The following is a 70166-nucleotide window of genomic DNA, read 5'->3' on the forward strand; positions in this document are numbered from 1 at the left end:
TGTCGCTCCCCTGTTTTAAATCTCTCTGACATCCGCTGGTAACATAATTATATCTGTGGTCCCTCTTGGTTTGAGGGTCATGAGAAACATCATTATGCTTTTCTGTCCGAAAGCAAGAAAATTGAAGGATTAAACATTAAAAGTCTGTAATCTGTCAGTGCAGTGAGGCTTCTTCTTCATGTGGTGCCTGTGAGAAAGTGTTTCTGAGGTGACAGGAATGAGAGGCCCTGCACGCTGAAGATAAGAGATTAAAGCAAACTTTCCCTTTAAGATTAAATATGTGTAATCTTCAAACCAAACAGGGCCGAGGGATCGGGAGGACGTCCTCTTCATGTGATACAATCCCTCCTCAAGATGACATGTGATGCTGAGATCATGCGCTGAAAGAATAGTTTAATCCTGTAGTGAGCTCAGGCTGACAGGTCTGTGCTTCAGGGAGCCGTCATCACAGTTTCAGGAGGCAACACATTAAAACTATGAAACAGCAGATTATTGATTACAACATAAACTGACACAGCCGACTGTGTCCTCTGGTTTCAGTAGCCAATAGGATTTCTCCGTTGTATTTTGGATGATCAGAGAAAATCAGCAGCAGTTTCTGACCCTGACAGGTTTGGTTCAGCAGGATCATCTTCACTAATGACTCCACTTTATGATGTCTGAAGCCTAAACACAACCAGCAGCAGTGAAAAGCTCATGTTAGGCTCTAAACCAACGACCCCACGGTCACATGACTTCACCGTCACCACCACTAACCTCCAGCCTGTAGTCTGATTCAGCTCTGAGCTCTTCTACAGAGGCCTTTCCTCTGACAGAGTTAGTGACAGTCTGTAGAAACACAGCGAGGCTGTAAAGGTGGACTGGTGAGGAGGTCGGTTTCATGTTGGACTGATGACGTTTAACGTCCCCGACAACCTCTGTCGTCTCATTTAGACTCTTGTCTCTGGCCTTTTTAACAGCTGGAGAAGCTTCAAGAATCAGGACTGAGGGATTTACTGACGGATCTGATGTCAGAGAATCAAACCTGAACATGTCTGAGCTGCTGTTAAACACAGACCTGACTTCAGTCATCAAGCAGAAACACATTCAAACACCAGAGACTCAGGACCAGGGACAGGAAGTGAGGACATGAAGACGGGAGACAGATGTTGGTGAGTAAAGGATGAAGTTTGATGCTGAACTCACAACGTTTCTTTAGATTGGTGACTAAACAGCTAATGCTAAGCTAATGCTTTGTAGCTATAGCAACAACTTATAAAACAAATGGCTTTTAAACAACACAATGCAGTGAATGTTGAAACCACAAGCTTCTTACAACAACCAGTGTCATGTATTAAATTAATAATAACTCACAGAATAGAAGTAAACCCCACATCATCAGTACAGTTTTTATTTATATAGAAAGAAAACATTTAAAAACTAAAACGTTATTCCAATAAATAATCAATAAAGCAAAAAGAAAATACTTTTACATTATACTTACATTACTTACGCTACCATTATTTTATTATTCTTCATTTTTAATACTACAATGGATGGAAGAAACAACTCAATAAAGATCTGTATTACACTGAAATGAAATATAATGAAATATACAGAGACACAACAGCTGTTCCCTCCATCAGGTGACCCCTGACACGGTGGAGCACATTCATTTTACCTGTGCCTCAGGCCAGACATGTTTACAAGACCAATTTATTTGCTAGACATCACTGAATAAATGGATTAAATATAAAATTCTGTGTTTTTCCAGATGTTTTCAATGTTGCTGATCAGGGAGAAAACAGTTTTAATAAAGGACCATGTGTGAACACTGAGCTCTGTCTTTACAGCCTCACCACAGGACAGAAGACAAACATGCAGAGAGACAACAGATGGACAAAGAGGAGCAGCACAGTGCAGACATTACTGTGATACTCATTGGAGCAATAACGTCCGGCCATCAACCCATATTTTAAAGTAAGAGCCGGCCCCTCTGGTGCTGTATAGTAAGAGCCGGCCCCTCTGGTGCTGTATGTGAAAGCTTAGGGAATCATTACTGTGGCCTCCGCATAACCTCCATAAGTCAGGTTTGTGTCAATAACCCGGCTTTAAAAATTGATAAGGGCGATCACCTCGCTCATGGAAAGACCATTTGTGAGCAGCAGACGTCCCAGTGAGGTGATTCTCATGTATAAGTCATTCAGGATGCATTACTCTGAATATCGCTTCAGGACAATCATCGTCCTCCTGTTTGGGCCTTCTCTAAATATTGCTCACCAGAGAGCCCAGGCAGATGATGGAGGGCTCAGATCTCTCAGATATCACCGCACACCTCCGTACACCTCTGGCTGACTCACCTCTAAGCAGAAATAAATCTGACAGAGTCACGGCTGATGTGATGTATAATACAACACACTGGTCGTGAAGTCTCGTTGAACAATTATTCATCCGCCGCCTCACCTCCATCTGAAACATACATGATGTGGCAGTTCTGTGTGACATATGTAAATGTGTCCGATCAAAACGCCAATTTGCAGGGTCCAGCTGAGTGCTCCGAGGAACCGCTTCCTGTCTGACATGTGGAAATGTCACAACGCTGAATTTATTCACGTGAACGTCAGAGGCACATTCCTGTCCGGAGGCCCTGCAGACAAAAGACGCTGAACTCCCCAGAGGAGCGTGACCTGGAGGACAGACCCACGCATACCAGCTGGACTTGACGCCAATACTCCCTCCCCACACACACACACACACACACACACACACACACACACACACACACACACACACACACACACACACACACACACACACTGCTCCGACCAGCCACTCTGAATTCATTTCTCATTTACATCACAATTGTCACACAAAGGGCTTTTGTCACAGAGCTGGACGTTGTTCAGGACGTTTTATCTTTTATATAATGCACCAAATGTGTTGTTTCATACACACAGTAATCACCAAATAGAATATACATCATGTTCAGAGCACTGATCCACCGCTGTAATCCTCAGAAGATAATACCAGGCTGAAGCTCCTGTCCTCCGCCCCCGAGGTGATGAGAGTAATAAATCTCTGAGTGACATGAAACTCGACGTTTTACATCTGTGTGAACGTCAGACTCCCTCAACAAGCTCTTTGTTCTGGTGGAATCATTTATTTTTAAATTACATCACATATATTTGTGTAATTGTTGCAACATTAGAGTAAAAGTGAAGACATGAAAAAGTTCATCATTTCACATTTATTCATCAGACTTTTCTTAACTGACTCATTAAATCATGTTTGAGCAAAACAAACACTGGGACCTCAGATAAACAGGAAGTCATCAAAGGTTAAACTCCTCAGTGTCACAGTCATTAATAACGACACGCTGCTGCCACCTGCTGGATCCACAGAGAAAGACATTCACAGTGTGTGTTCAAATGTACAAATGCATTCTGTTTGAACTTTTATTTCTTTATTTATTTATTCAATTTATACTTATATTTCTATAGCACCAATTTATTATAATTCCATCTCATATAACATATTTTAATGTTCATTTTATGTCTTTTTCATGTGAAGCACTTGGTTCATGTAATTCCTTTGTTGTAAACAAACAACTACAATAATAATAAATGATATTAAAATGTGAATATTAGGGATTCAGTCGTGATTAAACTTCAGCGTTTGAAGTTTCTTTGCTTCCATCAGGAAACATGAGAGTAAACGACATAAGAACTGAACCTAGATGTTCGTAGTCAGATTCTCTCTCCCTGGGTTTGAGCTGGTTCACGTCTCACGTCTCTGTTTATCTGCTTCTTCATCTGCAGATGCAACTGGGTTAGGGTTAGGGTCAGTCATTAAATTAAAAAACTAACTGCCTCATGTTGAACCTGGAGCCTTCAGGCCCCTGAGGGTCTGGGGGGGCAGTTACCTGCTTCGCTCAGCTCTGTCAAGCTCGTACTATCACAGATCTACCGTTTCCACACTGCTCATGCTTTATTTCACATCTGTCTGATCAGTTTGACCTTCAGCTTTCTCCTACATCTGCTCAGCCAGCACAGAGTCCTTCACCCCTGCAGCCAGCACAGCGAAGAGGAAGGGGGGGCAGAAGGAGCGGAGGCAGAGAGCCACCCTGGGGATGGGGTGGGCCAGCACAACCTCCTTCCTCTTTCTGTTCACTGTTTGCAGAATCTCATTGGCCAGGACCGACGGGCGCACGCCATGGGTCAGCTGGCTGGCGACATCTGTGGAGGGACAGACCTGGGTTAGACTCACCCCTCCAGCTGTGAGGAGTTTGATTACGGCCTCAGCTCGTTGTACTCACATGCAGCCAGGACGTTTGGTTTAGGGCCCGGCTCCTCCACGGCCGGTGGGTCGGAGGCGTTGATGAAAGTGTGACTTATGGTGCTGACGACGATCCCATACTCCTCCACCTCAGCCCGCAGGCAGTCGAAGAAGGCCTGCGCCGCATGCTTAGACGCCGCGTCTGACAAACACCGACACAAAGGGAGGTGTGACTCGCCCACACAGTCTCATTCCATACATTTCAGAGGACATACTTCGTCTAATTGTTTCTGTCATGTTGGTGGAGCACTTCCTGTCTGTCACTGCACACTGTGGGAACAGAGCGTCAGGAGTGGGCCCTCAGCCCTGCCTCATTTCTACCAGACAGAAGTGAGCATCATCACAGAGAGAAAATACAGCAGATATCTTCTGTGACCCTGCTGCCTCCAGACCCTCCAGACAACAGGTTCATCTATAAACTGACTGTTTAATGGGAGAAAGCAGTTCCAGTTTAACATGTGGTTTGTTTTCTCTATTATCATTCACTTCTTCACTTAATAGCTACATAGCTTATTATTATTTGATTTACTCAACAGTAAATGAGAAGCACAAACACTTCTGCTTTCTGAAGATGTGTTCATAGAATCAAATAAAACAGTGAAAGAGACAGATGTGTTAACAGCTGCTATAATCAGTCCATCTAATAGAGTTAACACTAAAAACAGACTCGACCAGATTTACCAGATTCTGGAAGAAGAATCCAGAAGCCAGGAAATCAAAGGTCAAGCTGGGAGAAGGAACCGCCTTTAATTATATCACCAGAAATATGGAAACACATCGGTAATAAAATAAAAAAAGACAAGTTCAGTAATTTGGAAAATTCAGTTCTGATTCACATAACATCTGTGACGAGACGACACCAGTTTGAAGAAGCCGAACACATTTTATCTACTTTTACTGAACTGAACACAGTAAAGTTTACGTTTTTCTTCAGAGCGACTCGCTCAACAAACTGATAATAACTTTGGAGAACATTAAGAGTCGTGGTGCTTGAACAGGTGAGAGGAACCTGTCTGAAAGCAGAAGAACCACATCCTCACTAATGGACGGACACCATCGACCAAATCTATAAAACAGGGATAATCAATCACTGGTTCAGGAACCTAAACTGGACAGAGGAGGATACAGAGAGTTAATATTATACAAAAATAATACGAGTAAAAGAAAAAGATGGAGGAGGAAGAAAAGGGAAGGAGGAAGGAGGAAGGAGGGAAGGAGAAGGGAGGGAGAGGTGGAGAGGTGGAGGGGGAGGAGAAAAGGAAAAAGAAAAACTAGTTTTGTCTTAAATTTACTAATTTTACAAATTCTCCAACACACTCAGACTGTGTCTCCTCCCCTGTTTGTGTGTGTGTGTGTGTGTGTGTGTGTGTGTGTGTGTGTGTGTGTGTATGTGTGTTGTTGGCGTGGTTACCTCTCCTGGCAGCCCCCCCCACCCCAAACAGCCAGCCAGCCTCCACCCTCACCCTTTAACCCCATTCCACTCTTCTTCCTAATAACTAGAGGCCAACACTTCAGCTGAGTCTGGATTCTGCATCTGGGTCCAAACGTAACCTGAACCTGTTACGTTACCGCCCCTGCACACAGACAGTCTGAGTCCAGACTGTTCTGGTTCTGGTTCCCTGATGGTGGAACCAGCTCCTGGGCTCTCTCAGATCAGGGGCGTCCCTCTCATCTTCAGAGAGCACCTCCTCTCCTCACTCCTCCAACACCCTGACAGGTCCAGCCAGCTCTGACTCTGACTCTCAGGTCACTTCTTTACACAGTAGCTTTTATAATGTTGTTTCTTTTTCCTCCTCTCTGAGAAATAACTATAGTGAGTGGTCTTGTGCAGTTTAACAAATAATAACAATAATTAAAATCATTTTTGCCTCACATCATTCACATGCATTGACGCACATTTGTGTTCATTTGTCCCAAACAGCTGTGCAGATGTTAGCTGTGAGCGAGCATCAGTCCTTGTGTTGAGTTCTGGACATTCAAACTAAATCTCATGAAGTTTCTCTGTTCTCAAGCACCAGTTTTAATTCTACTAGTACTACACAGATATAAATACCATGAAGTATCGGTACATGTACTGAAGTACAGTCTCTACCAGCTCTAATGTTTGATGCGATAAGAGAAGAGGTGATCTATGTGAATCAGTGTCAGCCTTCAGGTGAGGACTCACATGAGCTCCTGAAGGGGACGGCCAGTCGGCCCTGGATGCTGTTCACCAGCACAATGTGTCCCGACCGTCTGGAGATCATTGTTGGAAGAACACCTGCCACAGTATTCAGACATATTAGCATCCTGATCAGAGAGATCAATCATGACAGTACAACCAGTATTGATATTGATACTCTATTGATACTCTCTGATTATCTGTGGCCCACCTTTGGCCAGAGCGCTGGGGCCAAAGTAGTTGACGTCCATGATGTTTCTGTCCATCTCCAGGGAGACGCTCTGCACGGGGGCCTTCAGCTTCATGCTGCTGTTACAGACCAGTACGTCCACGCAGCCGTAACACTCCAGCACCTCAGCCACCACGTCCTCCATACTGTCCATGTCACTGAAGTCCAGGATCACCAGCTTCGGGGCAAATGTCTTCAGAGACACGAGACGTGTGACTTTAGTGTGTGTGGACAGTTCGTCTATTCATCCAGCATCAGTCTGACTGGTACAGCAGTGTGTTATTAAGATGAATTAAGTTACATGAAGACATTTCACTATTATAATGATGTATTTATTCCACTCTCATGTCTGTACACTAAATATTGATCTAGAGCCGGCAGCTGATTGGCTCTGGAAACACGTCTTGTTTAATCCACAGACAAACAGAGATGTGGCTTAATGTGACGTGAACTGACTTCATTTCTTGTTTCAGGAAGTCACTGGACCAGGGAACATTTACAGCACAGCAGCAACGTCCCATTCTTTAAGTCTTTATGCTAAGATAAGCTAACACCAGCTGCACTAGCTTCATATTTAGCATAAAGACGTGACAGTGGTATCAGTCTCCTTATGTACCTGCGTCTAATTAAATCAGTTCAGGTTCCCAGGTCACAGTTTCTCATTATAGCAGGTCGTGTACATCACCACATAGGAGGTTTGTCTGTACCCTTAGATAGGAGCGTACCCAGACACATGTTGGGCCAGAGGTTCAACCTCCTAATATGGCCTGTGTAAACTGCATCACCTGACTGCCTCCTTAGCTCCTGCCATAATTACTATGAGAGAGGCCACATAACAATAAAACATAACTATGGGTCGTAGTAAGCTGCTGCACACAGGTCAGCGTGGAACATTCACTTTCACTGTCTAACATACGTTAAAGCCGGAGCACGCAGAAATCTAGAAAAGATGTCAGAATTTGAAAATGCAGCCGCTCTCCTGCAGCTCTCTCCTCACAGCATGTGCACACAACACAAGCAACAAAGCAGTGAGCCCTTAGCTTCGTTAGCATCAGGCTAAACCATTAGCAACATTCAACACAGCTGCTCGTCGTCTGCTTTCATGGTACAACCAACCACTACAACTACAACACATTCAGATATTACTTCTCTCCATCACTGACACGTCCATCTGAAGGGACGTGCACGTCTGCATTTGTAGAGCAGCCAATAGGAACACTCTCTCTGGAAAACACCTGTGATTGGCCAAAGTCTCCAGTCACATGCTGGACCCTCTAAAGTCTGAAAACAGGACCATGAGGAGGACCAGACATCAAGTTTGATCTCAGCCCAGTTTGAGTCCACCCCACCTTTAATCTGTTTAATTTCCACACATAAAAAATTTCTTAAATGACAGAATAGTTTTTACTTGCCTAATTAATAATAAAGTGAAGTGATTGTTATCATAAATATGCTTTTTCCAAATCATAAAAAATATACGTAAAAGTAAATTAGTGGGAAATAATTTTGCTGAAGACTCAGCGCCCCATGTTATAATGAGGGAAATGTCTTGTTGGCCTCGAGGTTTAAGGCTCTGACCATGAACCACAACAACCTTTGTGTCATGTTGTTCCCCATACTTCAGGCCTCTCATTTCCTGTCCTCTCTAATAAAGGCTTTCTAAAAATACACAAAGGGAAGTTTCTTCTATTAACAACATATGTTGGTTTTGTGTTTCTTGATTAACAAGATAAAATGACATTTTATATTCATACTCATTTCTGTTTTTCAGAGTTTAAGGTTTTAATTCACCGCAGCTGTCTTCTTTTACTTCTGCAACCTGCACATCAGTGGTGACCTCTGCTCACACTACAGATAAAAATGAGCTTTTAGCTTCGTCTGGGACAGTAAACATATTGTACATCATCCTATTAAATAAACCATAAATAAATGAATGTGCTACAGATGCTGCCCTGAGAACAACAGAGGTAAGTGAGCTCCTCCAGTCAATAATGAGCCCAGGAAAAAACATTTTCCAGTTCCATAATCTGTGTCACTGACAACTAAACATGGATATGAGTGAGTCCATATCTTTGTAAACGGGGCGGTATTGTTTCTCTCATGTAGACACATCTGCTGTGGGCTATGTGCAGAGGATTCATGGAGGACAGCGTGTTGTCAGAGAGGAAATCCTGCTATTGTGTGGATCAGAGGACGACGTGCTGATGAGGGAGGAGGCGGCGGACCAGAGGACTGTGGTAAATACGAGGACCTGATACACTGCTGCCTAAACTTTAAACCCACGTCGTCATGTCTGTGTCATGTGTTCATTCCTAATGGTGTTTTAACGGCTCTATAATAAAAACTGTCCCTGTGCTGCTCAGTTCCCTCTGTATATTAATAGACATGATAACTGGAGCAACCTGTGAGAGAAGAGTCACCACCACAATAAAAGAGTGATGGTATTGGTTTGGAGGGTTTGTGAGGACACTGATGCTCCAGTTTGATTGAGTTGGTTTCCTCACCTCTCTGGGGTCAGCGTCACCAGTCAGAGAGTCAAACAGAGACTCCAGTTTATCCCAGTTAGTCCCACACAGGATCAGCCTGGCACCGCCCTTATGGAAGAGATGGGCACACTCTGGACAGACCAACACAGAGGAAGCCTGTGACTCCATCAGACAGAAATATTCTTCACTCTTTCACTGAGAGTTGAACATTAAACACAAAGCTACAGCTGTTAGCTGTTAAGTTTACCTTAACATAAACGTTTAACATGGTGCTGATCCTCTTATCTACGTTTCAATGAGACGTGAGATAGCACAATTTCCAAAATGTGAAGCTTTACATTACATGAAGCTAAGATTAGCATATATGCTAAAAGCCATGTGCCTGTCTTTGTCCAAAGTTTTAGAGGCTCCTTTATATCTAATTGATGTTATATCCATGTACTGTAGATAAAAAGGTCATATGTTGTTCTATGGGGTTCTGTGCCAGTTGTTGTTTTGTGTTTTCCTAGATAACAAAACTGCTCAATGCGCCTGGTTCTTCAGCCCAGGTCTGCCACATCTGGGCAGATTCCAGCTGTTATCCTCCAGTTGTGGCCAGATTTTCTGTATGTACACCAGTGTTGCTTCAGATGTGGAAGTAGCATCTGACAATCGTGCTGTATATGGGCCAGATTCTGGCCATGGAGCCGGGCCGATACTGGGCCAGAAGAGAACCAGCATGTGGCCTGAGTGTAGGCCGGATTTATTTTGTTATCTGGGGGTAGATAAGAAGACTGATGCCTCTTCACTGTCTGTACACTAAATATGAAGCTAGAGCAGAGACTGTGTATAAAAAGCTAGCATCAAGAAGCAAATGAATTAATTTCCTAAAATGTCAAACTATGGCCTTACAGTGTCCTTTGAAGCAGCATGACATCATGTCTGTTATATAATAATCATCACATGGCACAAATCTGAGATCTGAATCACATCATCGTCTAAATCAGTTGTTCCTCAGCCTCCAAGGTTTAAAAGTCTGGTGAAATTTCATGGAATCTGCTTTTTGACATTCTGCTGACAGACTCTGGGTCAAACTCCGTGGCAATGAAAGTAAGGTTAAATATTGAAAACACATGTAGGATTATTTACCAGTCCCCACCCCGGACACAGCATCCGTGATCACCACCACCTTGTTTCGTACCAAGGACTTGGACATGAACCGCATGAGCTCATTGTAGATGTAGTACACCCCCGCTGCCACGACGATCAGCAGGGGCAGCACCACCACAGAGGGCAGGGCCATGTTCTGCAGAGAGAGAGCAGAGTCAGGGAGCTGCAGACCCACTGTCCTGCTGAAGAGGAGCCAGGACAGCCTGGATCAGGTTTTAGGTCTCCAAGGTGTCGGCCACTAATACAAACAAAAAATATATGGACTTGACAGTAATTACAGAACTCATCTCAGTATCTGAATACTGTAGATCCACTCTCTGTATGTCTCTTTATCTATAAGTCCTCTTTGTGTTTGGAATTGATTCACTCATGGAAACCAATGAAGGGCGGTGGACCTTATCAGGACTCAGCTTATAAGTTAATTTCATGAGAACAGTCAGAGTCCCTAATGTTGTGGGAATTCAGTGGATGTCAGCGTTGTCTGTCAGAGGTCATCATGTGTAAGACATGAGTGAACCTCAGGCCGTGAAACAACACTTCTCTGTATCATGTGTCTCTTCCTGTTTACACTGGGAAGAGTGAAATCTGAGTAATATGTGGGTCAACCTTCAACCTCTGGGGCTACTGGTTCTGTATCATGAAGTGAGAGTTTGACACTTTGTAGAATACACACATTCTGTTTCTAAGATACCACAGCCAGCAGCCCGTTAGCTTAGCTTAGCATATAGACAGGAAAACAGTGAGGATGGCTCTGTCCAAGGGTATTATGTTGTTTCTTTTATTCATGGAAAAAAGAGTCACTTTTTTCTTTTCCTTTTATTATTATTATTATTTTTTTACTAATTAAACAAACAGGATGGACCAGTTTATTCATGAGCTTTAGAGGAGCTGGTTGCTCCTCAGACAGGAACTTATTTATAGTTCCCATGTCAAGATGTAAGATTAACTTTGGAACAACCCTTTATTTATACTGTATTTAATCAGGAAGTCACACTGAGATCAAGATCATTTACAAGTGAGACCTGAACATAAAATCAAATCAAATCAAATAAATAACAAAGAGAAACGTTGAGGGCAGAGATACAAAATTTCGGTGATTCAAATATACATTCAGACATATATTGATATAAACAAGCAGGTATGTGTTTGTATAAGCAGTGGTCAGAGTGTATATGTGAATATGTATTCAGATATTCTCATGTTGTTGTTTTCTGTTGTTCTAATCTCAACAATAAGTGAGTTTCCAAAACTGTCAAGTTCCTGTTTTCAGATTTTAAGGACAGGATGAGAAGGTTAAAGCCAGTCAGTGACCTGACTCCTGACTGATACCAGATCTGTACCTGTTTCTGCTTTGACTGTGACAAATCCAGTTTTCTGCCCCGAGGTCTGGATTCGTATTTGGTGGCCTTGCTAACACACTTACCATGTAAAGTGAGTTTGAGAAGAACAGCTAAATATATTCTGGCCATGCAGCCGCCACAGAATGCCTGCACTATGTCACCTCCAGGATATTGTCATAGGATACTCTGAGGGGGGCGAAAGGGGAGGCTCACACTTATAAACTACTTGTCCTGGTTTACTTGGGAAAACACATTGAGAGAATTGTTAATCCACATTAAAGCTGGTCTTCATGATGTCATATGAGACCAGGCTCCAGATCGGCCCCGTGTCTGAGCTGACACATGATTGAGTTAGTTGACTTGTGAGAGTACACACACAGTAGCCGCACAACAGACACACAAATACACTTGTAATCTGTGTTATTCTTGGTTCACTTACAGGATGGACGAGGAGCTAATCCTTCAGCGAGACCGACTGTTGTTCTCTCTGGGTTTAGTTAGGTAACAGGGGCTCTTCTCCTCCCTGGGTACCCGCCTGCTCTCCTCCTCTGTCTGCCTGTGTGTCTGACCCACTGCTGCCCACTGTAACCTGCTGCTTATAATAGCCTCTGCCTGAGTCAGCCATTAATACACACATATGTGGTGGATAGTATCTGAGGCATGTTGCCTTGTTGCCAGCATGAAGGGATGGACGTCATGTGAGGAAAGTGTCAGCAGCTTAAATACTTTTCAGTGGCTGATTTTTATTGATTAGGTCATTCAAAAAGTTTCGGTACATGAACTTCACTTGAATATTATTTTACTTTCTAATTATACTAAACATGTTTTTTACTCCTTTATTTGTCAGGTGAGTGTCACCTGTCTATATATTTTCATCTCTATATTATGATAGATGAAAAGATGATTGTTATAGAAATGTAATTAGCTCCACCTAAAACCACCTACAACCACAACAACCTGCTCACATATTAGTACATCAGTAATAGTAATCTGGTAATAAAATATAATAGCCTTTCATCTTGGATACTTTGCATGTAGTGTAAAGTGAATAATTAAATAGTTCCATGAATTCTGAGATACTTCTACTTTGTTTGAGTTCCTCCATTTTATGCTACTTTGCATATTGTTCTCCAGGAACATGTGATATATTTTACTCACCATATTTATCTGACAGGCTAAAGCTACGTTACTGATTTAGAATTAACATACACAACACAAAACATCTTATTGTCATAGATTAAAACAGCCAACTTCGGACTTTACTCCTGCTCGGACATCTACAATATTAAAATGACATCTGCAATAATAAACAATGACACAATCCAGATAATGATGTAACTATAAAATGCAGTTTTCATAATGCTACTGAAATTTTGAACACTTTTTTTGTAATGGAATATGTTCTACATAATGTTTTACTTTCACCTGTGTATGTAAATCTGAATTCAGAAATTTGATTTATAATTGAGTATTTTATATTTTTTATTGTTATTACTCATTTCACTTACTTAAGCTGCTTTAATATGTGATCAGAAAAATAAACAACATATCTTGATAGAATTTGTTAGTGTAGCACTGAATGAAAGGTTAACACTAATGTCTTTTTAAACAAAGGAAGATAATGTTAATATATATTTAGGCCTATGACTCTGAAAGAAACTTCCCTTAGTTCATTGGTAAGAAGATATTTCCAGATCTGATTTAAAAATCCATCAACAAATCTAGAGCAGTAGACAACAACACGGGTTCACCGGTCACATCTCTGAACAATGAGCGCATGCGTTGGAGCCACAGACGGGGAGAGCTCCTGCTTCCGCAGCAGAGGTGCTGGAGCTTTATATACGGTCCGGCTGCAGCGGCGCAGGGACCGAGCTCTCGCTGTGGGCGGCGACACTGAGCAGTTATCGCGAGAGTCCACAGAATTCCAGGAGCGTGTGTGTGTGTGTGTGTGTGTGTGTGTGTGTGTGTGTGTGTGTGTGTGTGTGTGTGTGTGTGTGTGTGTGTGTGTGTGTGTGTGTGTGTGTGTGTGTGTGTGTGCTCTGTCCGCCCCCCTCGCTCCGTCGGGAGAGAAGAAAATAAACCTAATGCTGCTAATGAGGCTAGTTATGGAACCAGAGCCCGAGGACTCCCTGTGCCAACTGTGACCGGCCGAGGGGGCTCTCTCTCCGCCTGCAGCGCCTCTGTCCGGGGGAACAGCTCGGGAACCCTTCGGCTTTTGGGCCGTGTCTTTTTTAAAGTGAAGTTGAAGACGCCAGCCAGGAGAAGCTGTCGTTCGCTAGCCTCTCCGGGAGCTAGCTAGCCGAGCTAACCGTAGCCTAGCAGGGAGCGCTGGATGAACTTCGCCTGGGCTGACGGCTGCGGTGGGAGAGCGGCTCCGCTGACCGACTGAGAGCTGTCTTCTGGGCTGGGCCCTCCACATGGGAGACTGTTAATGGACGCGATCGCCTCCGAGCTGAAAGGCGGCAACCGGGTCCAAATGTTGTGTTTGCGGCTCACGGCGTCACGTTATTGATCTGGGAATCCATTGGCAGAGCTAACAGGATATTAGCCGCCTCTCTCGCTTCGCGGTTGCAGGCCATGGGCTGGGGAGCAGTCATCACTGAGTGATGAGAAGGCTGGCTCGATGGCAGCTAATTATTTATTGGGAAGCAGCAATTGGAGAAGGGTTTGATTTGAACGTCCTCCCCGAAGAGTTCAGCTGCTGTTTGGTCTTTTTTTTTACTTGAAACATAAAATGCATCAGAGTTAGTAGAAGCTACGCACAAGAAAACAGTGGGGTTACACCATTAAAGTCCTCCGGAGAAGACACCAAACAGCTGAGTATAATGTCTGCCGCCAAGGAAAACCCCTGCAGGAAATTCCAGGCGAACTTCTTCAATAAAAGTAAATGTCAGAACTGCTTCAAACCGCGGGAGCTGCATCTGTTGACGGACCAGGATCTGACCCAGGTAGGCAAGATGTTAAATTTAAGATCCTCGGTATCTTACAGTCTTCCTTGAATGCCAGCTAAGTTAACCTTGTTCAGACGAGGACAGTGAGGTAACCAGCGGCTGGTGGCTGTGTAAGCCTGTAAGAATGTGGGCTGACAGTTATCAAGGAGACCAAGGAGGTGCAGGGACACATGTTAGTTACAGGCTCCACAAGGGGACAGATTCAGAGCTGAGGTGGGATGAGCAGCAGGATGTCCATTGCAGACAGACACGGCTGTATGAGGCAGGGGAAGCTGTGGTATTTATTTTGGCTTCTTCTCCTCTTTCAGCCCTTTTCTCAGTCTGACTGGAGAAAGTGAATTTCTTCTAATTGCAGTGCTTACATTTGCCCCCAGTTTGGTCCCGGTGCTTGTTTATTAACCCCCAGCTGTTGTTTATCTGCAGTTGTTTGTTGTCACTGTGTGCTCCAGGCAGCCTGGAGACCACTGTGAGGAGGTTGTTGGAACCTGATTGAAGAACAACAGAGATGAGTGGAGCAAAGATAAAGTGAAGCTCCACTCACAGTATAAGTCCCCTGAGTCACTCCTCCTCTCTCAGATCATTAGTTTGTCTTTGTTGTGTCCTGTAATTGATCCAAGACGATGAGACCCAGATGGGCCCTTGAACGTGGCTCAAGAGCCAAACAGCGATGTCAGCATCCACTCCTCCTCTCTGAGTGTGTGGGGCACATGCTTCATTTCTTTTTCAAAAGTGTGTACATCTTACTGCACTGAGTTTATTGCAGGTTAACCCTTAAAATACGAGCCTCCCGAGCCGGGACCGATGGCTTATGGTTGCATCACTTCCTCTAATCTCCCTGTGACCTGGCCAGAACTCTTTCCCACACCCTGTATGACGCCACCTGGAACCAGAGAGCCTCGCTGCCCCGCTCCTCCAGAGCGATACGCCATCAGTGCTTGCTCATCACTGTTGTTCCAGTTGCCCACAGGCTTTTGAAAATGTCTGCAGTCTGTCAGCTATCCAAACAGTTAGCAGGGAGCTCAGTTGCACAAGCAGGTTTTGTAATGATTCTGTCTGGACAGCCCTCAGACTAGTTAGTGCTACACACCAGTCCATTACTGGTCTAAAGCTGTATTATGTACCATCTAAACAGTGTTAACTCCTGAGCCCTGTTTTACAGGCCCAAGGTGAGAGCAAAGCTTTGTAAACTCTTCTCTGTTCAGAAACTGATGCAGACTGACTTAGAGGGGATGAACTCCACAACCCAGTAAGACAGAAAGCTCCAGTGAAGCTGTGTAATGCTGTTAAAATGTAATGAATAGGTGATTTACAGTGGGAATTTGAGCCCTAAATTAAATGAAAGTTATTCAGGACTTAAAAGGAGCTGGATCATGAGTATGCAGCTTTGAAACAGATAGCCCACATGGAAAAGTTATGCAAAGGGAACAGAGCTGAATGTCGGAAGGACAGTATCCAATATAAACAAACTCTTTGTTCAACGCTGCTAGTATAAAAGGTGGGCTGGGGGAGGGGCTGCTGCTGGAGCCCCAGTGAAATCTTTTATTTCAGTCTATGTGGTCCAAGAGGAGTTTTTAATTTCCCAGAGTTCCAGCTCTGGTGTCACGGTTTTCAAATGGTCACATTTGTTCCCAGAGGGTCGAGGTGTTCGTCAGGCTCTGCGGTCCCGTCCTACAGCGACCACACTGTCCGTGGTGGGTGGTGGGAGGCAGGACAGTGATGGAGGATGCAGGCAGGCTGAGGTTTACATGTACGTGGGAGGGACGGAGAAAGACAGGCAGGGATGTGATGGGACTTAAGGAGTGGGAGCAGCAGTCACAGGGAGAGAGAGGAAGTGTGGGGTTGGGAAATGAGAGCAGAGGTTCCCAGAGGCTGCTGCTCCACATCCCACTCTGTGAGGTTATGACTAACAGATACGGAGTGGAGTCAAACCTTACAGAGCTATAGCTTTAACACGGACCAAATGTTCCAACACAGCCACCGACGGCGGCCTGCTTCAGGCCAAACAGACTGTAGCTCCTATATGACGGCTCTGTGTCAGTCTGTGAGGGGCCTCTTGTATCCAGGATCACTGCTGTGATGTTGGGATGATTTTTACTCAGGTTTCATGGTGTCACACCCAGCTGCATTTGTTTTTGTCACCCACATGTCTGCGCTGATGCAGACAAACATGAAAAGACGACTTTGTCTTTCAGTTTTGGCCTCAGCTCCACGCTGAGCTGATGTTTTCTAGTCTGTAGAAGAGAGTTTTTCAAAATGCTGCACAACACACAGATCTAAAGTACTGGCCTGATGTTGTAGGTGGGTGCTTCCATGTAGCCACAAAGTAAAGAAGCTAGCTTTCTGTCAAAGTTAAAAAATCTGTTCCTCAAGAGGGTTACAGTTAATTTACTTAATTCTTATAACACTGAAGTTTGTTCAAATGTTAATTTTTCTGATAAGATTTGTTTTAACTAGTTATTAGATGTTATAAAAGGGGGTGTGACATCATTGACAGCTGTGATTGGCTCCACCCTCAATCACTACGGACTACCCACAGACTCTGGCTCCAAAGGACGTCACCACCATAAGAGCAGGGCTCGTATGTTCAGAATATTTTGGCTTCATTTTTGTTTAGTGGAGGAATCTGAGACGTGTCGTCCCCAGCATCAGAGTATATGTGAGGTGTATCCTCATCCCAACACAGAGGGCTCTGGCCCCGACTCAGCTGTTGTTGTTTTTGTGTAATGTGTAATATGTCTGCACAGGTCTGAACGATGTGACAATCTTACTTTGCTATATGATCTACTTTTCAGATGAATGATCCCCTCATTTAAAGTTTCTGCATTTAGGTATTTAATTTTGAAAGTTCAGTCTCTGCTAACCAGCCCATTGTTAACAGTTAAACAGCTAGCTGCTAACAGAACACATTAACATTTAAACAGCTAGCTGCTAACCAGCTGCTAACAGAACACATTAACTGTTAAACAGCTAGCTGCTAACCAGCTGCTAACAGAACATGCTAACAATTAAACAGCTAGCTGCTAACTAGCTGCTAACAGACCACATTAACTGTTAAACAGCTAGCTGCTAACGGACCACGTTAACAGTTAAACAGCTAGCTGCTAACTAGCTGCTAACAGACCACATTAACTGTTAAACAGCTAGCTGCTAACAGACCACATTAACAGTTAAACAGCTAGCTGCTAAGAGAACATGTTAACAGTTAAACAGCTAGCAGCTAACCAGCTGCTAACAGACCACGTTAACAGTTAAACAGCTAGCTGCTAAGAGAACATGTTAACAGTTAAACAGCTAGATGCTAACAGCTTATTGTTAACATTTAAACAACTAGCTGCTAACCAGATGCTAACAGCTCATGTTAACAGTTAAACAGCTAGCTGCTACCCAGATGCTAACAGCTCATTGTTAACAGTTAAACAGCTAGCTGCTAAGAGAACATGTTAACAGTTAAACAGCTAGATGCTAACAGCTTATTGTTAACATTTAAACAACTAGCTGCTAACCAGATGCTAACAGAACATGTTAACTGTTAAACAGCTAGCTGCTAACAGAACATGTTAACAGTTAAACAGCTAGCTGCTAACCAGATGCTAACAGCTCATTGTTAACAGTTAAACAGCTAGCTGCTAACAGAACATGTTAACAGTTAAACAGCTAGCTGCTAACCAGATGCTAACAGCTCATTGTTAACAATTAAACAGCTAGCTGCTAACCAGATGCTAACAGCTCATTGTTAACAGTTAAACAGCTAGCTGCTAACCAGATGCTAACAGCTCATTGTTAACAGTTAAACAGCTAGCTGCTAACCAGATGCTAACAGCTCATTGTTAACAGTTAAACAGCTAGCTGCTAACCAGATGCTAACAGCTCATTGTTAACAGTTAAACAGCTAGCTGCTAACCAGATGCTAACAGCTCATTGTTAACAGTTAAACAGCTAGCTGCTAACCAGATGCTAACAGCTCATTGTTAACAGTTAAACAGCTAGCTGCTAACTGCAGCTGCAGACATCATCCTTTTCTGCTCCTCAGTGAGTCTGTTGCAGCTCCACATGAACCAGTTCTCCACCTGAGCAGAACAAGCACCTCCGTCACCAGCTGCAGTCCAGGATGGTGGAGTTACTGTCTGTGGGACCAGAGATCTGTCTGCAGGCAGGGAGACAGGAAGCAGTGACTGAACTTTCAAATTAAAATGCTCACATGTAGCACCTCATAAATAAAACAACACTGTCCAAACAAATACTCCATATGTGATTGGTTGTGACAGAATTTGTAGAAGAAGAAGCATCAGAGCAGCAGGAAGACACAAATCACAACTTCCAGGCAGGACTTTCACAATAAAACCAGAGCAGAAACAGGATGCAGGTCGTGATTCAGATCGTGGACTGTGATTCTACTCAAAAAGATCATAGTCATATGATGTTTTGGCCAGATCGCTCACTGAAACTGAAGCAGCTAAATGGAATTCATCCATCATTACTGTTTTTATCAACACCACTGATTTTCCCGTAGTGAGGACGTGGTCTGAGAAGCAGTGCACCTCCAGGCTGGAAGGGCAGTGGTGTTGTCAAATTACCACACAGATTTGATTTATTTGGGTCACAACTTAACTCAAAATAACCTTTTTAATGGTTTCAGCTCATCGACGCTGCCTTCACAGGCACGTCCATACAAGTTGAAACAAGGCACGTATATATTTATGGCAGGCATGCAGTGACATGGAGCGGCAACAGGCCCAGTATTAGAATAATCAGATCCTGCTTCCAGAGACATTTTGTGGAGGAGGTGGGGGAGTGAGTGCTGGTATGAGAGCTGCTCGCTAATGGTTAACACTTAACGCAGAGAGTCTGTGTTAATGGAGAGAAGAGAGCAGCAGGTTTAAAGAGCCAGCCACTGCCCAGACTCTGTTTATATGTTTCCATGTCTTCTGACTGTTGGACTGAGGTAGTTTGTGGTCAAACAAGTCCAGGAGGTGAATCTGGAGCCTGTGTGTAGACATGTTTGTGTGTTTTGAGAATGACACCGGTCAGTCAGGGTTTGTCAAACTGGTCTCATCTGCTGTGGGGAAACAGGACAGAGAGGCTCAGACATGTCATCAAACCAAAAGGCTCAGTAACACACTGGTTGTGTGTGGCTGCAATGTGAGCTGTGAGAACAGAGGCAACATCTGGACCCCAAAAGGCTTCTCCCCCCATATTTACACCCTCCCCCCCTACCATCCCCCTCCGCTCACCCTGTCTCGTAGTTTTAATGATTACCTAAATTGCTCTTTTTTTCTCTCCCCACTCTCACAGGCTAAACCTATTTATGGTGGATGGCTGTGTTTGGCCCCTGAGGGAACTGACTTCGACAATCCTATGCAGAGATCTCGGGTAAGAGCGAGTGTATAGGCCTGCATCTCCGTGCTGTTAACACACATATACACATATTGTACTTAAAGTGCACGTTTATGCTTTTACTGCTCCTTCATCAAAGGAGCTATTTTGAAGTTTTGCTGTTGCAACATAGCTAACGTTAGCATTAGCAGCTGTTTACTCACCAGTCTAGAAACGTTGTGAGTTCAGCATCCAACTCCATTCTTCACTCACCAACATCTATCTCCAGAGGTGGAGACAAACCCTCGTTTTGTTTCTGTTTTGATCATGTATTTTCCTTAACTGAAGTTAGCATGCTAACCAGCTAGCCCTGTCCTGATTGGCCCATCTTGTCATGTTCCAATACAGAGTCACTGTAGTGTCCAAAAGTAGCTGCCCAGAGGACGTATCATAACCTCTTGTACTGTAAACATAACGCTGAAGCTTAAGCTCTCAGACTAGTAAGTAAACAGCTGTCAGTGCTAATGTTAGCTATGTAGCAATAGCAAAACTTACAAGTAGCTATGAAATGCTTGAATGAAAATATTAATGTGAATGTTCTGTAGTGGAAAAGTTTAAAAGTGACATACACCACTCCAAGAATGAAGAGTGACGCTAATTTATCAACATTCAGGAAAAAACAAGGTCAAGGGGTGGGGGGGTGGGGTGGTGGAGGGTGCACAGGTGTAGTGCTCACACCTGTGATGCACAGTTGGACTTAAGTCAATATCAGTAGGGAATAAAAATCTATCTAACTTAATGTTAGCTAGTGAAATCTGCCTTTCTCTCTCATCTGTTTTTCAAATTAAAAGCCCCCTGTAGAGTCATGTAATTATGGTGGTAAAATGAATAAAACGCTGATCTGCTGTGGTTCAACATCAGGCTTCTCAGACAGAAACATTTTGTTCTGACAGAAATGGCAGAGGAGATTCTTCGTGCTGTACGAACATGGCTGTCTGCGCTTTGCCCTGGACGAATCGGTAAGTCGTGCACTGTTCAAACACTTCCTCCACTTGTTCCGCTGAAGGCTGGAGACACGCTGCAGGATGGAAAGTCTTCAGAAACTGTCCAGTGTTGTATCTGTCTACGGTGTGACACATGTGGACGACACATTCATCTGGTCTTTATGTTTGTTTGTGGTGCTGGTCCTGAAACATGTAGTCAGTGCTTCACGGGACAGTCGTTATATCTCAACCGTCTCTCACTGTGTGTTTCCAGCTCTCACCTCTTTGTTCTGTCACGTCTTCACATTCATCAGGCTCATCTGTTGTCAGGGTGTATACAGGAGTCCCAGCTCTGCCTGTGAATGTTATGTGGATGCTGTTGTATTATCTGGTGGAGGATAGATGTGCTTCCTCACTGAAAACTCACTGCTTCATGAAGGGGTAAAAGGAGCAGTTAAAACAAGCACAGTTTTTTCTTGTCGCACCATCATCTCACACAAAATATGTTGGTGAAGCAGATTTTGAAACTGATTCCTCAACAAGAATGAGGAGGTGCGGTGAAGAGGATTAAAGAAACTCAGCGCAGGAGGCTGGGGAGATATAATCCTGTGTTTGTGGTGGTAGTGTGTCGCTGTGGGAACGTGACACAGGTGACCCACACCTGATCAGGCAGGAGACTCCACTGCTTGTGTGTAAACACCAGCAGCCACACACTAGCAGCATGTGGTGAGAGGATGAGACGCAGGCCGCAGGTGTGTCCCTGTCAGACAGCTGGACAGTGAGGGGACGGGGCCCGACTGTCCCTCTGTGTGTGAGCCAGGCGTTTGAAGTCACATGTGGTGAATCTCTTTGTGTTGCCTGTGATGACAATGGGAGGAAACTTGGTTGTGTTTGCTTGAGTGCTTGTGCATGTTTCCAGTGTGTAATGTGTTTCCAGTGACACCCAGGCTGGTGTGCAGTTGTGTTTTCCTCTCATTGTAACAGCGATTCCAAAACTGTCTGCCTCATTGTCCTCTGCTCTTTTCATCTGCTCCACAAGGCAACAGAAGTGGGTCAGGGAAATGGCTGCTTTGTGCTCTGGACCCTGAGGGTAGGACCTCTCCCAAACACTGGAGCTGATAACGACACGTTAATGGTCCTGATCTCATTAAACTCATCACTGTTTACACAGTGGCTCGAGCCACCAGCGGAGGACAGATGTGATTTGTCTGAGGTCAGGGTTGAGGCTGCCCACTCCTCATGTGGTTTTATATACAGGAGAGATTTACACAAGCCACGCCCACTCCCTCTTTGTCTTATTGCTCTTTTGATCACGTTATCTCCAGCTCTGACACACCCCTCATAACACGGAGGCACAGGCCTCACAGTACGTCCTGAATAAAGTATTTTCACACAGGAGCCTGAAGTCAAGTCTCCTTCATGTTTTGTGCTGAACAAGAGTGAAACAGTTCATTTGACTGTGATTGTGATTCACAGCCGTCTAACATTTATAAGATGCTACAAGAAAAACTCCAGAAGTCGAGTGAAATGGCTTTTTTTTTTTTTTTTTTACCTTAGGTGCTTTTAGTAATTGACTGAATTTCATCACTTTAGCTCAGTTTAATAACTGATGTTACGTTAGAAAGAGACAGAGAGCTGCTCCTCACAGGTGTCATGGCTTCAATTCTTAATTGTTTAATCGGCAAAAAAAACCTGAGTAAAAACAACAATTTCCAGTCTGCTGAGACATAAAATTGACAAGTTTCAAAGAAGACTCAGACGACCTGTTTCCCTCGGGCAGATGGATCCAGAGCCTCCCGGCTCTGTCCCCTTAAGTTTTCAGCTCAGTTCTGTGGAACAGACTAAACACCTTTACCTGAGGATGGTACCTGAGGACGTACTGGTGTGGACTGGACTGAGACTCCAGGGAGGTCGTTGGTGTGTGAAGGTTCAGGTGAAGGCTCTGACTGTCTGAGAGTCTGCAGAACCTTCAGGCACTTTACACGTCAAGCATGTGAGTGAATGAGGAACTGGGTGGGACACTTTTAATAATGGGTGTCATGGGTGACAGACCCTGAGAGACTCCGCCCCCAAATTTCAAGGTAACGTCACATGTGTTGTGTTGGTTGTGTTACTGTGAACAGTGTGACTTAAAGTATCACCTGCACAGAGAGAAGCTGTGAGCTGTCTTCTCCAAAATCAGAGGGTTTTTATCACGTGGGTAACACCTTTCTGTTCACACACACACACACACACACACACACACACACACACACACACACACAGGAGAAAGAGTGAGCTGTTGGCCGCTCTCACCCCGTGGTGCTGTCAGTGTCGGAGCCTCCCTCTGAGACGCTTCAGTCGGTGATTGTGTGTTTTTAAAACTTATCCCGGGGCTGCAGCTCGCTCTGAGATGAAGGTGTAGCTGTGGTGTTTCAGGTGTATCAGCACCGCGATGGACAGGTGACAGGTGTGTTTACAGTGTCTGTGCCCTGAAAGACAGAAAAGGGGAGAAAATTAGCATGTTCACCCTGGTGTTGTGTTTACATCACTGCCGACTGGAGCCGACAAATACCTGCGTCTACTGCAGAGTCATGTGACCCAGGAGTGAATGCTGACTGTTCCCTTTCACACTGTCGACAAAAGCCTGATGTTAGTGGGTCTTAGCAGGTTTTTTGACCAGTGGAAAAGAGGCTGAACGTTGATCCAGGATTGTTGGCATTGTAGTTTTAGAAAGATGATACCGATGATACTCGAGGGTTCATATGCTTTATACAAATATAACCATGATACCCAAAAACATCAGAGGAAAGATTGTCCTCACTACATCTCTGAATTATAAAGATAAAAGTGTTTGACTGGAACAGTTTTCCCACATCGATGCTCCTTGTATCTGATTCCTCCTGAAGATGGAGGTCCAGGCAGCGATGACATCGTCGTCTATTTTTTTCCCAGCAGACAGCAGGGTGCTATCTGAAGCAGTGGCCTCTTAAAGCTGAACTATTTCCACCACGAACAGAGGGAAAGATGCTCTCTGGTCTAAAGCTGCATTCCTCCTCCAATGCCCTTATTTGGTGAACAGTGAGTCTGCAGCCGCGGGACCACGGAGAGCAGGAGAAAGGAGCTCCAGCCCCGAAAAACCACAGAGGAAACGTCACATCTGCCCCAGACCCAAACATTCCACCCCCGGCCTGCCACAGAGAGAACCAGCCCCACAGCCGAACAGTTTATCAAGTACATCACTGTTACATACGCGATTAATCAGGCTTCAGGGTCAACAGGTCTGTGACCGCGAGAACATGCTGAGGGAGGCACGGGGGGGCCACTTCAGTCCAGATCTGCCTCTGCCCTGCATCACGTTTCAGAAAATTCAAACTGGTCTGTCAGAGTCAGAATAATCTCAGATCAATGTGGTCGACGTAGCACCGACGGCGTTCAGAGACCGGCAGCTCCGGTTTGCGGAGAGTCTCGATGGAGGCCACTGTGTCGGGGAACATGAACCATATAAAACAGCGGCCTCCTCTCCAGAGCCCGCTGTGGCCGCGCTGACTTTGGCTCAGCCTGTAAAAACCTCCTGGAGGATTTATCATTTATGGAGTGAGTGTACTCCATTTAATTCTCCAGCTGCCTCCGCTCTTCTCTTCACCCTGCTTTTACTGTTTTTTGGAAAGTTGAGCCTGAGCTGTAATAAAAAGTAAAGAGTTTAACGTGGGGGTAATTACCTCATAGTCACATCCCTTTTTTAGTATAAACTATTTTACCCATCATCCCCTGTGGGCTGTGTTGTCTCTGTGTTTTATAGCCCTTCGTGTCATGGCTGAAGTCTCAGGAGGTGTCTGTGAGAAAGTCGTTTCTTTTAATAAAACTCCACAGCTGAGCTAAAAATAGCCGGCCTGATGGAAGACAGACACAATTGGAGGATATGGAATTGGCCCAGTTGTGTAGAAATCAAACCCACGACCACTTGTTTGTGTTTGAATGGAGGCCTTGGCAGATTCGTCTCCTTTGTTTTGCTGCAGTAGCTGTTTTTAAGCTGCTGTTGTAGTTTGAGCAGCAGGACCAGCTGGACTTCAGAAATCCAGGCTCCACCTTAGACCAGCAGGTCCCACAGGTCACTGTGAGCTCCTCTGTCTCCTCTGCTCAGGGTCATGTACTCACTGTGTGGGACATTTACAGTGTGAAGTGATCTAGACATTAATCACAGCAAATATAGTTTCAACATGACGTCACGTCCTGAAGGTCCTGAGCTGAGATCCTGAACTGTCCCAGTCCACCTGCAGGGACCAGGAACCATCACAGGAGCCGTACCTGTGTCAGGACTGAGCTCTATAGACGAAATGCAGCACAGTGTTTGACAACAAAGATGTTACATGAACAACTGCTTCACATGAAAATGACATAAAATGAACATTAAAGATGGATAAAATGATAACAGAAAAATAAATGACGCTCATCTACTGGAGTTGTCAGACTTCTTTTCTACCTCTGCACGTTTATTCTTTTCATCACATCCAGTCAAATATCAGTTGTCCGATAAAAACACAGAGACTCTGAAAGAAATGACTATTTTCATCATCGATTCATCTGCAGAACATTTTCTGAATTCATTCATTAATCATGTACAACACTAGTCTGTGGTGAAAAACGTGTTTCCTAACAAAGAAAAGCAGGAGACTCTCATTTGAGAACCTGAAACTGTCACTAATCGATTATCAAACTAGTTACCTATTAGTTTTCTATCAGTCAACCACTCAGACTAATGGTTGCAGCTCTAATCCTTTCAGTTCTACTGATGTGGGGCAGGTGGGACTTGACCTCCTGACTCACTTCAGATCCTGTTGCTCCACAGTTCCTGGAACTGTTTGGAGAGAAAGGCTCATAGATCAGTGGTGATAGATAATCTGTTAGAGTCTCAGCTGTTTACACACTTGTTAAAGTAGTGAATCTGTGTTCTGTGTATATGTCCCACTTACGTCTTGGTGGTTCTCACACGGCAGGGCTCCTCGTCTGCTCTGCTACTTCTTCTCAAACTCGATCTTTTTTTCTTCCAGTGTCTAAAGTGCGACGCAGTGTAATTGCCATATTTGGCAGCCCCCGGGGGTTTACAGGCAGATCTTAATAAAAGTGGGTCTGTGCTCAGTGGCCTTAAAAGGAGCTGGAAAGAGACCCAGCACCTGTTTTACATCTGTAGCAGCAGAGCCCAGCAGAGGCTGATAACAGAGCAGATGGAGCAGGTCGGACAGGAAGTTTAGAGGATGTTTTCACTCCCATGTTAACAAGACAATAAGTTCACAACACAATCTGTTCCCACAGACCTACACCGGTGTGCTGGCTGTGGACTGTGGACGTGGTTCTGGGTTTACCACCAGAACGTAGAGTGTTCTCAGTGTTGTAAAAGTTTGTGTGTAGCTGGTTGACAAAGCAGACAAAGCTCCACGTTCTCCACTGATCACACACACAAAGCTGCTTCAGTCCAGCACCCCACTGCTGTCATCTCCCCTTTTCACTCACTGTGTGCCGCCACTGAAAGGATTTGTCTAGTTACCATGGTGAGCTGGTGATCACAGCCGAGTGTCCATACAGTGTGGCCCTGATGTGGCCTGAGATCGGCCTCAGAAAGAGAGGCAGAAGAGGAGAGAGGGCCTGGAGGAAACTCACTGGGATCTGAGACGCAGCTCCAGTGATATCACTCCCACCAGTATGTAGACAAACCAGCTGATGGACGTGGATGGAAACCAGTGACTCAAGCTTCCATTCACATTTTTTCCACATTTGTCCTTTTTGTGTCTGACTCGTCCAAATGCTCTTAGATATTATTCCATCTTCTTTATTCAGTGAAATAAAACAGGATGTAGAATAAGCTGCTGTTTGTTGTGTCTCCTCCAGCCGAGCACGCTGCCGCAGGGCACCGTCAACATGAACCTCTGCACGGACGTCATTGACGCCGAGCCGAAGACGGGCCAGAAGAACTCCCTGTGCATCATCACGCCGGAGCAGGAGTACTTCATCAGAGGGGAGAATAAAGAGATCATCAATGGGTGAGTGGTCTGTGTGTGCTGATGGTTTGGGTGGAGGAGCATGTTCATGCACATGTGTCAGAAACGCTCTGCGTGTCTGTTCAGGTGGAGCGAGCAGCTGGTGGTTTACCCCCGAACAAACAAACAGAACCAGAAGAAGAAACGCAAGGTGGAGCCCACGACCTCGCAGGTAACGCAGAGGGTTCAGGTCACAGCTTGTTAACACCTCCTGCTTCTCCTCCTCCATCGCCTCTGACGGTTTCATGTGCTCGTGTCCAGGAGCCAGGTCCAGCCAAGGTAGCAGTGACTGGCTCTGGTATCCCTGAGGCGGAGAAGGTTCCAGACTCCAGTTCCATAATCTGGCAGGAGGAGCTGAACCAGAGGGAGGCGGAGGGGGCTGCAGTGTGGGCCCCTGCTGACCTGCCCCCGGGGTCACCGCTGCCCTCCACAGGTAGGGAGGAGCAGCAGCTTCGTGCAGACGGACCCAGAGTAGTGTTAATGAATCAGTTACAGTGCAGGTAATAACAGGAAGTAAAGCTGATGGTCACCTCTGCTCCTGTCATCAAGGTGACTGTGCGTCCGTGAGCCACGGCTCGGATGCAGGCTCGGTGAACGGTGATGAGGTGGACCGGGGAAACGCGGCGCTGCACAGCTCTGCGCTGCAGCCGCCCAGCGACCTGCTCTCCCCGACAGGCTCCTGCTCCAGCCTGGGAGGAGTCCCCCGCTGCCTCTCCCCGGCCCCCAGCGACCCCTTTCCCTCCGGCAGCTCCCTGCTCTCCAACGGGTCCCACATCAGTGGCTCGGTCAGCTCTCTGGACTCGGACGCCAGCGGCAGCACGGTGACGAGCACTGACAGTCACCCGACCACCCAGAGGGGCAGCCACGCCTACAGCCACCACGACATGCCGCGGTCCAGGCGGCTGGAGGCTGAGGCCAGGAAGGCTGAGAAGAGGAGCCGGTTCAGGAGCCCCGACAGGCAGGAGAGGGAGGCCGTCCTCAGCCCCGAGAGGAGGTCAGCACCTGTTTCTTACTATAAATGTCTTAGATTAGATGTTTGGCTTAAAAGAAGCAAAGCTTGTAAGTTCAGAGAAGAAACATAATTTTCACTCTGAAGCTGTTTTCAGCTGTGTGAAGATCTTCTGTTTCAAATTTTACAGTTTCAACTCTGATCCTGTGCTGCATGGTCACATGGGGTCTGTGGCGCTGCAGAGACTAATGTAGTCGACTGTCATGTCCATAACCTGATGACCTGCCTCTGAACAGCAGCATTTTGATTCATGTGTCCATCAGTTCATGTGAATGAGCTCTTGTTTTTTGCCATAAAATTAGGGGATTCACAAAAGATACATTAAAAACAGAGAAAATCAAGAACATGACTTTCAGTCAGAGATATTTATCTGATATTTCTTGACTTAAACTCAATAAAAACTGAAACACAGCTTTTGCTGTAAATTTGTTGTCTCACAATTCTGAACAAACTGATCTTAAAGGAGTTTCATTTTAAAACCAGGTCATGAATGGTTCCTCTGCAGCTCTGCTGTGTGAAGGAAAATACAAAGAAATGCATAAGTAAATACAGTTAAAATTTATCTCGGTCAGGAAAAACGATATTTCTGTATTTTTACATTTATTTTATTTATGCATTTGCAGTTATTTGAGTCCATATGTTAATAAGGTAGGCGGTGCTACCAGAGCACCAGCTACCAATAGCAACAGTTCTTAAGCCCTTCAGTTACTCGTAGGTTCTCCGGCTCAGAAAAGTTAGACCACCAGCCGACCAGGACTTGAACCTGTAGTCCTCAGTCCAGTCCTGCTCTGCTCAGGCTCGTTAGAGGAAAACCTGGTTTCTTCTTCACTGGAGGAAATTCTGAAGGTCACATTCACCTGAACACTGCGTACTGCACTGTCATCTCACCTGTGGCCGGAGCCTTTGTGTTTATAAACATTTAACATAAGGGACTCACATACACTAACATGCACACGTACGTGCACTAACATGCACGCCCTACCAGGCCGGCTACCCGAACAAAGACTTGTCGGCCTCAGCGCAGCTCTCCGTCCTCACTAGTGACGCAGGCTGAGATTTAACCTGATGAACCAGCTCAGCAGTTTGCTCTCGAGGAATCTCAGCTCCGTGCTGCACACACTGGTCTGGATGTACTGCAGCCTCTGCCTTCTCCTTTTAAAGGCATGCAGACACACACACGCAGACACAAGGACACACACACCCACACACAGTCTAGTGATGCACAAAGCTTTTGATGTGCACACACACACACACACACACACACACACACAGACACAGCTGTGGTTTTAATGGACAGAGGGAAATAGGCTGTATTTGTGATGTGCTTTGTATTTCCCTCATATCTGTGTGAGTCCCAGAGAAAATCTGTGTCTCAGTGCTCACCCCTCCTTGTCAGGTTTCTTTTCTTATCACCAGTGTTACTAACTGTAAGCACAGACTGTATAAACAGCCTCTGTTCCTTCACTCTGCTCTCAGCCTCTGTGCTGTTTGTGTCACACACTCACACACCAAAGTTTCACACAGACCAAGTGGGTGAGGCGGGGGTCATCTTTTTCCTCCCAGAGCCAGCTTCCTGTGCTGCTCAGTCCCTCCATCCATACCAGGCATGAGGGGAAAAGGAGGAGTGGCCACGAGCTGCTTCATAAACACATGACGTCACTGGTCCATCTGAGCGAGGACCCTCTGATTTCAGACATGTGACATGTTTCATAGACACAGAGTCAGTTTAACCCCTCAGTGTCTGAGTCACTTATAAACAACGGCAAACAGTTTCACACTTTGAGGAGATTTCAGTTCAGTTCAGAAAAGTTATTTTCCTTTTCCATCATGGGGCAAAGAAGGTAAAAAGACAAAAAGTTCAGGGGCTCTGGTACCCGAGAGGTGGGGCCCCAACCATGAACTGCAGTGTTCCAGTTTACATCTGGTCAGGGGCCTTTGTTATGTCTCATTCCCCAGGGTCTCTGTCTCCTGATATCCTGTCACTTCTCGTCTGTCTAATAAAGACATAAAAACACCCAAATTATAATATTACTAATAAAAAAAGACGTGTGCGACCATGTCCTCCTCACTTTCTGTTTTATCTGTTTTATCAGTTAAATGGTTGTCAAACAGCAAATGAACTAATTGAAATGAAATAATAATCCTAACTTCATATTTTCTCAGTCTGTCATTGTTCAGTGTTAAATGTTATAAAACAGACACCAGTGAATGATTATTATGAATTTATCAGTGAATTCATTGTGAGAAGAACAGTGAGGGCTCCTCACACGTCACAAATTCAAAGAATGAATTTAAGTCTGTTTGGGGTGGAGCTGGAGGATGAGGGGGAGGTTTAGGTGGAGGTGGAGCTGGAGGATGAGGATGTGATATGACTGATGCAGCCAATGAGAGAACAGGAAACACTCCTCACTGGTCTCCTGTGGCGATGCCCGCTGCTTCTTACACACGGCGCCAACGTGGTAAAGACATGGAGGACCTCATCCAGCCATGAAGAAGATTTACATGACACAATGTCCCGTCTGTCACGTCTGAAAACGACCCAAAGTTTTTCATGTGAGGCCGTGGCCCTGAACCGTTCACACCCTGAGGACGGACTGACAGACGTCACATGATTCAGACCTGCTCTTTATATATTTGCTTTGTTTTGGAAACAGTGAGAGGAAAAGAGAAACTAACCCGGTGAAACTTTGTTTGATCCTTGATAAAGCAGCAAGTAAAGTCAGCAGGAACACAAGGTCGTTAGTTGTCAAGTGTATATTCTGACAGTTTCACAAACATCTGCCTCAAACACCGAAGATCACATGGTTCCCCCCCCCAAGAGTGAGGGCAGCATTATTTAGAAAAAGAGGAATCTAATGTTTCACGGCACCTCTCAGCCTCTTCCTCCTCTCACTCAGACTCCTGTGTCAGAAGAGAGAGCCCGGTGTGTCCGCTGGTGGTGTAGTGTGTCACAGTTTGAGGAAGCTTTCAGACAGAAACCGCTGAGCTCAGGTCTTCGTCCTCTTCAGTTTCCTGATCGATCTCCCAGAGGTCGTTTTTATTCCTCTGTCACCAGAGCGTCTTCGTCTGTCAGGAAATGTCTTCAGATTTGGTCCACGCCTTTATTTGGACTTGAGGCTGAACTAATTAGATTTTGGTGGTCAAGGGTCAAAGGTCAAGGTCACTGTGACCTCACAAAACAAGCTTTTGGCCATAACTCAAGAATTCATACACTAATTAGGACAGAATTCAACACAAATGTCTAAAAGGATAAACTGATGAAGTGATGACATTTTACATCCAAAAGGTCAAAGGTCAAGTTCACTGTGAGATCATCATGTTCTGTAAAAACACCTGTGGTCTTTATTGAACTCTGTAGGAGAGGCTGTGACACTTACTTGGAGCTCACCTGGTACCTGTGGTGATTGTGTCGATCGTTTGTGCGTCTGTATTGAAGATGTGTGTGAAGCTCATGAGTAAACTGCCACTGACTCTGATTGGTGGAGGCACACAGCTCCACCCCGTTCACATCTGGACACCAGAGCACACTGGTCCCTATAAAGAACACAAAGCTGGAGCCACCTTGTGACCAATCATGCAGCTCTGATCTCCACACCGAGTTTCTAGCCTATCAAACAGCAAAAGAAGAAAAAGATGAGTTTGAACAGTCACATTGCTGAATTTGTTTTCCTTGCTTGAACTCAAGGATGATTGACAAACGATCCACCAATCATCAGCAGATTGATTGGTTTTGTCTCTCGTTCCCCTCCTCACTGCGGCTGCTGGTTCCTCAGGTGAGGACCAGTCTTTGAGCCCGTGAACTGGGGAGGATTTGAGACGGTGAATAAAGTTAACGTTAGCTAAACGTTAGCTAAATGTTAGCCTGACGTTAGCCTGACGTTATACACAGAGTGAGTCCGGCAGCCTAAACTAACTGTGTAACTGTGTAACTGTGTGTGTGTGTGTGTGTGCAGTCGCTCCGGTGTTATAGAGAAGTTGGAGGCCTTGGAGCTGGAGAACCAGGAGAAAATGGAGGTGGAGGAGTCAGGGAGGGGCGGAGCCAGACAGGGCCGCAGTGAGCACAGACGCTTCCACAGAGAGGTAAGTGTGTGTGTGTGTGTGTGTGTACTTGTACTTCTATCTTTGTGAGGACCAGTTTGAGTTACAGACCTTACCTCAGAACGTCAGGGGCTGTCTGAGAGTTTAGACCTGGTTTTAGGGTTCAGGTCAGGATTAAGGTTTGGTCAGGGGTCAGGGGTCAGGGATTGTATTATGTCTGAGTGTCCTCACAGAGATAGAAGTATAAGTGTGGGGGTTTACAGCAGGTACACTGAGACTTGTAAACAGTTTTTAAATAACATCACATGATGGAGCAGATGTGAGCTCAGCGTCAGATCTCCGTCCCAGCACCTCCCCCACACCCCCTCTGTCTTTTCCCTTCACCCTCGCCCTCCTGCCTCCCTCTCTCGCTCCCTCTGTCCTGTCTTTGTTTTGGTTGTGGGTCAGAGGTCAGCAGCGTGTGCTGTATTCATTTCCAGTTTCCAATCTGTGGTGGGATTCCCCTGATGATTATGCTTCCCTTTCCCACCCCGGCCCTGTGAGCTCGGGGAGAACGGCCCAGAATCTGACACACACACACACTGAAACTTGTGTGTTTCTTTTGTCTTGACTCTAGATCATGTGCAGATGAAAATATCACAAACAGATAAAGATCCAGAGACGGGTTGTGTGCCCTGTGCCACACACACACACACACACACACACACACACACACACACACACACACACACACACACACAACCTATCTGTTATTTTCCTGTTGTTTTTAACGACACACAGATTCAGAGCAGGAAGGTTTAGCCTCACACTCTCTGTGTGTGTTTGTGTTCGTTCTCTGTGCTGATCCTCAGAAACAAAGTGTGTTTGACAAAGGAGTGGTTGTCATGACAATTCTCCACCAGCCCAAACACACCAGATTACATGATGTGATGCGTGTATTTTTGTCTCTTAGTTAAAGTTAAAAAGTGACTTTTTCTTTTTTATGTTTATTGTGTTTTTGACTGTGAGAGTCTGAGTTAATTCACCTGAAGCAGGTGTAGAAAGACTGAAGTGTATTTGTGTGTGTGTCCTGCAGGATCAGCGGCATGGTGTTGGTCAGGGTCTGGATTTCCCGTCCACCCTGCCCCCTCTGAGGAGAGCCAAGTCCCTGGATCGGAGGACCACTGAGTCAGTCATGACGGTGAGTCTCGGCTCTGATTCTGTAAACCAGCCTCATCAGGATCAGGTTCGTGTCTAAGGAGCCGAGTCCTGGACCTCGCTCTCATCTGCACCCTGAACAACAGGTACATAGAGACTGAGTCCGAGACTGACGCCACAGGACCAGTCAAAACTTTATGGGATTTAACCGGTCCACTGGTGCAGCCACCCACTGGACCGTGAAGGGTTCTGTTGTACCCGGGTGTTGTACCTGGATGGTGCACTTGTAGTGGGCTGGCAGGTCAACTGGTAATAAAAACTGTCTAACTTAATGTTCATTCACCTGGAGGCTGGAGTCAGTCCCAGGTGACACTGAGCGAGGGCAGGTACACCTGGACATACCTGTGTGGTACATGTTGTCCTGCTTCGTCCCACAGTCCAAAGACCAGCAGGTTAATTGGTGAATGTTAGCCAGTTAAATCCACCTTTATAATTATAAATCATTAGGTGGTTTACGGGTGGGGCGGCTGATTAATGCACCTTTTTGCGGGTTGTTTCTCTGACCCACATCTTTGGATCATGTGAACACACACTGACGATGAAAGTTCAGGCAGCTGGAGACAGAACCCGTGAAGTTCTGCTTTCAGCCACAGTACCTGTGCTGAACAGACGCCAAAACAGCCCGATCATGTGCTCGCACTAATGTAGCTATGTGACCAACAGACATGGTCACAGCCTGGAGCCTGTTGACGTCTGTCACTTATTATCTTTATAAATCATCACTTAGTCAATAAAATGTCAGAATGAATTTCTTGTTGCCACAGCAACAGTCCAAAATCCCAAAGTATTCAGTTTTAAAAAGACTGAGAATAATTATGAAGCTGTGGGAACCAGGTGACAGGTTTTACTTGAAAGATGAAAATCTGTCACTAAAACTGAAAATTAACTTTCAGTCTAACAGTTAATTAACCGATCGTTTGGTCTGAACCCAGGGAGTCAGTCTGCTCCTCAGACTGAAGGCTGCTGAAAAGCCTGCAGATGAGCCACAAGCAAACCTGTGCTCATGTAGAGGAGACTGAGTGACAGAAGGATCCTCACAGCTCACACTCAGGGAACTTGATCAGCTGATGGTTCAGATTCGTTCGGATTGTTTTTCACATTAACTAACACACAAATATCTAAATTCCCTCTGAGGCTCAGTGTCTCAGTGTCTGTGGCCTCCCAGACAAAGCGTCTCCTGTTCCTGCTAAGTTGTAGAATCCAGGGTCAGCAGCAGAGCCAGGTCTTCAGCTGGGGGGGGGGGGGGGTCTGGGTTGTTGTTGCTGGGACTGAGAGGCTGGAGCCAGTTAAATAACAGAGTTAGGAGAATTAAAGATTGAGAAAGTCTCTGTGGACGTCCCCCAGCAGCAGGACACCAGGTTTACATGGCAGCTTCTTACAACAGTTTGACACACATATTTCACACATAATACTGAAATATTTTGAGATAAATCACAAAAGTGAAATGTTGTTTTTAGTGATTGAACCTCCAGCTCTGACCTCTGACCTCTGGTGAGGAGTAAAGGAGCATGTCTGTGCCTTCTCCCTAATGTTTCTCTGGGCCTGTGTGGTGGTGCGAGGGTGTGGGTGTTGTAGGCCAAACCTCCGTGCTGCAGGGGGCGGTGCTGCCCCCTCCTCTCCCTCTCCTCTCCAGGTTATTCTCCTCCCTCTGCTCCCCCTGTGTGCAGATGTTGTCCACTGTGTGAATTTACTGCACCTGCTCTGTGCCGTGTGTGTGTGTGTGTGTGTGTGTGTGTTGTTTGTCACCACTAACCACTGCTTCCTGAGGTCACAGTTCACGTGTATGTGTGTTAGTGTTTCTCCCACTGTGGGGCCACAGCAGACCACAGCAACATCGATCACTGGGTCTGAGTATCACAGAACAAGCGGGTACAAGTCGCCCCTGGTCTGTGGACGTGTCTGATCCACTGACGGGGTCGACTTCTGCCCTCAGCTGACTGAGTGAGCATGATGTGGTTTTGCTTCTGAACAGTGAAAACATGATGTTACTTGATGTGGACACGTTGTCAGTGTCATTCAGAACAGTTTCTGGCTGCTGTCTTTGCTTTGTGTTGGTATGTTTTGAGGTAAGTGGTGGGAATCTACAGCAGTGACATGGTTTGTTCCTGTATTTGACTGCTGCTGTTTGCATGTTGAACGTTTTGACACTCAAAGATTTTCCAGATGTTTTCTTATCATCTTTTCTCTTTTTTTTCAGCCTGATTTACTGAACTTCAAGAAAGGTTGGATGGTGAAGCTGGATGAGCAGGGCCAGGTACTGTTAACTGATCAAAGACAGTTTGATTGATTTACACAAAGTAAAATAAATATTTCATTGGCTGATTAAGTGAAATATATATGAAGTTGTACTGACACAGAGCAGTAAAGAACCAAATGATGTTGGCATTTATATAAAACTAACTAGGGGAGTGTTGGAGTCATCAAACAGGAAGTTCAAACAGCTTCTGAACTGTCCACCTAAAGCTCACCTGAATGTCTGTACCTTCCTATGGCCTTTACAAAGGTGTAGTCACACTTTGATGTCGAATCTTCAATGGAGTTAAAAGATGAGGGCGGAGCCTGAAGGCTTCAAAATGCGTCTTTATGTGATATGATGGACATGCAGGTGTTTTATTGACTGACTGGATGTTCAGGACGTGACTACCTGCAGGAAGCTGCTGCTCTACAGAACCCGGTCTCTGAACTGTGTTTTTTACTCTCACGTTGTAGTGGAAGAAATACTGGTTTGTGTTGACGGATCACAGCCTGCGATATTATAAGGACTCAATTGCAGAGGAGGTGAGTTTATTGTTTCTCTTCAAAACTTATGATACAGCATGTTTGATAGACTTGGGCTGATACTGAATGTTTGATATTATCATATATTGCAGTGTTTGGTCTGAGCTGGATCGAAATATTAACTTGTGGGTAATGTTTGCTGTGTCTCATCTTTGTGTTACCTCAGGCCTCTGACCTGGACGGTGAGATTGACCTTTCTACCTGCTACAGTGTGACTGAGTACCAGGCTCAACGCAACTATGGTTTCCAAATCCACGTAAGAGGACTAATATTTTACTTTATTTATGTATGTAAAATATTAAAGCTCCATATTTTAACTTCTTCTGTGTTTTATCTGAAGTGTTGATCTCCATCAGGAGATATATTTGTGGTTTTAAGAACCAAAAACCATCTCAGTGTAGATTTACATCTCCTCTCTCAGGCTTCTCTCTGGAGCTCTAGTAACAACAGGTCAGTCAGCCAATCAGAGGAGAGGATCTGAGCCTCTCTTCTGATTGGCTGACTGTTTTAAGAGTGATCCTATAAAAATATAGCAGATTTTAGGTAAACACTCAGAGAAACCAAATCCTGCAAGGTTGGATGGTGGGTCCAGGTGGGCGGGGCTTGGGCTGTGGCTGAGGGCGGTGACTGCTTTGTTGTGACATCACAAAGTTCCAGAAGTCCTGACGGCTGGTTTTAAGGCTCAGTTTCTGAACACAGGCTGTGTGCATTTCTCTGTGGACTGAGGCTTTGATACTTTCACAGTATTAATATAGAACCTAGACCTGCTTTATAATCACAAACACATGGACATCCACCCTTAGGCTGGATGGAGCTTTAATATTTTTAATTGTTTTTGTTAATGTGTCTCCAGTGTTGTATTTTATGAGTAGTTTAGTTCTTCTATTAAAACACATTTTATTTTAAAAAATCCGCTTGTTCGTTGAGGTGTTTCTGTCATTTTTCATGATGCTTTAAAATGTTCAGACCCAGGAGGGAGTGCACACTCTGTCCGCCATGACGGCAGGTATACGCAGGAACTGGATCCAGGCCGTCATGAAGAACGTCAGACCCTCCACCGCCCCTGATGTGGCGAGGTCAGTACAATTATGTCAACAGTATTACACACATTTATTAACCATAATGATATAAATATCAAGTGTTTGGGGGGGGGGGGGTCCTCTTGTTTGCCGTAACAGCAGAAAAGCAGGACTAGCTTCCCCTGCTAGCTTCCTCTTCATTGTCACCAGATTATGTGACTTTCAGATGTTTGGGGTCGATGTCGACCTATACACATATGGTGAAACAGGAAGCAGAGGAGAGGACAGAAATGCCAAAATAAATGACAGTAAAACGCAGTAGAGACTCTAACACTGGGCTAAACTGTTTGCTCTGTATGTTAACGACGTGTGAGACACCAGTGGACCGAAATTCATTTTATTTGCAAGTGACACAAATATTTTCTGTTCTTGGAAAAATTCACAGCCCACAGGTTCATCATCCATTGTTATTAAATATAGGTGTTAATATACATTGAAAAGTGAATTTCACGCCGCACAGTCACAAGTCGCCCAAGATCAAAATATACTCGTCTCTCCCAGTTCTGACACAGATGCATCCAGTGGATTAGGACTCTGTGATCTGGGTCCAATCAGCACTGTGAAGGTAAAACTCACGCTCCTTTTCTTTTGCTTCTAGCTCAACTGAGGATCATGGCTCCTTCTCTCCTTTGGAGGTTCTGGGCAGGCCAGATGTCACCCAGGACTCGCCCTCCTCTGAGGCCTCCTCTGTAGAGAGAGAATCCGCTCCGGGCATCGTCAAGAGCCGGGCACGTGAGCGTAGACGAGAAGGCCGCTCCAAGACCTTCGACTGGGCGGAGTTCAGACCCATCGCTCAGGCCCTGGCTCAGCAGAGGGCGCAGGAGGCTGAGAGCCTCCAGGCAGACTTGGGAGAGCTGGAGCGGAGCCGGAGGAGGGAGGAGAGGAGGAAGAGGTATGAGTCTGTGACCAGCTCATCGGCAGAGCAGGCATCCGTTCAAGAAGGAGGGAGGACAGACTATGATGGTGGAGAGGGGGTCGGACATGTAGATTCCTTAGGTCCCAAGTCTGTGGAGAGGCAGCAGAGGGTGGAGGAGGTGATTGAACAACACTGGCGACAGGTGGAGAAGACGCCCATACGGGAGGAGAGGAGGGTGCCTCTGCCCTCCACGGTGCAGTCCAGAGAGACGGTAGAGCTGGAGCAGCTGCTGGAGAACTACAAGCAAGGGGTGCGTTTACCTTCATACGTAGAGGAAAGTGTTTCCTGTTCTGTTCCTTCAGTTTCAGATGTAGTGAGAGTCCAGGGCCCACATTTAAACTTCAGAATAAAAGCTTTCTTTCAGTGATTGACTTGTGGATTATTCAGCTAATTGTTTCAGCTCCACTCAGATATGATTTTTATTTTTTGCTACATTTTCTTTGTTATGTGGTTCACACAGTTGGCCTCTTTAAACTCATTTCAGTAATTGGTAATGTGATTTCCCACTAAAAATGAAATTAACAGGATTAATTACACTCAGTGCAGCCTTTTAATGATGAACTGCTCATTGACTCTGCTGCTCCTGCAGATCGAGGACCTGAAGGCTCAGTTGGAGAGCTGTCACCAGCAGCTCCTCGACTCCAACAAGCACAAGCAGGATCTGGAGCTCCAGCTCAGAACAGCTGTGGAGAGAGAGCAGGACATCCGGACAGGCTACATCTCTCCGGTGAGTTATCAGTCCCTGTGTATTCAGTGTGCAGCCGCACTGCACTTTATGATGTAGATTTTATACATATATTTTCAATTAAGCCGTATTTACCCCATAATTTTGTAACATTCTTTGCATGTTGTATTTTATTGTAAGAAAACATAAAACTGACATTGAAGCATCAAAGTGACTACAGACATGTGCCTTTGCATGAGTTCATTGCATGTGAAAAAACATTGAGATCTTATTACTAAATTGGCTTCTACTAGTTAATCTCATCTGTCTGTGTCATAGGTCTGTACGATACCTGAACTCATGCCAGCAGTTACTTTAGTATTGTATTGGTTGTGGACCAAAGACCACATGTTTATTGGTTGCTGATGTGACTATCAGAGGATTGTTTCACTCTAAATGAAAAAGAGAAAAATTTGTAAATGAATTTTTTTTTAAATTCAGGTTCTAGAAATAATGACGCTGAAACTGAATGTTAAAGGGAAAAAGAAAAGTTTGAAATTAAAATGACAAACTAATATATGAAAAGGACATTTGAAATTTGAAAATGAAACTGAAAAAGAGTGAATCAATTTTGAATTTCTCTTTCCATTTATTACCTTTTCATGAGATCTGTACAAAAAAAGGGAAAACAGAAACAAAAAAAAGTAAAGGAAAGTATTAAGTGCATGTTTCTCTTAGTTAATTTTCTTCCCGTCTTTTTTTTCAGTTTTTCAGGTCCATTGTCATCTCCTTATTATGTGATGACCACTTCTCCTCTTTTACCGTTTTACAGTTCAAAATTTGAAAATGGCAAATGGAAAAACAAAAACGGATTTGGGAATTGGGAAATAGAAATATTTTTTGAAAGAGAGACAAACACTATCTGTAATTTGTATTAAAGTCTTTTTGCCATTGAAGTATTTTTTTTCTTTGTCCATTGAATTTTTCAGTTTCAGTTTACATTCACATTTCATTTTCAAATTATTCATGTTGTCCTTTTAAATATCAAATATTCAGTCTTTTGCTTCTGAGCCTGATTCATTCCAGCAGATCTACTCTCTCCTTAAATTTTCATTTAGAGTGACATTATCCTTAATAGTTATTGGATAATAGCTGTACCTGTAGAAATGTTTGGCTCAACATGTATGAATAATAACCTCTTGGCTTGTTTTCTAATTATTTGCATGGTCATCAGATTCTCATCTATTAACTGCCATGAAGACCATCCATTTGTTACTCTGTTAACAGATACTGTATATCGCTGTGTAATGGCATTAATGTGTGATGTTGAATGAATGTCTGTGCTTGTGAGTCGATGTATGGATGGTTTTGCCAGAGTGAGGCTGAATGATAGACGATCTCACTTGTTTATGGCTGCGTTCAAATTAGCATTGATGTGATTATTAGGATGCAGTGTTGACATTTTTGCGTTGTTTTTTGTTTTAGAATAAAACATGTCAGTGACTTGCAGTAAATGATAGAGAAAAGAACTGTACTTTAAGATTAGACTTAAGATGAATAACATGATTCGCTGTCTCCACTCAGAAAAGAATGACTTTAGTGTAAGACATGAGCTTGGACCAGAGAGCTTCAGTGTCGTGTGTGTAGGACCTGGTATGCCTTCTGCCCTTGAGTAAACCATCCAGCTGAAACTAATACTGCATTACTTACCACTTGAAGTAACTTTTAACCATTTAATGTGCATGTGTTGTGATTAACTAACAATGGCCATTAAATCTCTTTCCTTTGCTTTTAATTCATAACATTGAACTTAAGGAATTTTGGAATTTGTTTTGATTCACTGTTCATTTGCATAGTAATTGATAATAATGTGTGAATGCTAATTGTCATGTCACTGTTTGATAGAAATTAGAGGGAAATGATTGGTAGATAACGCTGAGAATTATTAGCAAGCTTTGTGTCTCCCCTGCTGTGTGTTAACCAACTGTCTGGTCCCCTTTTCCAAGCTGGAGCACCCTTTGGGTCTGGAGGCTGATGTGACGCCCCAGATGAAGAAGCCTGAACTGGTTAGTTCTCAAGCACAGAGTTTAACAAAGAAGTACCAGGAGACCAAAGAGCTCCTGAAAGTGCAAGAGCTGAAAAAGCGTAATATGCAGGCACAGCTTGGTCTCTCGCTTTCTCACCTCCCCATCAAGGAACCTTACTTATCTGAACCCCAAAAACCATCTGTTCTGGAAGATCCTCCCCCTGAACCTGTCCAAAAAATAGTTAGTGTCTTGCTCCAGGATAGCTCAGAGGCCATTCAAGAACTCGAAGACTTGTTAAGTGGTAAACCTGTTACTCTAACTGAGCTTGGGAAAGTGTTGAAATCCCATAGTTGTAATCAAGAGACAACAGAGAAGCACCAACTTCAGAAGCTCTTGGAGACCTGGAAGTACCAGCAGGAGATCGAAAACGAAATGATAAAAAAGAGTTTAGCCAGGGCAGGAGAAAGCATCCGCGAATACGAAGCCCGTCTTCTAACCATGGAAGATTTGGTGGGAAGGGTTCAGAAGCAAAGTTTTGAAAGTCTAAAAAGCCCCTATGGCCCCGTTTCAAAAGTTGAAAACCACCCAGAGAAAAATGAGATGACAATTGGAATGCTCTCTCAGAGGGTCGAACTTTTAACGAATGAAAATGGGGCATTGAAACAACGATGTCAGGAGATAGTGAACCAGCTGACTGAGGCCGACAGGGAAATAGACAGACTGAAAGCTGAGCTGATTGGCCAGCAGGGCGGCAAACAGCATCACTTGGTCATGGAGGAGCTGAAAAGACTGAAGGCTGAACTGGCTGAAAACCAAGCTAACGCCATAGACCGGGAGTATTATGAGAGGGAGCTGAATGAGAAATCCTTGAGGCTCCATGAAGCTCTGGTTACGTTGGAGGAACTTGGCAACACCCTTAAAGACACTGAGAAAAAGCTGCAGTTAAAAGAGGCCACACTGAAAGGTCTTGGCTTCCAGACAGATTATGAGGATGAGGAGATGCACCCAGAGAAAGAGCTACTGGAAGCCTTGCAAGCAAAGTTGTATGAGGTGGAGGCAAACCTGCAGTCTACAGAGCAGCGCTGTACGGATCAGGAAGCAAGGACTGGTGAACTAATCGCACTAAACCAGGAAATTGAGAAAGTCAGTAGAGAGAAGCTAGCAGAGGCAGAAGATGAAATAAGAATGCTACGAGAGAAGTTAGGTAGAGCTGAAATGACATATAGTGAGTGTGTTGAAGCAGGAAAAAAGCAGGTTGATGATAAAGGACTTATAGAGCAAGTAGTAGAAGAGATTGAGATGAAGACTGAGGCAATAAATGGGGTTGTAGAGATGTTAGCAAAGGTAGATGTTAATGTAGAGAGAATGCTCACTGATTTGAGAAGCACTTTATTTGGTTCTTTGAAAGAAGAGCCACTCTGTGTGAGACGAAAAGACATGAGGTTGGTAGTTGAGGGAGAGTTTTGGAGCCAGCTGTTGGGAACCCCCAGAGTAAAGCCAGAAGAAACCAGACACAGCAGTGGGAGGGATGTGGCAGAAAAGATGATGGCACAGACGCGCTTGATGATTATGAGTAGTGGGATTTGTCCACAAGCAAAAGTTGAGAGTGAGGTAGTGACAGATTTTGTATCTATGTACAAATGGTTTAACAATGAAACAAATGCTCTGATTCTTAAAGAGTTATCGGAGACCTTGCAGGCAAAGTCACTTGATTTGAAGCAAACTGCATCCAGGCTGATGCTGGATGAAGATGATGAGCTTCTGTCTTTGGCTTTAGCAAGCTTTGAGTTTGGTAGTGAGCAGAAACAGGCCTCAGACTATCTTCTTGAAGCTCTGAAAGAAGCATACATGTCTTACATGATCATTAGGCTGAAGGCCCAGCATGAGGAGGAACTAAAGCAAAAGCAGATGGAAGTTCAAATTGGTAACATGGACTGTCCAAATTGTCCTAAATTGAGAGAAGTCGCCAGAGATCTCCAGTCTAAACTAGCAGATCTTCAGAGTCAACTATCTGAGGCTCCTATAAAAACAACTGTAGGGCCACAAACTTTGATCCAAATCGAAGGAGAGCCCATTGACTCACTGGATAAAACCATTGAGCTTCATGACATGACAGCAAGGCATAGGAAGGAGCTTCGAGAGGTCAAAGACCGCTACGAGCAGGAAGCTGAAAAGATGAGGCACGAAATGACTAAGATCAGTGAAACACTGCGTCTCCGTTCAGAAGAAAACGTCAAAGAGATCGACTCATTGACGAACTGCATGGAGAATCTCAAGAAGAAGCACGAGATGGAAAGGGCAAACCTCATGGAGAGGTTTGACCGGGAAATGGAAGAGCTGAGAAGCATGATGAGTCCGGTCAAACCAGACATGACCTTGACAGATGAGCAACAACCAGCGCATCACCCTTCAGCCCAGACGTCGACCCTGAAGGAACGTATTCAAGAGCTGGTGACCCAAGTCTCAGTCATGACCGAAGAGATGAGACGACGCGAAGAGCAGGGCGACATTACGACTCATCGGCTGAAATACGAGAAAGACCTGGAAAACCTGAAGGTGGAAGCGCTCCTTGTCCTTGCCGTTCTCCATCTGTGATGCCTTGTGTTCCTTTGTGGCATTCCCAGATCCCTCTTCCTCCCCCAACCCTACTCCCCCTCCTAACCCTAACCTCTCCCGACTCTTGCTCTTTGTTCCGTAAAACCACTTTTCTTCTGTGTTGCATGAAAATTAACCTCCTTTAGGTTTATGTGATCATTGGCGCTGCAGTAGTTGTGTACTGAGGAACCCATTTTGTTGAAGCTACACCACCATCACTTGACAAACTTTGAGTAACTGATACGTTATTTTACGTATAAAATCAATTGAACAGAAGCTAATTCCTCCAGGCTATCACATCATATCGGCCTCCTCTGCTGTGAAATGAGTTCCTCTGTTGGTAGTTTATTGTGCTTATTATTCTAACCCTTTGACTCAGCTACGCCTCATTTTAGTGTTAAGGGCAAAGAGTTGACCCTTGGTAGCATTTTAGCATTTTTTTAAGAATCAAAATCACCACTTAGCATTTCAGAGAAATCTTGGCAGTGAGATCATTTCAATGGGTCTTAGCTCTTTTCCTTTGGCTGTTTCTACTAACAATTTAAACTTAATTCCTACTTTCACTGAATAACAGTTGATGACATTACAACTCTTTGACAAAATTATCTTAATTCAAGGTCCACTTACTGGCTTTTTGTAGAGCTCTCAATGGCATCTCACGGTCATCAACAGCCAATGAAGACGTTGGGTCAGCTGTGATGATGTGACCCGAGTATGGACCTTTGTTCACATGATAAGAAGTGGTCATACATTATGTAGGAAATGATCTGAGCCTCCTCACCCAACTACTGAAAATACACATTTCCTCACTCACCCTTGATGGTCTTTGGCCACACAGACAGTTTTGGTTTTATTTGCATAGGTTTCCCCAATACAGTGGAGATTAAAGGAATTCTGTTTGTGTTGTCAGAGCAGAGAATAAAGACTTTAATAAAAGCCCATTTAACAAAACCAAAATCCCATTCATTTATGATAATCCAAGAAGTAATCCCATAAACTGTGGTCAGTTTAAAGCATTTTCTACCCCAGTTCCCAATAAAAACTTACCACAGTGATGTTTTCTGTAGATCAACATGTTGTTATTCAAAGTTTCATATGAACATTTTCAACACTTGGTGCACCACAAATGTAATTCTGTTCACTTCCATTTTATGTAGATGGATAGATAAAATACTTTATTAATCCCTTGGGGAAATACAGATTGTCCAGTGGCTCTGTAAAAGTTTCAGCAGCAGGTGTCTAAAAACTTCTGCAAATCAAACTTCAGCTATCTGAATGACTCAACAAAAAACAAAGGGTAGGTGGGGAAATGTCTTCTTGTGATTTGAGAGAATTGATCCTTTAAGACATGGTCAGATTGAACCTTCAATGTAATCTTAATTATTTATTTTATTACCGACCTTTGTACATTTAAAAATTAAGGCTAGTGGTTTTTTTTTAATTTTCCTTTTCAACTAATCCCATGAAAAGACCAAAACTGTCTTTCAACACTTCCCTAATCTGCCTGTGGCACTTTAACCTGAGCTCATTGGTTCTTACTGAAGACGGAAATCTTTAAATATGACTTTACAGGTACAGAGTTTTCATTTTTAAAAAAGACTTCATTTTCTCCTAAAACAGCTGGATACTGTGGTTTTAGGCAAACACAACTCAAACAGTAGTAAGTCTTGTATTTGTAGGGGACTATTTTCAACAGCAGATTAATACACATTAGGTGATGTGGGGAGTATTTTCAGCAGCGGGACAGTGAATGTGGGACTGAGTCAGAATAAACTACAGTGTGTTCATGGTGATGAAGGAACGTGACCTAGGACAACAGTGAGGCTCATTGATGTGTTGTGGAGCTGAATCAGTTTGTTAGTTGGACACATTTATCTTTGGCTTTGGTCTTTTCATGGGATTTCTAATTTACACAGTTTCAACTTGTTATAATTTAAATCTGGCAGTTTGATGGGTTGTTAGATTGAGTCCAGGTTGGAAGGTTTCCAAGAATTAGTGAAGATTTGATCACCCAAACTTTTATAGGCCCTGCACTGGAATAATGAGACACAGTGCTTGACTTAATGATAACAACTTGACTTAATAGTAACAATCACAACAAATTAAAATGCAGAATACACAGAATATAGAAATACAGAATAATTGTTGGTTCAAAGTAGTCGAGGAAAACTGTCAGTTTTCAGCTTGGACTGATGAACCACATGGTTTGTTCAGTGACTTGTGAAAAGTGAGATTTTCTCATGGTGCAGTGTTGAACAGTGTGTTGATGTTTGTCTGAGTAGTGCGTCCATGACCCAGGATCTACACTTCATTCAGAGAGTCTTCAGACCCCGTCAGTGTTATGTTGCAGTTTTAAGCTAAAATTATTTTAATTAATATTTTCCTCATCAGTCTGTGCTCAGTGACCCATAATGGCAACGACAAAACTGAATTATTAGAAATGTAAATTTAATTAAAAGGAGGAACTGAAATATCACATTGACAGAAATATTCAGACACTGAAGCACCTTTGCAGTGATTACAGCCTCCAGTCTTTCTCAGACTCTCTCAGACTGACGGGGACGTCGGGTGACAGACACGTTCAGGTCTGTCCAGATGTTTGGTTGGGTTCAGGTCAGGGCTCATTGACAGAGTTGTCCCTAAACCAACCTTCAGCCCAGTCTGAGGTCCTGAGCTCTGGACCAGGTCTTTATTAAGGATCTCTCTGTACTCTGGTCTGTTCAGTTGTCCCTCAGTCCTGACCAGTCTTCCTGCCCCCGCCCCCACAGCCCGATGGTGCCTCCACCATGCTCCACCTTTGGGATGGTGTTGTTCAGGTGATGAGCTGTTTCCCCCAGACCCGACTCTTTGACCTGAGACCAAACAGTTCAGTCCTGGTCTCATCAGACCAGAGAATCTGGTTTCTCTCAGTCTCAGAGACCTTTAGCTTCGTCTCGACTCTCTGCCATAAAGTCCAGATCAGTGGAGCTTGTTCCTCTGGAGGTTTCTCCATCTCCACACAGGATCTCTGGAGCTCACAGAGATGAGCAGGGTCTTGGTCTCTTCTACCTGATGTCTCAGTTAGTCCAGGTCCAGGTCCAGGTCTAGAAGAGTCCTGGTTGTTCCAGACTTCTTCATGTCAGAGTGCTGGAGAACACTGAGCTCTTGAACCTTCACTGAGCCTCGACACAGACCTGTCTCTGAGCTCTGCAGCAGCTCCTTCCCTCCTAATACAGACAGGTGTGTGTCCAATCAGCTGATTGACCACAGGTGGACTCCAGTCCAGGTGTAGAAACATCTCAGAGATGATCAAGGAGATAGAGGAAGCTGAGCCACAGTGCAGACTGATGAGGGAAAACATGATTTAAGTTGAAATAAATCAGCAACAGAGCAACATGAAAACAGTGACGGGGTCTGAAGACTTCCTGAACTCAGCAGCCTGACACGGTTCAGAATAAATCTGCTGCCTGGTCTGATGTCAGAGCGGGAAGTTTACATTTGCTCGGAGGGTGGGTGGGGGTGTTCACCCTCTCATAGTGGTCCTGGGTCTGAGCTCTCGGGGGGGTTTTATCCCTGTGAAAACACACTGGACCTTCATTTCCCCTGTTTGCCTGAGGCAGAGACAGCGGCGGTGGGGGGAGGGGGGCAGCCGTCGAATGAGTCCTCAGATTAGTGGCAGTGAATAGAGGACGGAAGCAGGGCTGGGCTCTGGGTCGGGTGAGTGGAAAGGCCATTGAAATCCCTTCTTGTGGAAAGTGTAGTTGTAACAGCAGTGCAGTGTGTGTTCGAGGATTATTCTGCTCTCTCCTCCTCTTCCTCGTCCTGAGGAGACATGTCAGTCCAGTGTCTGAGGCGTCCAGCTGTTCAGGGCTGTGAGTCTCTCTGAGCCAGATCAGGATTTACACATACCATCAACAGCACGAGCTCAGCTGGTGAATTCGTGACGTGACAGGAAATGGCAGCATATACCCCCCCCGTGATACTGTGTATCCTGTCGCTCCTCTTAACCCTTTGTACTCACACAGGCTCAACTTGCTCATGGCTAACAGGCTGTAGCTTGCTAGTTACCTGCTGGAAATAAATGGATGGCCTGCACCGGCTTGTACGCTGGGCCCGGGGGTTTTACCTGCTCAGATCATGCGGTCAGGAGAACCTTTTGGTCTGAGTGCAGGTGACCTGTAAACTCACAGTGGTGCCGTGTTCTCCTGTGTCTCAGGCCACCTGTGAGCGGGGCTTTGCCGCCATGGAGGAGTCCCATCAGAAGGTGATAGATGAGCTGCAGAGGAAACACCAGAGAGAGCTGGAGAACCTGCAGGAGGAGAAGGAGAGGCTGCTGGCCGAGGAGACGGCGGCCACCATCGCTGGTAAATACCAACGTCCACGAAGAATCAGGCTGAAAGAAGAAAGTCTTTGTTGTCGTTATTTGTCTGAAAGAACCAGATGCATATTGTGTTGTAGTTATTAAAGCTTCTTGTGTTACCACAGCGATCGAAGCGATGAAAAACGCCCACAGGACGGAGCTGGAGAAGGAGCTGGACAAGGCTCGCAAGGCCAACAGCAACGCAGAGAACGCAGACCTGGAGGAGATCCACAGACAGCATGAGTACGTGTTCTCCACAGGTTCCTGTGGCCTTAGGTCCAGCTGCTGTAAGAAACCAGGAGGATCAAACCAGGCTAATGCTAGGGGCCCCAAGGGGAAAAGAGGCCCCTGATGTCCCCTCATACTGAACCATAAAGGCACATGTGGGGCGTTGAGGGCATAAAACCTTTAGCGTGTGCATGCTGGGGAGAGTCTGGGGTCACCACTGTGGTGCCTCTACCCCCCTCTGATCACATTTCTCAAAATGAAATAAGTCATAGGATCCTTATTAAAATGTTGATGTGTTTAATAAAAAAGATCATGAGCTGATAAATCCAGCATCAGTCAGATTCCTCTCTTTATACGACTCCTCTTTCTGCTGACTGAAGCTTTGATTTGATCGGATAAAGAGCTGAAGCATCAGGTTGTGTCAGTGTCAATCACGACCTGCTGGGACATGTGTGAAGGTCTGTTTGGGCCTCACCTGTCAGTGTGATGCAACAGTTCATGTTGGGACACCTGTGGACGTGCAGGTGTTGACAGTAAATCAAAGACAGTCGCTCCCCGATCCCTCAGCTGTGTCTCTGAATGACTGAGTGCTGTGTGCTGTGTGCAGGGAGGAGCTGTGTTCCTTCCAGCGGGAAATCGAGGTGTTGTCGGAGCAGTACTCCCAGAAGTGCCTGGAAAACGCCCACCTGGCCCAGGCGCTGGAGGCCGAGAGGCAGGCCCTCAGGCAGTGTCAGAGAGAGAACCAGGAGCTCAACGCACACAACCAGGTGCAGACACACACTGAGGAACACAATACACCTGAGTGCAAATATTTACTCAGGATCACTGTTTTAACTGACCTGCCCTGATCTAAGCCTCTGCTCTCTGTGGCCTGTGTAGGAGCTGAACAACCGTCTGGCAGCAGAGATCACAAAGATGCGTTCAATGACGTCAGAGGACGGAGTGGGAGAGACCAACACCACGATACAGGGGAAAGAGCTCTACGAGTTAGAGGTGAAGTTCAAGCCAAGAATGACTGCAGGCAACAGAACAGAAACACGAGCATCAAAACTCTTCACATCAAACTCTTCATATCAAACTTCATATTAAACACTTCATATTAAACTCTTCACATCAAACTCTTCATAACAAACTTCATATTAAACTCTTCATATTAAACTTTTCACATCAAACTCTTCACATCAAACTCTTCATAACAAACTTCATAAAATGTCCTGACAGTTTTTAAAGAGCAGAAAAAGTTAAAGGTTTCTTCTGTTCCTCCTGATTTGTAGGTGATGCTGAGGGTGAAGGAGTCTGAGGTCCAGTACCTGAAGCAGGAAATCAACTCCCTGAAGGACGAGCTCCAAGCTGCCCAAAGAGTACGTGTTTTATACTCTGACCCCCCCCTCCCCTCCCCTGCCCTGTCATTTTACTCCCAGCCCCTCATCTGCCAAACTGTTTGTTTTCAGGACAAGAAATATGCAACAGATAAGTACAAGGACATCTACACAGAGCTGAGCATTGTCAAGGCCAAAGCGGAGCGGGACCTGGGTCGACTCAGAGACCAGCTGCAGCTGGCGCACGAGGCGCTGGGGGAGCCGTCGCTCGAGGAGGTGGAGCGAGGGGGCTACGGTACGGACACATGCGCAGAAACACGTCGGGCTTCATCCTACTCTAAACGTGGTCTGGCCTGTTGAAGCCTGTTCGTACGAGAGCTCCCATCAGATTCAGCCAACACTGTAAAATCTGCAGGTTTCAGCTCATGTTTCTGAGGAGGTGCTGCTTCTTCAGGGTTCATCAACGCTGTGACAGGAAGCCTCCACATTACTGTAAACCTGTTCTCTGTTGATGAGCAAGTGTCACTCACAAACATGTCAAAGTGGAAAGACTCAAGTCAGGCTGCGTGAAACCAGCTGATGGAAAGAAAACTAGAAATTAACTGTGACAGAAATAATGAAGAAAAGGTTAAACATGAGGATGGAGGCAACAAACTGTCATCAAGGTTATTTCAGTTGTTTACTTCAGTTGAACTGCAACAGAAAAACCTGACATTGCTTCAGACGAAAGGATTATTCTGTTTGTATTGATCACGAACATCATCAGTCACAACTGAATCTGTCCAGACTGTTGGCTGTTGTTGTTGTGTTTGTGTCATTGTTTGTGTTGTTGTCTGTGTTGTTGTGTGTCAGCTTCTCAGTTTTCTCTCGACATCTGACCTCTGACACGTTTCCCTTGCAGATATCATGAAGTCCAAAAGTAACCCCGACATCCTCAAGATGGCGGCTGCTGCAGCCAAACGCTCAGAGCGCACCATGAGGTCAAAGGTCAGTCCCCTGCTCAGTGTCAAGCCCGTCCTTCATCCCACTGTGGTCTTCATTCAGGATTTCCCATGGAGATGAGTCACCCATTGTGTCATTCCGGTTTCCCTCCACACGCAGGCTGAGGCAGTTTACAGTGAGCTGCTGCCACCTGCTGGTCACGTGCAGTGTTGCATGCAGTGTTGCATGCTCACTGTTGCATCATCACTGGCCGTGTTCCTGCTGGGCTGCGTGTTATTTGTCCATCCTGTGACCCCATCAGATCTGTTGTGATGCAAAGTGAAACCACAGTGGACTAACACACACTGCTGGTGTGTTTCCCTTCTGTCCTCAGTCTGTGAGTCGAGTCCTTCCCTGGGACAGTTAGGGCTGCTGAGGACCTGTAGGCCTCCCCCTCCTCCTTAGGTAAACCAGACGCACCCACAGAGGGTTTCAGCACATCCTCCTGTCTTCTGCCTCTGAAGCTCTCACCTGATCTGAGTCACTGCTGCACACCGTCACTGAGACTTCACCTCTGTCACATGCTGATCAAATAAAAAAACCTTCATCACTTCCTCATACTGACAAGGACAAAACACAACTATTGCAAATGTCTTAAAAGGTAAAAACTGAACTATCACATTGACAAAAGTATTCAGACGCCTTAGCTCAGGTTCTCTGGATCATCTCTGACATGTGTCTACATCTGGGTGGAGTCCACCTGAGGTAAACTCAGCTGATTGGATATGACTGGAAGAACAGTAGCTAACACTCAGAGCTAACGCTCCATAGACACATGTACATAGATGCTGCATTAGCTCCTTCAGCCCACTGCTGTAATTTGCCAGCGTCGCCGCCATATTGGACTGTCCTGTAAACAAAGAGGAATGAACAGAGGATAAAAAGCTCTGTGACGTTTAATGAGTCATTTTTATATCTGAGGGTTTATGATCTGAGTGAAACTACACGTCTGGTCTCCAGTCGGTGATGATGGTGATAGCTCAGCCTGTAATCACTGTTTTCTCTAAGGAAGAGTGTGGGTCAACATCAGGTTTACATCAACTGTCTTATTAATGATTATTTATTAATTATACTGACCTGGTGGAAAATAATTCATCGTTATCCAGCTCCTCCATTTACCTGCGTTTGTTTACAGGCCACTCTTGCCTGGTCCAATATGGCGGCGATGCTGACGTACGATCCCTGGTCGATGCAGCGTCTATGGCACCACCCTTATTAGCGAGCTACTTAGCTAAGCTAACATAAAACTACACCAGTGCAGGTGACAGAGATCAGCTGTTTCCTGCTGTAGCATCACAGTAGAAACTCCAGAGCATTTTAGCCTGTAAGCTAGCACTGACAAAGCTAGCTGGCTAATGCTAAAGCACACACACATACACTGAATAAAACATGACACAAGGGAACCAGAGGCTGTTTCCTCAAACGGTTTCCTGCCTGTTGGCTAAAAGAAACCGACTCAGAGTCAGTTCTCTGACATGAGCTCACTGCAGTGAAGATGATGATGATGATGATGATGATGAAGAGTTCAGTGTCTGAAGCTACAGACGGTGACAGAAACATGAGGAGACACAGGACGACAGAGTCTCATCCCCAGGACACAGGGTCACTGATGGTCTGATGAGGATGATGACCTTCACAGTCACCTGGTCTGAGCCCAGGTGCATTATGGGAGATGTAGAGTTGAGAGACCTGGAGCAGTGAAGCTGCTGGAGGAACCTCACCTGACTGTGATGGTCTGTCGCCGTCTGCAGCTCTGTTAGCGTTAGCTTTAGCACTGATGCTACAGCAGTGATGAACATTAGCTTAGCTGTAGCCAGGCAGGAAGCTGAGGGGCTGGTGCTCAGTGTGTTAGAAGTTCATCAGCTAAACCCAGTCCTCTCATGTAGAACGAGAACCCTGTTCACACCTGTTCACACCTGGTATTAACCCGCTCACACTTTATATGCAAATAAAGACAACACCATAAATGTGTTTAACAACGAGAGAGAGAGAGAGAGAGAGAGAGAGAGAGACAAACAGAGGAGAGAGAGAGAGTCAGTAGAGGAGGCGGTCCGTCAGACGCAGTCAGTAGAGGAGGCAGTCCTTCAGAGGACGTCATTAGAGGAGGCGGTCCTTCAGAGTGGTCAGGACCCGTTCACGTTCACACTGCTAAAAGAATGTGTCCACATGTGGTCCAGAGCTCAGACCTGGTGATCAGATCACCTGAGACAGATGTGGTACCAGGTGTGAACAGGTGAGAACAGACACTGAATCAGCAGCTTCCATCAGTGCAGCTCTGAGGACTGAGGGTCATCTGAACGATGATGCCTTCACTGACCACACTGATGCAGCTGCTCATCATCTGAACAAACTAAAATCTTTGAACTGAACAAAGCAAAATGATCCTGATTCACACACCTGCTCTTTACTGGACCAATCACTGTCCTGGACATACATGGACACGCCCACATCATTACCATATCAGGAAAACAGGAAATGAGGAGAAGAAAATCACACTTACCTTAAGTTGAATTTTTGTATGAACTGATTGGAGGGAAAAAAGCAAAGTAAAAGCATGAATCATTGATCACATGACCGTCTCTCTGTGGGTGTGTTTATTGACTTCACTGCCTCCTCCGACACTGGGTGCTGTCAGGTGTCATGTGGTGCGTGAGTTTCCATCACTGGGTGACACCAGATTCACTCTGAGGAGGGAAACATCATCTGTCCTGAAGATGTTGGTACTAACATCTGCTCTCTCTCCTCCTTCCCCAGAGTCTGAAGGAGGGGCTGACACCTGAGCAGAGACTCCACCTGTTTGAGAACAAAGACACGAAGGAGTTCTGACGCGATGCCGTGCCCACCGCCTCGCTGCATGTGTAGAAGCCCACTATATTTTAGCTCTGTAGCGACTTATTTAGTAACAGTAGACACTGGTCACACACACAGATCATATATTATTAAACCATGGTATGAAGTTTGAATCTCATGTCTAGACTTTGCATTCCATGCACTTCAGTTAACTGTGACGTTTTTGTATTGTTCTTTTTGCTGCCATGTCTCACTGTAAATACTTTAGGTTTTTAACTGAGCATCTGCCATGAACACTAAACTCTGACTGTGTAAGCTACTGTGTCGCTCCGCAGGCTGTCGCTAGCCAAAGGCATGAATGTGATGTTTAACAGCTGAACTACAACCACACCCCGAGCAGAAGCACGGAAACGAACCGTCGCTTCGTTCCACCGCAGACGGAACAAGCAGCTCGTCTGCAGCAGAAACCAGAACCCAGCATGACGCTTCATGTTCTCCGTTCTCCTCCGTCACTTTCACACTTAAAGAGATTTAAAGGAGCCTGAAGGAACGTGGATGATTCACTGATCTGTCGTTCTCTCCTCACTGAGTGGTGGAGTGGGTTGATGTCTGTAGTCTTGTTCAGTGGCAGTTCTCCCTTTGTATTTATTTAAATGGTTGGGATTTTTCTTTCACATTCCCATTACTCTGTACTCTTATTGTAAATATTAAGCAAATATACACCAACTGACTACAGGTTTATTAGCAATAAATATTTTTGCACCCTTCACAGTGTGTGACTTTTTCTGGAGCTTTCAGCTGCGTGGCACGGTCTTCCTCAGCAGATGGAGTTGGGAGGGGTCGTGTGTTAACACTATCAGTGACGAACAGGTTGGTCCAGTCTGATCCTGTTATCTGAGGAGAAAACACTCGCAGCAGCTGGGAGGAGTTCTGCAGCAGCTTCAGACTTCTTCATCCACACGCCACGGGGGCCTCTGTTTGTTTGTTTGTTTGTTTGTCACAGGATGATGTAATAAGTTCTGGTGGTGGTGGGGGGAGATCACGGACTTTTTGAGGCAGATCTGGATCATTTACTATGAATTAGAATTTTCTGGTGCGTCAGACTCGGGAGGATCAGCCCAGAGGAGCAGGCAGCACAGAGCAGCCTGGTTCTCCTCCCTCACATCTGTCTGCCTCTCCAGCTCTTCGGCTGTGCAGCTCAGTCCACCTGCTTCAGGTGTGTTTGTGTCTTTACTGTTTAAACTCTGAGGCAGCAGTGACTCGCTTTACATGAACAACAAAGTTAATAAAACTTTGTGAAAAGATGTTTCATAAAGTTGTGCATCTAGCAGCAGTAACAGGCAGGAGGAGCAGAGTGGGTTCAGGAGCGCAGCTCCCAGCATGTACTGTCCAGTCTGGACTCTGACCTTAAACACAGGAGAGAGAAAAGAAAACGTGATTACGTGACGTTAATGTGATGGATTTTCTACAGATCATCATAATGAATGGATCTGTTACCACATGGCTGTCGTACAGTGTGACAGACTGTATGTGACGGTCTCCAGGTGGCTCCTGCTCCTGCTCCTGTTATTATTCCCTCTCTGTTGCTGGTGGGGCTCTGTTTTCTATTGAGGAGACTGTCTAGTGTAGATTTAACTGTAAATGGACCAAATTGTCAGTTTTGCTGATCAGTCATCAGTTTAATCCATAATGACAAAGTGGAAACATGTTTTTAGACATTTTAGCAAATTCATTAAGAATCTGATCCAGGTGTCGACACCAGTCCAGCTCATTGGACCTGTGGATCCTCTGGGGCTCTGTCAGACTGGACATGAAGCGTCTGTGAACTCACCCTCAGGTCTCTCCAGGTCTGTGGGGTTGAAGTCTGGGTGTAGATTTGAGTGTGGACAGTAGGGACATGTCTCCACCAATCAGCAGGTCCGCTCTGTGTTACCTGTGCCGCAGCTGTGAGCTGCCAGGTTTGTGTTTTCTGCAACATGTTTAAATGAAGATGTGGAGGATGTGGGAACACTCACTGTTGAGCAGCGGAGCTGGAGCTGCTGAAGAGATTAAAGGTTTCAACTGTCACAGAATTAAAATCGTCTTCACTGAACTGAATGAACATCAGCTGTTGTTATATTCAAATTTCAGTGATGAACTGTTTGTTCATTTGTGAAACAAAAATGTCTCCAGCAAATTAAAGAAGTGTCCGTGTCAGCTGAGCTCAGATAATGTGTTCAGTGATCAATCCAAACATTGATCTTTGGAATTAGTTGGATAAATAAAATCTATCTATCCTTCTTTCCACAAGTGGATCATGAGCAGGTTTCTTACTGCAGGAGGATCATTAACACATCACCAGTAATTATAAAGTCAGTCAGCCACAGTTTGTCCAACTGATCTGTTGGTTAATGTCAGGCATCATTTTATTCTGAAAATCCTGTCAGCAGTTTCCTGAGCAACACAGACAGGTGAGCTCTGATGTCACAGAGACACAGACAGGTGAGCTCTGATGTCACAGAGACACAGACAGGTGAGCTCTGATGTCACAGAGACACAGACAGGTGAGCTCTGATGTCACAGAGACACAGACAGGTGAGTGCTGATGTCATAGTGAAAGATCTTTCTTTGACTCCAAATCAACAAAATAAAAGTTCCGAGCTCCAGAATCTCAGGTGAGCTGTGAACATGAGCAGCAGGTACCTGGCTCACACAGAGCAGCTCAGCTCCTGCAGGTTTATACTTTTGAAGAACGGTCACATTAAAATTTCTGTTGATTAAAAGAAGTCAGATTTCTGTTTAAAATCAGAGGAACACTCAGCTCAGTCAGACTCTCCGTGTGTATGAATGAGAATCGAGGCAGCTCCATATTGTTTCGGTCATGTGATGAAAATGTCGTCGCCAAAGATAAATCTAAACCACACCTCTGGTTCAAGGGCGGGCAGCAGAGGTCAGCAGAGGTCAACAGAGGTCAGCAGAGGTCAGCAGAGGTCAACAGAGGTCAGCAGAGGTCAGCAGAGGTCAGCAGAGGTCCAGGTGTGATGAAGAACTGCTGATGGCTGCCCTGTGCTCAGGTGATCCCTGATCAGGACACTGTTCTCTGTTCAATGCCTCTGCCTGCACAGGTGAGTTCTAACACCAACCAGGTAGACAGCGAGTCACCATCTGGGCCACAGCTGCTGATGATCAGAGTAGATCTGACTTCTCTGTGACAGACCGAGTTAAAACTGAGAAAACTACCCCAACTCAAGGCCCACTTACTAGCTTTTATCCATAGATTTCATACAGCCATATCACGTGGTCTTCGTCGCCAGACTGAGTTTGCTCAGTTGTCATGGAGACCACTCTGTTGACTGTCATGTTTCATCCACACCACCATCAGGTTTTAGCATTAGGTCCCTTTACCTGCTTCTCCCTGAGGTTTCAGCAGTATGCTGGGGTATTCAGTCAGCAGGTCTGTTTACAAGGACAAATCTAGACCAAACTAACAAGTGAGTCAAGGTTGTTTTTGTCAAACCACTATTTCTAAGGAGTGTCCAACTAAAGATGTTATCGAGTTGCATTGTGGGAAATGTCAAAGCCACCATTTTTGTAGTTCAACCCTTTAAGCCTGGACGTCTCGGCTCTCCTGCTGTGATTTAGAGGTTGAACTCTAAATTGCTGAAGCATGCCTTTACTCTGGCTCGGTGTCCCTGTCCTCTGCACCTGTGTCCAGTCTCTGTCTCATCCGTGAGCCCGCACTGGGACAGGTCCTCTGAGGTCAGTCTCTCGGGTGGGACAGGTCCGGCCACTCTGCTCCCACAATGCCTCTCTTCTCTCCAGCTGAGAGGCAGCTGCTCCACAGTGAGTGGCGTCCCTGCGGGGGGGCAGGCGGCCCACCAGCCGGGCTGGCTGCCTGAAGCCTGACGCAACAGCTGGTCCCGCCCAGAGGTTCACGAATGGACCGAGGAGTAAAAACATTAAGTACGTGACATCTTCTTAATTTTTTAACTTGTAATTCTACCTTGTATTGGTATATTTCAAAACAAGAGTAACCACTGTAGTACTCACTGACTGCTTTATTGTGAAGGGGCTACCCGGAAGTGTGGGACTGCACTCTGAGCAACTTGACGGTCGTGTGAGTCGTGTGTTCCTGGAAAGTGTGTGGATCTTTAATTTGAGGTTCCTCTCCGCGCTGTGAGCGGGGGCTGTCAGAGTAGACGGGCTGAGGAAAGAGATGCAGGGGGGGGCGAATCCTTGACGGGACCTTTAGCACCGCGTCGATCTCTCCCGCCCCGGTAAGTCCCGAGCAGCAGCAGCGTCGCCTCCGCCGTCTTTGTTCCGCGCAGCCGGGCCTTGCCCCGACGCGCACCGCTCTCGGATGTGCAGAGAACGTGTAACCAAACTCGATGAAAAGTCCTCCGCACTTTAGTAGTACTCTGCTTATCGGCGATTTTCTGCATCTAGTAAATAACAGTGTGTACTTCCTTGGTCTGTAAAGATCCAATTTGCAATTCGGAATGGATATAATACAGTAAATGAAAAAAAACTGAATTTAAAACAGTATTTGAAACGCTGAAACTGGTCCGGCAGTCAAAAACAAAGTTACTGAGAGCCGTGCTGGACAGACGTGAACAGTGCGGACCACCGAGCTATAAAAGTTGTGATTTTATTGAAATAAGGGGCTTAATAGGACCGTAGACGTGGCCGAATTCAAGCCTGGTTGCTACTGACCGGCGGAAGCTGGAAAGTCGTGGTCGGCGGTGAATTATTTTCCACCAATTATGAGAAAAACTTAAGTTGGTTGATATTTACTGTAGTTCGTCATGAGGGAACGTTGTCGGGGCTAACCGGGCCTAGCTAGCTAACGTTAGCTGTGCTAAGCTAAGCTGCTATCATTAGCCCACCCCGACCTGTCGGTGTTGGCCGGCGGTCCCGGACAGACACCACCCGCTGAGCCGCTGAACATCGTTCACACCCAGCGATGTGAGGATAATCCGGGAATAACACACGTAACTGTCCGTTAACAACCGTTTCGGTTTCCGAGCTGTCCGGGCTTCAACTTTCTGCTTCTCCTGCTAAAACAGGCTGGAGGACCGGGCCTGTGTGTGCTGTGGCTTACCGGCGGAAAGTGGTGACCCGTGACCTCGGCTGAGTGAGAGAGTGTGTGTGGTCTTCGCAGACAGACTGTCCTCATGTCTCTGTCCCTCTCTCTGTCCCGCAGTTGTTATGGAGCAGGCAGCTGGGAGCTTAGATGATCTACAGCCTCAAGACCTGTCCACCTCCAGCCTCCCCTCCGTCATCGATCTGACCAGGAAAGGCGAGGAATGCGTCCTCAACGCCGCGTCCCTGCAGATGGTCAAGAGCCCGGGCTGGTACCCGAACTCCGGGACCAGCAACCCAGGCCGAGCCTGCTCGGACAGCGGCTCCCCGGACATCACGCTCCGGTCAGGGGATCATATTCAACCAGACAATGCCTTCTCCCACACTACGGTCACCCTGTCCTACGTGAGCAGGTCTCACGTCTTCTCCCCCCAAGACTCCCTGTCCCGACACTCGCCTCTGTGCGGCATCCCGCCCGTGAGCAAGTTCTCCCTGCCCCCTCCATGTGACTCGGACAAAGGGCTGGGGGGGGCCGGCTACTCACTGAACCAGCATTACTTGGAGCAGGTTGAGGGGCCGGTGGACCTCTTGGCTCAGGTGGGACCAGAGAACGACGGGGGCGTGTGTCCAGCGCAGGAGCCTCGTGAGGTTAATGGGGGAGTGGTCTCCAGTGATGAGGACACGGACAAACAGGGTGGAAACAAACTGGAATGCAGTGTCTCTTGGGAAAGCAGCAGCAGGGGCTTGGAGAACGGTCGAGGTCACGGCCGGACGAGTTCAGGAGAATGTGTTGAATCCTCCCCAGAGATTCTCACCCCCACCACAGTGGAGGAGGAGGAGGGGGGCGGCTCTGAGGTGCTCTTTCTCGTGTCAAAAAAACAGGACCCAGTGGACAGTGTGGGTGCTAGAGACCTGTGTTCACTGAGCAGGGAGTACATCAGTCCCCTGGAGGACCCGGTCTCCCCCTCTGCTACCTCACTGGACGACGTGGAGGATGTGTTCATCCTGCCTCAGGCCTCCAGCTCACCCAGCGGCGACAACTCGTACCTAGAGACTGAGGAGGCTGCGTGGGACGGCTCGAGCACAGAGGGGGCCATTCAGCCAGGCTCCGGCAGCAGCCGCAGTACGGCAGGGTTGGATTCAAGAGACGAAAACAAACAGCCGGTCCATAGACGGAAGGCGCCGATAGAGCCTTTGATTGACTTAACAGATGACGTTTGTGTGTCTGATGTGTCAGAGGACAAACCCAAGACTGTCACCCCCCACATGAACGGCAACGCAAAGGCACCGCAGACCAGTTTAACAGAGAAAAGGCTGCCGCTGCGTTCCAGCAGAGGGACGCGGTTAGAGGCCATCGTCATGAACATTAATTCAAACAAGTACAAGGTGTCAGGATGCATACGCAGCAGTAAGAAAGCCAGAGCTTCCCAATCAGCAGCCAGCGACTCCAACGCAGCCAGTCCCAAGAGGAGCGAGGCGCTGACAGGGGGGAGGAGGCGGAGCAGAGCGGGAACATCGTTCTCTGTGAAACCAGTAAAACAAAAAGCAGGAACTCCAGTGAAAAGGGACAAAAGTAACAACATGAACACTGACAGCAGCAAAGGCTCTACCTCTGACCCCGAACCCCTCGCTCCCTCTGAGAAGTCCCACGGCAGCACACATCCAAACAGCCCTCAGTTTACTGTGCACTCGCCACAGACTCACCCCCCAAAGTCAAAGAGGAAACCCCCGTCACAGGCGAGTCCTCAGGCTGCTCTGCACAAGAACTCAAAGAAGGAGCCGGAGCTCCTCGCTCCCCCTGAACCCTCAGAGGAAATTCACGTAGCAAGAGTTTCCCCACCACCACCGCCATCCAAGTCTCCAAAGAAAAGTCGAGGGAAAGCCAAAGGCAAGACGACGGGTAGCAAAACGTCCCCCACTGCCAAGACGAAGGCAGCTCACACTCCCAAGAGGAGGAGGAAGAAACACAAAGGTGGACAGTCCTCCTCCATGTTCTCCCCCAAGGAGCCGGAGATCAAGCTGAAGTACGTCAACTACAAGGAGGAGAAAAGGGAGCTGAGGTCGGACAGTTTCTCTCCCTTCGTGCGTGTGGAGCGGCAGCAGTCCTCGCCGTCACTGTGTACTGTGATCAACTACCCCGAGGAGGTAAGGGCCCAACACAAGAAGGGCCAGCAGCAGCAGCAGGCTCACCCCGGGGGCTTCCTCTCCGCGGTCGTGCCCAGCACCTCCTGTCTCCAGCTGGGCCGGGTGTCCACGCAGAGCCAGCACCAGCGCTCCCTCGTCTGCTGCCTGTGCGGACAGTCCGCCAACGCCATGGACCTGGGGGACCTCCACGGCCCGTACTACCCTGAGGGCTACCAGCCAAGCACCAAAACACCAGCCAGCATATCAGGCCTCAAAGTGGACGAGGATGACTACAGCGACTCCGACTCCTCGTCCTGCAGCAGTAGAGGCAGGAGGAGGAAGTGCACCAGTCCTCCCTCACTGTGGGCCCCCAGGCCGGGAGCCCAGCTCAAGAAGAAGGGCCTCCTGGAGAGCCACCGGTGGACCGGGGACAGCTCTGGCAGCCCTGCCGCTAAGCGGGCTCGCTCAGACGCCAGCTGTGCAGATGTGGAGGACTGGTACAGCCCCCCAGTGCTGCCCCTGGAGCCCTGCGAGTACTGGCTCCATGAAGACTGTGGCATCTGGTCCGCGGGCGTCTTCCTGGTGAAAGGCAGAGTGTACGGGCTGGAGGAGGCGGTCAAGGTGGCGCAGGAGACGGTAAAACTGCACTTTCATATGTGAATCTGCTGTTACACAGTCCCACGGTGGCCGGTTGTGATGGAAGCTTTGTAGTTCCTCTCCTCTCTGCTCCATCACTCTGACACAGTGTGTTATCATATCACAGCATCAGGAAGAAACAACCTCCACCACAGAGGCTGTTTTCACACCTGCCTCTTTATCTTTAGCAGGATCAGACAAAAGGTCCTGAACCCATCTGCACCAAACTGGGTGGAGGGGGGGTCATGGACCAGGGTAGAACCCAGTAGATTTGGGACAGGTACAGATCATCATGTGAGTTTTTCCTCTGGTGTCTGGCGGATGTGGCCTGGCGCTGCCTGGGTGGAGGTCTGCATCCGACAGTTATGTCAGTTAGAAAACAGATGAGCAGTGCTGAGATGTTGTAATCTGCTCGTGTTGAGCTGGTTGTGTTTCAAACTGAGCTGAGGTAATAACACAATGATGACACAACCTCACTGCTCAGTCTTCAGCGTGTTTACACAGACGGAGAAACCTGAATCACTGAGAAACACAGGAACTGCAGATCCCTCCACACAGGTCACAGGGTCACTGATGGTCTGAGGAGGAAGTGAATCATACATGATTAACATCTGTATGAACATCTGTCCCAGGTGATCAGCTCTGCTTTGAAATGTGTCAGAACTGCTGAGGCAGGTTTTCCAGTCTCATTCAAAGCCACTCACACGGGAGCATCTTACATCTACACACACTTTTATGGGTCAGTGTCACTTTGGCACAGAGCCGGGGATCGAACCATCAACCAGTGGACGACCCGCTCCACCTCCTGAACCACAGCTCTCACTCACCTTATTTCACTTCCCACTTCATATGCAAATCACCAGGTATGTGGTGTTATTATCCCATCACACAGACAGGTGTGTGTGTGTGTGTGAGTGATTGTGTGAGTGTGAGAGAGAGAGAGAGACAGAGAGAGAGACAGAGTACAGAGGGGTTGAGTGAATCACTGCTCTCAGCTCGACAGTAAAATAAAGTTTTCTCTGTTAGAGACAGTCAGATATTTTGGGTTCATTATAAACTGTGTTGGGATGAATCAGCCTGTCAGAGGACGTCAGTGGAGGAGGCGGACCTTCAGACCTGTTCAGACTTGTATTAACATCCATCCTCGACAGACCTAAGTCCAGGTGTGAACGCACCCAGGACGCATCTGAGACCACATTCTGAGGTGGTCTGGACCACACGTGACATGTGACCACATTGTTTTAGCAGCGTGAACGTGTCCTGGGCCACACTGAAGGACCGCCTCCTCCACTGACATCCTCTGACTCGTCCCATCACTTTCATAATGAACCTAAAATATTTGACTAATTCTAACAGATAAAACCTGATTTTACTGTAGAGCAGAGCAGTGATTCACTCAACACTTTCACACACACACACACACACACACACACACACGTCCGTCTGCCACCTCACACCTGTTTTTTTGCATATGAAGCAGGAAGTGATCTGATCACAGGTGTCTGACTCATTTTAAATCAGGTGTGAGCAGACGAACTTACAGCTGATCACTGATCAGATCACTGAAGACACAGGTCAGGTTAAGGTGTGTCTCAGTGCAGATCTGTCTGCAGTGCTGATGAATGTTGAGCTGAACAGGTTCTTAGAGCAGCGTGACTCTGATGAAGCCACAGCCGTGTTCACCACAGCCTGATGTGCTGCTTCATGAGTCCCAGGTTGTGTGTCGGGCATCAGAGCCAGCAGAGTCAGGCTGTCACCTGTCATCAGTCATCCAGGTGAGTTGCTGCTCCTCATCTGACGGGGTGTCTGCTGTGTTTTCAGGTGTGCTCGGCGTGCTGTGATGCAGGTGCTACACTGGGCTGCTTCTTCAAAGGTTGTCCCAACAAGTACCACTACAGGTGTGCTCTGGAGTCAGGTAAGTCCACGCCCCTTCACCTCCACCCAGGAACAAAGTACAGTTACAGCACACGTGGTCTTTCACAGGTTTTCTGCTCATGTCTGTCTCAGAGATTTCTGCTTCCACCCCAGAGACAGTACCTGGGTAAAAAACCAAACTGAGTTCTAGTAGAGTTACAGAAGAAAATATGAACCACAGGTGAACTGACCCTTTAAACCTGATACATTTACCTTGATATGAATAAGAGCTACAGGGACCTGATGTCTTTAATTACCATTGTACCTATTCAAATATTAAAGGTCCATCCAGTCTAAAGGTAGATGTCCATGTGTTTGTGATTATAAAGCAGGTCTAGGTTCTATATTAATACTGTTGAAGGATCAAAGCCTCAGTCCACAGAGAAATGCACACAGGCTGTATTCAGACACTGAGCCTTAAAACCAGCCGTCAGGGGGGTCCCTCTTCAGCTGATCATCTCTCAGCCTGAGCTTGTTGAACCTTTGGTAGAGTCTGTCTTCACCTCCTGTCCTCTGCTCTCTCCAGCAGACTGTGTCCTCATTGAAGAAAATTTCTCCATGAAGTGTAAAAAGCACAAGGTGAGCAGTAAACACTGAGTCTGTCTGAGGATGTTGTTCAGGAGGTGTCTGCTGTTGACAGACTGAGCTGCAACTGTTTGAAGGATGTCAGGGAAACTGTTATTAACCACAGATGAACCCTCTGATTCCTCAGAACAAGACTTTCAAAACCCCTCCAGGGAACAGATGGGACGACAGGTGACACAGTCAGAGAGACCTCGTGAGGTGAGTGAATACCTGCTCTGCCTTCATGTCTGTGGCTCAGGAGGACGTTTTACTCACTGTGTATCAGTCCAGTGAGTGAACTGTGGGAGCAGTGGGTTTACAGGGGTTTATCTCCCACACTGTTTCTGTCTGTGATGTGAACACATACACATTAAAGACGACACTTTACTCTATCAATCAATACAAAATAGGTAACTGTCTAACACCTCCAGTCTGGACTGTATACAGTTCTGCAGGAATGAGCCTAAGACCTGGACATTAGTCACATGTCCTCACTTCCTGTCCCTGGTCCTGAGTCTCTGGTGTTTGAATGTGTTTCTGCTTGATGACTGAAGTCAGGTCTGTGTTTAACAGCAGCTCAGACATGTTCAGGTTTGATTCTCTGACATCAGATCTGTCAGTAAATCCCTCAGTCCTGATTCTTGAAGCTTCTCCAGCTGTTAAAAAGGCCGATTGCTAACAAGAGTCTAAATGAGACGACAGAGGTTGTCGGGGACGTTAAACGTCATCAGTCCAACATGAAACCGACCTCCTCACCAGTCCACCTTTACAGCCTCGCTGTGTTTCTACAGACTGTCACTAACTCTGTCAGAGGAAAGGCTTCTGTAGAAGAGCTCAGAGCTGAATCAGACTACAGGCTGAAGGTTAGTGGTGGTGACGGTGAAGTCATGTGACCGTGGGGTCGTTGGTTTACAGCCTAACATGAGCTTTTTACTGCTGCTGGTTGTGTTTAGGCTTCAGACATCATAAAGTGGAGTCATTAGTGAAGATGATCCTGCTGAACCAAACCTGTCAGGGTCAGAAACTGTTGCTGATTTTCTCTGATCATCACGGAGAAATCCTATTGGCTGTTTGAGGAGGGAACCAGTTGATGATGACGTCAGGGTTGGACGACAGAAACACATCATCCTGCAGCTCTCTGCTGTCTGTTCTGTATTTTCCCCTCAGGAACAAGCAGATGAATCATCACTTTGTTCTTCTCTTCCAGACATTCACCTGCAGCATCCTGCGGGGGCTCTTCTTCCCCGATCTGCTGGTAACCATGGCAACAGTGGACCAGGGTTCTTCTGACTGACAGCTAGCACCCACAAACCTTAACTTCACCCTCTGCCCTTCAGCTGCACTGTTGACCCCCGACGCTGTGACTGGAGGGGCCCGGGCAGCGACACCTCCCTCAGCCCGGTCTGAGGAGAAACCGCCTCTCACTTCACTTACAGTAACATGCTGAATCTGTCGTTTGTGTAGTTATTTATGAGGATTGTTTTCCTGGATTAGATATGAATAATAATCAAAGATATTTAATTTTTTAAAGATTTCTACGTATTTGATTATATTTGGTTATTTATTCCTGAAGTTTCTTATTGGCTTCTTTAGCAGTTGTCAAAGAGGTTTGATTGTGTGTTTTTAAGTTATTGGTGAAGCAGTTTAATGTTGGAATGTCGGGCCAGTCGAGGAGACACTGGGACAGAAGAAGGGCGGGAAAGTCGATAAAGAACAAGGTACTCGATTGGACGGTGTCAGCACAACAGGGCTCCATATTAAACACACACCTCTCTGGGTCACACATGGCATTAAGTTTCGTTTCAGGTGCAAAGGTCATGTTCACTCAGACACTCACACATGACACTGGGCCCGGTTGATGTTGAGGGAACTGAGCAGTGTGTTTGAATGTATTCTCCCCGGTCAGGGGGCTTTTCAAGAAGCACTTTGGAGCGGCACTGAACACGTCCGGTCCTCGGCTCCAGCTGCAGTATTACCTTCTCCACACCTCTCACAGCTGCAGACTGAGCGATTGGCTCTGCCTGTGTTGTGTTTGTGTGCACGGCCTTTACATCCGTCAGTATCTTAGTGACCGGATGATAAATTAGAGTAGGATTAGTTTTGTTAGAGGAGCGAAGGGACTGGTCCTCTGTCAGAGCTGCAGTGATGATCGTACCTCAGCAGTTACAGGACCATCAGTGTCACTAGGGTTTAAAAGGATGTATGTCAACACTCATGGACAATCTTTGTTTTACATGGGCAGCAGTGGCCATGCTAGTATTAAGATCTGATCTAGTACCATTTTATGTCTTGGTTTGGGTCTAAACGGTGCATTTCTACCAGAACCTTTCTGAAGAAGCCTTATCTGACGTACAGGAGGTAAATCTGTGGTGCAAAGACAAATCAGTGGATGTACATCACCTTCCTTTGGACGTCCTGATGACTGAAGGCAGCTTGCATCCACCTCTCTGCTGCAGACTTTGTTATGATTAAAACCAGCGGCTCGGTGGGCCAGTTCCTAACCTGGACCCGACCACGCAGGTGCACTCTGACCCTCTGGGACTGAGATTAGCTCCCAGTGTATCAGCACCTGTTTATTCAGGTGTGGAGGGCGGGGCCTCAGCTGGGCAGCCCGCCTGTTCACTTCTGTTGGTGGATCATCTGTGTACTTTTCAATACAGCCATGAGGGGCAGTGTTGTGCTGCCTGAGACCCCTGTGAGGCATCAGTGTCTCACCAGCAGCAGGACACAACACACAGACACACACATCTTATCCTGGAACCACTTCTCTTCATTTGTGCCATTGTTAGTGCTTTGTTTATTTTCTGTTCTGTTCCAGTTGAATCTTCTTCAGTGAGGAGGTTTGTCAGGGAGCCTGAACTTTTCTCTGCAGGTTGTTCTGCATCAAAAACAGCAGCTTTTGGAAAATGTTTTATTCCAACAAAATGTTTGGATATTTGTTTTTACAATATTTTGTCCATGTGTTAATCTCAGGGCTGAATCTCAGATATTCAAATGATTTGAATTTTATGATTTATTTCTGTTGTCTGTTTCCTGTGTTAACCCCACATTGACTAGAGCAATGAAAGCTGTAGCAGGATGTGGTCATCTCCTCTCTGTCCTGGTACACACTACCCCTCACATTCCAACGCCTCCTCGGTGTGTCTGTCCGTGCTGTGGTGTTTTTAGGTTTAACTTGGGACTAGAACTATCAACTTGTGTCACTTTTTTTGGTTTGTTTTTTAATTTGATGGCAACTTTTTGTACCGTCTCGCTCACCTCTCAGAGGTCAGAGGTCATGTAATTGTCAAAAATAAATATTTTGTTCAACCTTGTGGTTTTCTGTAAGAGTTTTGTTTGGTGACTGAAAAATATTTTTCACTGTCTCATCAGACACATTAGAACGTGACAGCAGCACAGACAGTGAAATAAATCCGGCCTGTACTTGGGCCACACGTTTGTTTTCTTCTGACGCGGTAGACGCCCAATTCCTCAGCCCGAATCTGGCCCATGATTGTCAGATGCTACGTCCACATGTGGACCAGTTCTGACACACACAGAGAATCTTCCAGCTGTCAGACAATGCCAGAGGACAATGAGGCCAATAATCTGCCCAGATGTGGACGTTTATGGGCCAGACTCGGGCTGAGGACACAGGCTTATGTTGGGCCAGTAGTTTTCCTAATTTTCCTATCTGGGCAGCAGCTAAATGGAATTCAGCCATAAAAGTTTTTCTTACTCATTATCAGCCACCTCTGCAGATCAGTGCAGCCCCTCTCAGCTCATTGTTCTGGTTTTACAGCCCAGAACTTCTCTGGTGTGGTTCAGTCTCAGCTGCAGCAGAAAAGCTCTAACAAACCCGGAGTTAGTGCAGCAACAGACAAAGACTGATCTTCTCCTCAGGTTCACTGGAACCAGGTAGTTAACAGCAGAGGTCATCAGGTGACTCCAAATATATGATAACGTTGTTGGTCCATGTTCTTGACAAACAGGTGACCGTTTGCTAACGTGGTCTCCATAGCAACCCTATCAGATGGTCATTTGGTGATGTGCACCTGTCTGTTCTGGGCGGCGAGCCGCTGCAAGTCCACGGGTGGTGTCCGGGTCAGTGTGGGCGTCTCAAACAGTCCAGGCAGCTTCATGCTCATGATGTGGTTCCGTATCAGTGCAGAAGTGTTCCACTCCACAGAACTCAGAGAACACAACCGTGTAAACGTTTGTTCCTGAGAACACTGGAGGAAACGTTGATAATCGTGGTGTCAGGTTCCCCAGTTCTTTACGACGTGTCCCGGTGTGTTTACAGGAACTTACATTAAAACCCACAGGTATCTGACGCTGTCGGTGCTCCAGGTGAGTTGATGACGTGTGGGGTCATCAACTCACCTCTTAGCAGTTAGCATGCAGTTAGCATGCAGTTCCTATTATTTTCACAAAATATTGTAATAATATTTACTAGCGCTGCAGCATAAAAAACAGTGGTGCTACGTTGCTGAATGAGGATCAGTCTAGTTAACATCGCTAACATTCAGAACAAGCTTGGTAACTGTCCTCATCAGGGCCAGAGGGGCCCGGGGCCCATCTGAACTCACAGTTAATAATTTGTTAAAAAAAAATGCAACTTCAATTTTAACTTGTATTTTTTATTTTTCTGTGCTTTCATTTCCCTCTGGAACTTAGATTTTCTACTCTTGTAAACAGTTAACAACCAAGAGAAAGACTTGAGTTGCTGCCAAGGTAACTTTGAATTAGCCAAGTTTAACTACAGCAGTTAACACTGGGGATTTTCTCCTGGCTGCTAAGTGGCTAACCAGGCTAATTAGCCAGCTAGCATCAGTAGCCTAATAAATAAAATAGATGGTGCTTGTGGAGCTAATTCAGTTGATTCACAGGTATTGTGGCATTTCCTGATAATGTTTTTATAACTTATGAAATTATTTCACAATTAGTTGGTTCATTAATCAAAGTCTTATTTTCATAACGTCTCATTTATTCATTTCAGATTCTCCATTTTAAAGTTCAGTAGATTAAAGATATTAAATGTTTTACACACAAAGTGAACTCACTTTAAGAAACTCCACCTTTATCTCCTGCTTTGTCACAAACCATCACAGAGAAAAAAAGACCAACAATCCAACAAGAACTCTCATTTTATTGACTAAATCTCACTTTACAGGAAGACAGTTGTATTGCAAAGACAGAACCAGATACAAGTTCTAGTGCTGCGGTCACCTACTCACTAAACGCCACGGAAATGAAGATGCTCTGAAATATGTCACTGGACAGAGACACTGAAACTCCATTACAACACGGTACGTTATGGACGCGTGGAGGCGGCGGTGGTGGCTGACTCAGGCGTTGGGAGGAAGAGAGGGGAGGTGGGTTGTGGCAGAAATACGCATCCCTTCATTTCTAGATTGATCCTCCGAGCTCAGGTGTCACCAGCTGCAGCAGGTTCTGGACCTGATCCCGACCTGACCCTTCATCCTGACATCCCACTGAACCACCCGCCTGATCATTTAGTCTCAAAGATTGTATTATTGTTGCATAACAATTAAAAAATCTACTTGGATGAAATTATGCCAAGATTAAACTGAAACTTCTTCTTTAGTTTCAACTACCCCTCCTTTTTTTTTTCTTTTTTTTGAGCCAATAATAACATCGTACCTAATAATGACAAATCTTTGTGTTTCAAAGAAACAAGCCAAGAACATGCTCCTACAGTGTACGTGCAATAATCTCTTCTCCACTCAACACTATTCCTAGTAAAATTAAAGGTACTTTTAGGCACACACAAGCAGTGCAACTCACACCCTGCCATCAGTTTTCTGCGGTTCTGCTGACGTCCGGCAGCTGGCTAGCTGACGTAGCTGCTGGCTAGCTGACGTAGCTGCTGTCAGGAAGGTGATGCTGAGTGTAGGTGGGGTGACCAGGCTTAGTCTCTACGCTCGACACCAGGGATCTCACTGTTCATCTGAAATAAAATTATCGACTTGAACGTGGTAAAAAAAATTATAATAATAATTCAATAGTGATTTGACTGAATTCAAAATGATCCATGTAAGGCACAAAAGGCATTGCCTTGTACTCCAGTCGGGGGGGGGTTGTATAAAACACCCTGATGAGTCAGATCCTGTGAGAAGTCATGTGCGGGTTCGGGGTTTGACACCGTAGATGGAAAAATATGAGTTGAATTTATTGGAATTTGAATTATTTATTTGAATTTATTGGAAAATGCAAGTGCCTGTGTATCAAATCTGAAGTCAGATGTTAGCTTGATGCTAACGGAGGAAATGGAGGCACAGAGAATTTTAATTCTGCCATTAGACTTAGACCAAAGTTTAATATCTGGGGATGGCATTGTTTATTCTTTTAAATAAAAAATATAATCAAATTATTGTATTTTATGTTTCAGGTAGAAGTGACGGTGACACTAAACAACAACAAATTTTCTTTGTTTTTCAATATTATGAAAAATCTCTCATTGGCTGGAAATATTGTGATATTATTGAATAGCGGCTCAAGCCTGTCTGCTGTGTTTTAAATCAGTTTGAACGTATTTGTTCCGTGTTGTCCCTGCGGCCACCACTGGCCACCTCTTAGCTCTGCCACTGTGGCTTGTCAGGATGGACGTTGATGCACAGCTGGCTCATCGGAGAAGTAGCTGGGTGTTTGGTGGTGAACGGTTAATGCAGAGAAAGGACGACATGATGAGGTAATGAGCAGCCTGTGATTCATGTGGTCATGTGAAAGGCCTCCTGGCTGAAGCCAAAGTGCTGGAGCTGACAGAGCCAGCGCTGCCTGCAGCCGCTGATGGACAGCAAACAGCATGACTGCAGTGTCTGTATCGGGGCTGTCCATTGTTCTGAGTCAGAAGGCTGCTGATGAGGTCAGAGATTGTCACAAGATGTAGTCATTTGCATACTCGCTCGCTGATCCGGGAGCAGCTTTGAAGAACATGATCCAAACGGTTTACGTAAGAGCTGAACCG

General features: G+C 45.8%; 3 protein-coding genes and 1 long non-coding RNA gene across 12 annotated transcripts; 3 read left to right on the top strand and 1 right to left on the bottom strand.

Annotated features, from left to right (window-relative positions):
* Positions 1-3211: 3211 nt before the first annotated feature.
* On the bottom strand, positions 3212-12265 carry dhrs7cb (dehydrogenase/reductase (SDR family) member 7Cb). The gene is made up of 7 exons (XM_071462870.1): positions 12119-12265; positions 10319-10475; positions 9209-9321; positions 6687-6897; positions 6482-6574; positions 4295-4456; positions 3212-4214 (listed from the first exon to the last, which is right to left on the bottom strand). Exons 2-7 carry the CDS (start codon positions 10470-10472, stop codon positions 4009-4011), a joined length of 939 nt encoding a protein of 312 aa, XP_071318971.1. The 5' UTR covers positions 10473-10475; positions 12119-12265; the 3' UTR covers positions 3212-4008.
* Positions 12266-13734: 1469 nt separating this feature from the next.
* mprip (myosin phosphatase Rho interacting protein) lies at positions 13735-53667 on the top strand. 5 transcript variants are annotated; one of them, XM_071462866.1, is made up of 25 exons: positions 14371-14627; positions 19923-20000; positions 20897-20962; positions 26792-26943; positions 27028-27112; positions 27202-27373; positions 27490-27934; positions 31903-32029; positions 33063-33167; positions 35382-35438; positions 35894-35962; positions 36129-36218; positions 36929-37038; positions 37640-38207; positions 38547-38684; positions 40628-43204; positions 47439-47586; positions 47708-47825; positions 48418-48577; positions 48690-48803; positions 49085-49171; positions 49262-49424; positions 50031-50116; positions 50445-50515; positions 52865-53003. In XM_071462866.1, the coding sequence occupies exons 1-24, from the start codon at positions 14505-14507 to the stop codon at positions 50475-50477; spliced, it is 5871 nt and encodes a 1956-aa protein (XP_071318967.1). In that variant the 5' UTR covers positions 14371-14504; the 3' UTR covers positions 50478-50515; positions 52865-53003. The 5 variants fall into 5 exon arrangements, with proteins under 5 accessions (XP_071318970.1, XP_071318969.1, XP_071318967.1 ...); XM_071462869.1 differs by lacking the exon at positions 40628-43204 and having other exon boundaries at positions 13735-14627; positions 52865-53667; XM_071462865.1 differs by lacking the exon at positions 50445-50515 and having other exon boundaries at positions 52865-53667.
* A 2551-nt stretch (positions 53668-56218) lies between these two features.
* On the top strand, positions 56219-66512 carry LOC139608797 (transcription factor 20). Of its 5 annotated transcripts, none has more exons than XM_071462876.1 (7): positions 56219-56842; positions 56949-57156; positions 58083-60721; positions 62543-62636; positions 63165-63214; positions 63348-63418; positions 64407-66512. In XM_071462876.1, exons 3-6 carry the CDS (start codon positions 58088-58090, stop codon positions 63393-63395), a joined length of 2826 nt encoding a protein of 941 aa, XP_071318977.1. In that variant the 5' UTR covers positions 56219-56842; positions 56949-57156; positions 58083-58087; the 3' UTR covers positions 63396-63418; positions 64407-66512. The 5 variants fall into 5 exon arrangements, with proteins under 5 accessions (XP_071318977.1, XP_071318972.1, XP_071318973.1 ...); XM_071462873.1 differs by having other exon boundaries at positions 56220-56842; positions 63162-63214; XM_071462871.1 differs by lacking the exon at positions 56949-57156 and having other exon boundaries at positions 63162-63214.
* Positions 61360-62004, top strand: LOC139608798 (uncharacterized). The gene is made up of 2 exons (XR_011685098.1): positions 61360-61649; positions 61683-62004. It is a non-coding gene; the product is annotated as an uncharacterized lncRNA (long non-coding RNA).
* Positions 66513-70166: the final 3654 nt, after the last annotated feature.

This window comes from Trachinotus anak, unplaced genomic scaffold (assembly GCF_046630095.1).
Source record: "Trachinotus anak isolate AG129_WGS33_773 ecotype Australia unplaced genomic scaffold, CSIRO_AGI_Tana_v1 ptg000025l, whole genome shotgun sequence".
Classification (NCBI taxonomy): domain Eukaryota; kingdom Metazoa; phylum Chordata; class Actinopteri; order Carangiformes; family Carangidae; genus Trachinotus; species Trachinotus anak.

What these genes read in the sequence shown, in the direction of transcription:
- LOC139608797 (XM_071462871.1), top strand. Translation starts at nt 56,818, where the DNA reads ATGGACCGAGGAGTAAAAACATTAA. An exon ending in CCGAGGAGTAAAAACATTAA is followed by an intron (nt 56,843 to 58,082) that starts GTACGTGACATC and finishes TCTGTCCCGCAG; the next exon opens with TTGTTATGGAGCAGGCAGCT. An exon ending in TGAAGTGTAAAAAGCACAAG is followed by an intron (nt 63,215 to 63,347) that starts GTGAGCAGTAAA and finishes CTGATTCCTCAG; the next exon opens with AACAAGACTTTCAAAACCCC.
- mprip (XM_071462865.1), top strand. Translation starts at nt 14,505, where the DNA reads ATGTCTGCCGCCAAGGAAAACCCCTGCAGGAAATTCCAGGCGAACTTC. An exon ending in AGCTGGATGAGCAGGGCCAG is followed by an intron (nt 35,439 to 35,893) that starts GTACTGTTAACT and finishes CTCACGTTGTAG; the next exon opens with TGGAAGAAATACTGGTTTGT. An exon ending in AGCTCCAAGCTGCCCAAAGA is followed by an intron (nt 49,172 to 49,261) that starts GTACGTGTTTTA and finishes GTTTGTTTTCAG; the next exon opens with GACAAGAAATATGCAACAGA.
- dhrs7cb (XM_071462870.1), bottom strand. Translation starts at nt 10,472, where the DNA reads ATGGCCCTGCCCTCTGTGGTGGTGCTGCCCCTGCTGATCGTCGTGGCA. An exon ending in TGTGTCCGGGGTGGGGACTG is followed by an intron (nt 9,322 to 10,318) that starts GTAAATAATCCT and finishes TGGTCTGTCCAG; the next exon opens with AGTGTGCCCATCTCTTCCAT. An exon ending in CGTCCCCTTCAGGAGCTCAT is followed by an intron (nt 4,457 to 6,481) that starts GTGAGTCCTCAC and finishes GGTGTTTGTCAG; the next exon opens with ACGCGGCGTCTAAGCATGCG.